Below are 60,948 nucleotides of genomic sequence, written 5' to 3'. Positions count from 1 at the left end.
CAACACCTAAACTAATTACGAGTCCATTAAATCGGCTGTCTTTGGTTTTACTTTACGATAACCACACACTGAAAGTGACAATGCTTTATGTCCACCATGGCAGAAGCTGTGAATTTCAAGATTACTAAGAAGCGATCGCCATAAACCTAACAATACATGCTTGTGCACTAAAATACGGATAAGCCACAAGAAATGTATGCGTTCTTTTTCAACAATAATGGCGTGTATAAGTTTCTTTCTCCCCATGCAGCAGTCATGCTACTTTTGCTTACTCAGATATCATTGCACCCTCTTAGCGGCGCAGCGAACAGCGGACACTCGACTTTATGGTACTGCGTAGGACCACGTGTCATGGAAGTGGCAGGACATTGCCCGCGAGAAATTTTTACTCTTTATCTTCGTATGTCATAAAATCATTGATCGCTTATGATGTCAGGCGTAATCATAGGGTGCAGTTACGTATGAAACTACTTTTTCATTTTTAGCTTCTTTGTGTTCTACTATTGGGTGCTCACGTTGAGAAATCAGGAAATAAAATCTAGTAGAATGCCACGCTTGAGTTTCTGCCAGCTATGGACTGTTTTTGTTTCTTTCAGACTGTGCTAAGCTTCATGCCTTGTGTGCCAGTGAATCGCTCTGAGCCAGCTCCGTGATATCTATTCGAAGCTGCCGTGTGAGCACTGGCCATTGTGCTGGCGCCAGCGAATTGAACTTGATGTGCTACTGCAGGGTCTGACGGCTGGCTGTGCGAGAACAGCCAGCCATGATACAACACATATGTATTTTGCGCGCGACGACACTGCAGCTTTCTTTAACAGAAAACGCCCTGGAAGACTTGCTCATGTTATGGAAGGGTGGTTATTTAGAAATGGAGATGTTCGCCCACTATGTGGTGAACAGTCCCTTTTATTGATGGCGCAAGCATTTACCTTTTATGTGGCGCCTCATGAGCTTGCTACGTGATGTGGATGAAGTCATCAATATGTACGTTAACAGAACGCAGCTACCAACACTTTTAGAACTTGCCATGTTTATGCCTAGCATAATACTTAATCTGACACATATGCGGCATATCTAATAATCTCGTACAATTGTATGACATCACATATTAAGAAAACATGCTCTCATATGATATCAGATTTTGGCATATGTCTCATTTATGATTTTTTATACGAAATCCTTGCGTGTTTTTCTTACAGTTTGTAGGTATTGTTTGCACGATGTGCAACACCTGCATCCCTCTGGCTGAAGTTCGAAACCAGCAACCAGCAGGTACCACTGCTTGTATTTCCTACATGGTCTGGTCAGATGACACTTCTAACTACGTAAGGAAGCGTGTAAAGCTGTTGTTCAGCATCGGGGCACACACCAGTGTGCATACCTGCTACCAAGTGAGCATGCGAATCCACAGCTAGATAACTGTGACATGTCAAATACGTAGTTATTCTACTTTCTTTTTCAAGGATGTTTGTTCATGGGTATTCGCATTCTGTCAAACTTCTATGGCATGGCTTTCAGAGGTTTTCTCAATGGATTCCCTGACAGCGCTTTATGTGCGAGGCTGTACGCCATTCGTTGTCTATGATACCTATATGCGAGGGCACCCATTCGAATCGTATGGAGAAGCCATTGCTATGGCGATTGTGCAGCGAGCGTAACGAGCTAAGAGATAAGGCATCAGTAGGAAACCCGTGCTCTAAACTTTGAAGGGCGGATTTCGAATCTGTTAGAATGACAACAGGTTGAGGCGTACAAAACCGTAGCTTCTTTAGAGCTGCCTCAATGGGAACGCTTTCGGCCGTCGTGGAGGACACGACTGCAGTGAAGCGAACCGACCAATCAAGAGGACAAGATACTCTTCAGAAAAGCGGTGTTGTCCCACTTCAGTTTTTTGCGGGACTCACCTCACAAGCCATGTGTGACCAAGGCTCTCAAAAGAAACCAGGCCACTTTACTGCTCCACATTCGCACGGGCTTTGCTCCTGCCCCGGCGTGGTTGTAAAAGACTGGCCTGGTGTTGTCCCCATTATGTTCAACGTGTGGTGTATGCGGTGACATAGAACGTTACCTTATGTGCTGTGCTCTGCATAACGCGGAAAGGAGGGTGTTATTCGGGTCCCTCAAGAAGACAGGAATTCCTCACAGTTCTCTTCAGGACATTGTTTCCCGCGCGGGAACCACTTGCGTAGGAAGGAGGTTTCTCGCCTTCTTTTAAATTACCATCAGGACATGGATTTGGCCTCCACATGGTGACTTTAGGAATGACTATGTGTAGTTGTGAGGCCTGTGTCTGATTCATGTGATTTATGAATTTTAAGTGTCGCTACGGTGGAGCAATTGCCGGCAGCAACTGCAAGGCTAATCCCACCAGTAGCCTACAACCACTCAACTCAACAACTCAACTGCTTTCAGAGCTGGGAAAGTTGAAATTCATTGCTCTCCCTTTCTAGCGTATAAAGAAGCGTAGCTCGATGACTTCATACTTCTCGAAACTCCCAAGTATCCTCTGTCTGCGCGCACACGCACACACACAGACACTCGCACGGGCACTGCAAATTTAAAGCGCCAAAGCTAAAGGCCCTACCTGTTCCTTTCGAGCAAACAGGTTTATAATTAACCGGGAGACATATGTGTACTGTGCCGCCCCCGGCCATGTTTGCGAACTTGCCACGAAATGCACGAACAACTAAGACCAACAATACCGACCGAAATGCATGTGCCCATGAAATAAAGTATATCGGTGGCCATCGGCTTCGCACTTTCAAACACAACATTGTAAATGCGGACGGATGAAATGTTATATGCTTTCTGTGAATGTATGTCTGCTAGCAGCGAGATATTTTTCACTAATACATAATTCCTTCGTTCTCTTCAGCTATGCTTCGCTAAGGTAAACCGAGAGTATTCTCTCGATCTACAAGTCTTCAACGACATCATTGCCATTGGACTGAAGACATTCCTGTCACTTTCACGGGCATAAGATAAGAAAATTAACATAGAAACATTTTCTATTGGAAAAATTGAATTGTGGTCTTCTTTCCCCGAAATAAATATGCAAAACAGTTTATCAACCCTACACATATAAAAACCCGTGTCGGGTAATTATTTGTGAATTTATTAAATTTAACTAAGCATAACATCAGGTGTTGGTGAGTGTGACATTTATTCAACTGTCCATACAATTGGACAAGTTTTCCGAACGTGCTATATTTAAAATTTAAAAAACCACAAAATATGCAGAAATTGTAACTGGGTTTGAATGAAATGCATTTCCGTTGCAGGAGAAAGATGCGTTGAAAGATACGCAAAAAATATATGGCGAAATTTGATCGCTGATGATTAGGGATGTCCGCTCAGACCCTGATCTTCATGCACTTTCCCTGAGCAATCTCAGGCTGCATACTTGATCTGAAAGTTAGAGTTAGGTGCTTAGTCTCAGTATCTTTTACATCAGGCCACATAATAATTCTCACGTTCTGATCACCTCAGCCCTTCAGTAGTTCAGCTTCAGTCAGCCCCCTCAGGACAGCATCGGCAACAACGCCACGGGTAGTGTTTATATTAAGCTGTTGGGTAACTGTCACTGCGAGATTCCCAAATGATACTAGATCAGACGGTTGTTCGTGTTCCCTAATATCGCGTAGTTCCAAACGTTGATCATTGTTCTTAGAATGTTTAACGATAAGACACTAAAGTAACCTCACTGGAATACCCTCAATTTAGTGAGACCTGCGCTTATGTGACAACCCCAGCGTTTGTCCAAAGTGCCCTGCCGCTCTGTCTACGGCGGAGGACATTCATAGTGTTTTGTGGCTGTGCCGTTGATTCCTGGATAACAAATAGAATGTACTCAACGTGTCTAAATGAGAACCCAGTGTTTCAGTGGACTGCGCTGGTTAGATAACTCACAACAAATTGGCGAACCCATTGCTGCAGTGCGTCCGTCACACCATTCTACCTGCGTTTATTTTATACTCATTTTGTTGAATTTCTCATATGATACATAGAACTTGGGGTAGCAAGAACGAACGAAAAAGAATAGTATAGCCTGTCATGTGCTTCATATTTTAGGATACTATGCTCGAATGTTTTCTAACACAGCGGCACGCAGCTTTGCTACGCAGCATCCGTAGTGAGAAAACAGAGTGGAAACATGCCACCCATTACGGCAATATATTAAATAAAGTTGATCGAAACACTTACCCACGTGGTAAACCTATTGTAGCAGCGCGGCAAATAGCGCCGCCTAAAAAAGAATGGCGCCATGTGCACGTGTACACGCTGGGGCGCCCGTACCGAGCCGTCGCAATCACGTGGCGCTCCCCGTGCTAATAGGCGCCATGGCTGGCCGGCTGCAATGAATTAGGGACGCGGCGGTTCCATATCCTCATCCGCCTTCCCATAATTGGTGTCTGTTGTTACGTTTCGCCTACGACGCGCGGTATATCCGGCGCGGATGCAACGGACGCCGGGGCTTCGTTCAAAGCGGTGGACATTTTGGCCCGTTCAGCGCTGCCACAACGCCTCCCCGCAAAGTGCGTCCAGTCATGTTTCAATGCCACGTGTCTTCGTGTGCGCGTGTGTGTGTGTGTGCATGTTGGTGCCCACGCTTGTCAAAGCGCGGCAGCCGGGGAGAGGAGCTCCCCCAACTGTGAAGCGAGGAGGTCTGACCGCCGCCGGCCCGGCGGATGCGTCACCTTCTAGTCTCAACGTGCCCGAGCACCGCCGTCACGTGGCCTCATCCCAAGCCGTTCCTTCTTGCCCTGGACTCCGAGAGTATAAAAGCAGCTGCCCCCGCACGCCGAGAGAGCCTCCGATTTCTTACGTCGAGTAACGTGCTCTCTCATCTCTCCACTTCGGTCGACCTGACCGGCCGCTATTTTGCGATGCTAGAATAAACAAGTTGTTCTGTTAGCAGTCGACTCATGCTTTGCCAGGACCTTCGGATGCTTCTAGTTGTGCCCCAGGCCGCCAGGCCAACGCTACCCTTGGGGCTTGCGACCCAGATGCAACAACCGGTGCCAGCGGTGTGATTGCAACAACTGTCTGCCAGCGGTGAGATCGCGACAACGGAGGCCAGCAGCGAAGATATGCGGTTGACTGTATGCTGAGCAGCACAACGACCATCCTGGAGCAGTGCAACGAGCCCTGTGTGATGACTGGTTGCCTGCAGCGGAACGACTGCGCTGAATTCTTGGCTGCGACGTTTGGTGAGTGCGGGAGTTTCTTCTTCTGAGTTTTGCCAGGCTTTTGTTAGTGTCACAAACAGAGCTGGTAATTTTGGTTGTCGTTGCTGCCGGGTAAGTTTGCGGCAAGACAATAGTAGGCAGTAGAGAAAGCAGCATTCAGAGCAGCCATGGATTTGAAGTCGTTGCGCAAACCGAAATTGCTGGAGCTTGCAAGAGAGTTGGGTCTGGATGTCTCAGACAAACTCAGAAACCAGAACTGCTAAGGGCTATTCTTCAGTTAGAAGCTGAGGATGACGAGCTGTCGGAATGGCTTGAGACCATTGAGGAGAGGGCAAAAAGACAGGAGCGCGAACTTAAAGAGCAAAAAGAAAGACAGGAGCGTGAACTTAAAGAGCAAAAAGAGAAACAGGAGCGCGAACCTAAAGAGCAAAAAGAGAAACAGGAGCGCGAACTTAAAGAACAGAAAGAGAAAGATGAGCGCGAACGAAAAGAACAAAAAGAGAAAGAAAAAGAAGAGCGCGACCGTCAACACGCTTTGGAAATGAAGCGTCTTGAGATAGAGATGGAACGCGCTCGTGATGGAAGTCAGGCACACGGTGCAGGAGAACGAGTATCGTTCAAAATGACTGACCTGATGCGGCCGTTTAAGCTTGGAGAGGACATTGGTTTGTTCCTGGTTAACTTTGAGCGAACGTGCGAGAGGCAGGGGTTCTCTCGGGAAACGTGGCCACAGCGCTTGCTCACTTTTTTACCCGGCGAGGCGGCCGACGTAGTAGCTCGCTTGAATAGCGAGGAGGCAGAGGATTTCGACAAAGTGAAATCGAGTCTGCTAAAAAAGTACAGGCTATCAGCGGAGGCGTTCCGTCAGAAGTTTCGGGAAAATGAGAAAGGCAGAAGTGAGTCATATACAGAGTTTGCCTACAGGCTAATCTCAAACATGCAGGAGTGGCTCAAAGAAGAGAAAGCGTTTGGTGACCACGAGAAAATTCTGCAGTGTTTCGGGCTGGAACAGTTTTACAGTCGGTTACCCGAGAACGTGCGGTACTGGGTCTTGGATAGGCCAGACGTTCGTACGGTGGCTAAAGCCGCTGAGCTAGCCGAGGAGGTTGTGACGCGTCGGGCTCGCGGAGCTAAGGACGGTCAAATGGGTGAATTTGGCTCCAAGTTTGAGAGGCCGAAGTTCACACCCATGAGAGCAAAGGGGAACACACGTAGTGCGGATGCGAGTGAAAGCAGTCCGACCGAACCTAAGGAGACGGCGGCAGCCGAAGCCGAACGCAGAAAGCGGTTCGAGACGAGGCAAGCGCGCGTGTGTTATACGTGCCAGAAGCCGGGTCACTTTTCGGCGCAGTGTCCGGAAACAAAAACAAAAGTCGCGTTTTTGTCATTATGCAGCACTGACGAGAACATGAAGCTTCTCGAGCCTTATATGCGAGACCTCCTCGTGAACGGGAAAGACTGCCGAGTGCTTCGCGATTCCGCAGCTACGATGGATGTAGTTCACCCCTCTTACGTAGAACCCGATATGTTCACGGGCGAGTGCGCATGGATCAAGCAAGCCGTGGAAGCTCATAGCGTGTTTCTGCCCATAGCAAAAGTGCTTATTGAAGGACCTTTCGGAGCACTTGAGACGGAGGCCGCAGTGTCATCTATGCTGCCCCCCCCCCCCCCCCCCAGTACCCGTACCTATTTTCGAACAGGTCCGATCACCTCCTGCGCGAGAAGGGGCTTTTGTTTGGTGAGCCTAGCGTTCAGGCCTTAACCAGATCGAAGGTTCGGGAGCTAGCTGCAAAGGCGGTAGTTGCGGGGCCGACGTCGAACAATGAGAAAGGGTCGGGGGCGCAGCAAGCTGACATTCAGAGCACGTCCGAACTGAATAAAATTGAGCCCGTAGCGTTGAAGGCACCAGATACTGGAGACGACATGCCCGACAAGAGAAAGTTAGAAGAGCTATCTGCAGATTTGCTCATCGCGCCTACGTCAGACGGACTTAATAGGTTGCTAAAAGTCAGCCGGTCGGCTTTGATAGCCGAGCAAAAAAAGGATGGCAGCCTAGAAAACATACGCTGCAATGTCAAGGAAGGTATCGCCAAGAAAAATGCTCGTTTTGTGGAAAGAGGTGGGGTCCTGTACCGGAAGTATCTAGACTGCAGGGGAGTGGAGTTCGATCAGCTGATCGTGCCTTAGCGCTACCGTCAGCATCTGTTGCGCTTGTCGCATGGGGGTTCGGGGTCCGGACACCTAGGAGTTAAGAAAAGTAAGGACCGTCTCTTGCAAGAGTACTATTGGCCAGGGTGTTTTCGGGACGCAGACCACTTTGTGAGGACATGTGACACCTGTCAGCGGGTGGGCAAACCAGGGGAAAAATCGAGGGCGCCGTTGAAGTTGCTACCTATCATTACGGAGCCTTTTAGACGGCTCGTTATTGATAAAGTGGGACCTCTGCCAGGTAACAACCACGGGGTACAGACACATTTTGACTGTGATCTGCCCAGCGACAAAGTTCCCTGAAGCAGTGCCGCTTAAAGAACTCAGCTCAGTTGAGATATTCAATGCACTACTGTCCATATTTGCGCGAGTTGGTTTTCCTGTGGAAATCCAGTCAGATCAGGGCACAGTATTTACTAGCGCTTTGACGACAGCCTTTCTCGAAAGGTGCGGGGTAAAGCTGTTACACAGCTTAGTCTACCACCCACAGTCGAATTCCGTTGAGAAGCTCCACTCCGTCATGAAGCGCGTGTTGAGAGCATTGTGTTTTGAACAACAAACTGACTGGGAGCTGTGTCTGCCTGGGGTGATGTTTGCATTAAGGACCGCGCCACATGCGGCTGCGGGGTTTTCGCCAGCTGAGCTGGTGTACGGTCACTCGCTGCGGTCTCCGCTTCGCATGCTTCGAGAATCGTGGGAAGGCAGGGGCGACGACCCAGTCGTGGTGGAGTGCGTGCTTAGCCTCCTGGAACGCTTAAGAAGGGCACAGGAGTTGTCAGGTGAAGCAATGGCAAAGGCCCAGCAGAGGGCCAAGGTTTATTATGATCGGACAGCCAGGGCCCGTCGTTTTGAGGTGGGCGATGAGGTAATGATATTGCGCACATCGCTAAAAAACAAACTCAACGTGCAGTGGGAGGGCCCAGCACGAATTGTTCAAAAACTGTCGGACGTCAACTACGTGGTGAGTCTGCCAGGAAAACGGAAAGCACAGCAAGTTTACCACTGTAATCTGCTCAAACCCTATAAGCAACGGGAAGCAGTGGTGTGTATGATGGTAAACGCTCCCGAAGAGCTTCCGGTCGAGCTTCCGGGACTAGGCTCAGTGACGAACAGGGAAGACACCGATCAAGTCATTAGTGACTTAATCAGTAATGCACCGCTGTCGCCTGAGCAGAAAACCGAACTACACCAGCTCTTACAAGAGTTTCAAGGTCAGTTCTCTGAGAGGCCTGGTAGGACTTCTGTCCTTACTCATGATATAGAACTTACCTCCCCAGAGCCAGTACGATCCAAGGCGTACCGCGTGTCACCCCGCCAGCACGATATTATGGAGGCGGAGGTAAAGAAAATGCTACAGCTCGGTGTTATTGAGGCGGGTGATAGTGATTATACCTCCCCTTTGATTTTAGTTGAGGTACAGGTCAAGGAACCTCGTCCTTGCGTCGACTACCGCAGGCTTAATTCCATCACTAAGGATCAAATTTATCCGATCCCTAACATCGAGGAGCGCCTTGAGAAAGTTAGTAGCGCTCAGTTTATTTCCACCCTAGATCTTGTCAGGGGTTACTGGCAGGTTCCACTTACAGAAGAGGCTAGTAGGTATGCAGCGTTCATTTCACCATTGCGAACATTCCGTCTTAAAGTGTTGAGTTTTGGTTTGAAGAACGCGCCATACTGTTTTTCAAGCCTCATGGATAAAGTCTTGCGAGGACAGCAAGAATTCGCTTTACCGTATTTAGACGACGTAGCGATATTCTCCGCATACTGGTCTGAGCACATGGCACACTTGCGGGCAGTGCTAACCCGCCTGTGCGAAGCGGGCTTGACAGTCAAGGCTCCCAAGTGCCATTTAGCACAGGCCGAGGTTGTCTACCTCGGTCACGTGATTGGTCGGGGTCGTCGCCGCCCCTCTGAAATAAAGGTGGTCGCTGTGCGAGACTTCCCGCAACCGCGCACGAAGACCGATATTCGGTCGTTCTTAGGTGTCGCCGGCTACTATCAGTGGTACATCCCCAGGTACTCTGACATCGTGGCTCCCCTGACGGATGCTCTAAGAAAAACAGAGCCCCAAACAGTCGTCTGGGACGAGACAAAGGAAAGATCTTTTAGCGCCCTAATGAGCGCCCTAACAAGCCAGCCTGTGCTACGATCGCCAGACTACACAAAAGGGTTCGTTGTTCAGTCCGATGACATAGTGAGCGAGGCATGGGCGTTGTACTGTGCCAACGGGAAAATGGAGAAGTGGAACACCCCGTCCTGTATGCTAGTCGTAAGCTGACCAGTCGTGAGCAGGCGTACAGCGCCACCGAGAAAGAGTGTGCGTGTCTCGTGTGGGCCGTTCAGAAATTGTCATGCTACCTAGCCGGCTCGAGGTTTATCATTGAGACGGATCACTGCCCTCTCCAATGGCTGCAGACCATCTCTCCCAAAAATGGCCGCCTCCTGCTGGAGCCTCGCTTTGCAACAATATTCATTTGAGGTGCGTTACAAAAAGGGGAGTCTCAACGGTAACGCCGATGGCTTAAGTCGAAGCCCCTAACGTAGGAATCAGCCTCAGAGTTGTTTGTTACTGGTGTTTTTCTTCCTGAGGCAGTATCTTTAACATATTGCTTTTGTTTAGTGTTTCAAAGTGATGACGTGCTTTCTAGTGCAATTTTCCAATTTGTGGACGAGTTCGGAGTGCTGCTAGGCTACTGTAAGGAATTAGGCAGTAGTATAAAAGGGGAAAGAGCCTGGCAGGGCTTAGTGAGGGTTGTGTCGTGCTTGCTGACTGAGCGGTTAAGTTTCGGCGTAGTTCTAACGCTTGCTGGGAACGAGAAACAAAAATAGCAACTCTCCCGAAGTCAGTTTGCAGTGTCCTGTGTGAACCTGAACGTCAGAACGAGGCCTTCTCTGTGCGCTGCGCTCAAGAAACGCCGAGGGACGACCGACTCCGGACAGCGGATGCAGTCCCCTGTCCATTGGGACCTCCTTCTCCCGGCTGGGCGGCCTGTTACGTTTCGCCTACGACGCGCGGTATAGCCGGCGCGGATGCAACGGACGCCGGGGCTTCGTTCAAAGCGGCGGACATTTTGGCCCGTTCAGCGCTGCCGCAACGCCTCCCCGCCAACCACGTCCAGGCATGTTTCAATGCCACGTGTCTTCGTGTGCGTGTGTGTGTGTGTGTGCATGTTGGTGCCCACGCTTGTCAAAGCGCGGCAGCCGGGGAGAGGAGCTCCCCCAACTGTGAAGCGAGGAGGTCTGACCGGCGCCGGCCCGGCGGATGCGTCACCTTCTAGTCTCAACGTGCCCGAGCACCGCCGTCACGTGGCCTCATCCCAAGCCGTTCCTCCTTGCCCTCGACTCCGAGAGTATAAAAGCAGCTGCCCCCGGACGCCGAGAGGCTCCGATTTCTTACGTCGAATAACGTGCTCTCCCGTCTCTCCACTTCGGTCGACCTGAACGGCCGGTCTTTTGCGATGCTGGAATAAACAAGTTGTTCTGTTAGCAGTCGACTCATGCTTTGCCAGGACCTTCAATTGCTTCCAGTTGTGCCCCAGGCCGCCAGGTTAACGCTACCCTTGGGGCTTGCGACCCAGATGCAACAACAGGTGCCAGCGGTGGGATTCCAACACTGTGGACATCTGAGCCCGCCACGCGAGCGTCAACACAGAGACGCAGTCACAGCAAGCGTGACGGCAGCATTCATGTGCAGGCAGACGGCTCACTCCTCTGTGGCCTCCAGGAGATTTATGTGCTGAATAAAGCAATCTATTTTTCAGTTGGACAGCCACTCAATAAACGAGAGTGGTTCATTACTACGCTACCACCGCACACAGCGGTAGCTTTCAGAGGGCCTGATCGTGCAACTGCGACAACTACCTCCTGGGTATAACATCCAAAGTACAGATAGCGCTCCGTCATCTGGTACTACGCTTCCTCCAGCTCACGATATTGTCCTCCCGATACACCGGCACTTAAAGCTGTGCCAGAAAACAGTCGCCTGATTCGGCTTATTCGTGGCGCCCACCTTCAGCACCCATCGGTGCTCCTAGTTCTCCACGTCTTGTTTGAATCTGACGAAGTAGAAGACCGAAAAATAAAGCGCTTTCCTCTGGAATAATGGGGGCGCACTCCATCACACGCTGCGGCGCCTTTACAATTAATAGGCAGCACAGTGGGGCATGGCACTTCAAGAGTCGCCCGACGCTGGTCCGCAGGCGCGAGTAAGAGCCGTTGCGGGAAAGAAAATCTGAGGAGTTTTGCGCCTTCAATATCTAACTTTGCCTAGGTACTACGGACTAGAAGTTTCTTTGGCCATTTTGTGTGCGTTTGCCTCTAGGCGTGCCTGCATTGCGGAGTGAGGTCGCGCTCTGGTGGTGCTCATGCACGAGTCTGTTTTTGCTCCGACACTGGATGCTGGCGCGCTGAACCAGGGGCAGTGGGCATTGGCGCTATGTTTGGTGATATCTGTGTGTAAAGGAACGCTGTACGTACGCGAATCTAATGGCATGCAAAACAGACTCTTGCGCCTGCGGCGCTAATACTGATTAATTTATGGCGAAATATATCTATCTCGCCCCTTACAGCGCACTTCCTAGTGAATGACATCACTGATTTTTCCTGGGGACCAGCAGGGGCCGAGTTTGAGACTGGACCTGCTCTCCTGGAGCAGTATCTTCGCTCGTGCGAAGGGAAATATACGTCGGACGTACCTGATTTCCTTCGGATCACTCGCTCCCGGCTCCCACGCTCCATTTTTTGTGCACATTCCTGCAGACGCACATTCATTGAACTGCGCTTTTTTTAATGTCACGGAGAAAAGTGTACTAGAAGCATGACCCACCTCGCGCCTCACTGATACAGTAGAAGCTCCGCAGGCGCGGGAGTCTGTTCGACGTACCCTTGAATTCTTTGGAATATCGTTTTGCGCTGGTAACACCAAGCTTAGATTCGCGTATGTCCGGCGTAACTTTACTAACAGCAATCTCTAAATGGGGCTTCAGGGCCCAGTGCTTCACCTGGTTAACGGTGCCGGCAGCCAGCGTAGAAGCGTAAGCAAACTCGACCTGACAGCTCAACGCACCCACGCCTAGGGACTTGCGCATAGAAAAAGAACAAAGAAACTCCTGCGTAGCTGCTTGCAAAAGTGAGATATCCAAGGAACAAGAGCCTCCAGATTACTCGCTCTTACTCGCGCCTGCGCGTGTAAGATATGTCACGCCTCGCTGTTCTGCCTACTAATTGTAAAGTCGCCACCCTGCACTGTTTCTCCGCAAATCCCGGATCTTTAACGACTGGTCATTTTACAATTTTATTAAAAATGATGTTCGTGTACTGATGTTAAACACCCGAGCTTTCCGTAGCAAGACCTTTTGTAAAGACGCCTATGTTCCGACAGTGGTATTGTGCACAAGAGCCCTGGGGACGTAGTAGTGCTGCTTGGAAATAATTAATAATGGATTGCTTTAGGTTATACGTCATTATACACAACGCACACCTGACGTTAGTCATTGCCATAATATATCTATAACAAGTATATGTTACGTGGATCCAAAGAGTGATCAATGTTAGGCCCCTATACAGCCATGATACATCAACTTACCGCTATAAATTAATCCATAGTCACTCAAAGCCATTTCCTGATGCTCTACTACCATTTCTTTATAACGAACCTTTTCTGCCGTCGTTTGCCTCACGGACCGTGAATGAGAATTGTTTTCTTTTTGAGCAAAAATATTAGAATTTGTCGACAAGTATGTACGCTAATCTCTATATCCAACATAAAAACTAACCCTTAGTTTACCAAAGAACTACGACCTTAACGAAATAAAGAGAAATGTTACTACAATACTGCGAAATGTGTTAACTTTGCGTCCTACTGGGATAAATAAAAGGATTGCTTACAAGCTGACTGTAAAGCATTAGGCGCAGCCAAGAAGAAATATTACTATTATATTAAAAAAGAGCAAATAATTTTTCTCTTCATCAAGTGTACTAATCGCATTACAATACGCGATCCAAAACAAACTCCGCTTTCTGATGAAGTTTCTGCGGTTGTTTTATTGCATATTTCAGGTCTATTTTTATACAAGCAGGTTGTTCTAATGTGCCGTTTGTCCCTGAACAACCCTTCCCTTTCATGGCTGTAACCACCATAACTGCCGAAGGTATCACGATCCTCATCACGAATGTTTAGTTTTCTACTTCATCTGGCGTTGATCACATCAAGTCTAAAATACTGAATGATACTACTGATATTTCCAGTCACTTTCTGTGTCTCCTCTTTAACCAGTCTTTATCAACAGGTGAGCTGCCCACGGACTGGAAGATTGTTAAGGTAGTTCCACTATATAAATCTGGCGTCAAGCACTCGCCCTGTAATTATCAACCCATTTCACTAACATGCATATGCTGCAAATTAGTTGAACATATTATAGCTTCCTATATCTACGGTAACCTTGAATCAAATAACTTTTATTGTGATAGGAATTAAATGAACGCTCCAGGCGTATTTCTGCCGTTGCCCTCACCGTGAGGTTCCGCATGAGCGAAAGCTTGTGAGGGTGAGCCGGCAAACGCGGTTCAACCTCGCGAGCGAGGAACGCGGCGCGATGCAGGCCCTCTCCTGTGGCACGCGAGGCAAGGGGGCAAGGCGAGGAAGGAGGGGCGTTCTTCTCCAGCGGCTGCTATGGTGCCTCTACGTCCTCTTCGCCCGTCACTGCGCACAGAGGGGAGAGAACCGCGGCGTCCACTACGTCGTTGGCCACGCGAATCGCGGACGCTGTAGTATAAGCCTTTGGCGGACGCCATAAGGACTCGTTGCCGGCGCTCGTGTCTTGAAAGCGGTCTTCGACGGGGCTAAATTCCGGACCCGCGCGAGCTTCATCTTCAAAGCGATCTGCGATGTTTGCATAGTGCACGTAGTGCCGCTAGCGTTGTGCTTTCGACGTTTCGTACGCCTTGAAGCGACAGATGCACGGATGTCAATTCCCTCGCGGCAGCTGCCGTGATTCCTTACCCGAGCGTATTCACAGACAGTTTCCGCTGTCATCGAGCGATGTGTATTCGTGTTTACCTGTGCGCCCGTGGCACCGTGCTGATTAATTTAGTTAAAACACGTTGACGTGCTAGTTGCTTTGAATCCATGATAGAATGTGTAAGCGCGACTGAACAAAGACGTAGAGAGAAGCAGACACACAAAGACTGCGCTGTCTTCGTGTGTCTGTTTCCGTCTACGTCGTCGACGAGTCACGCTTACATATTCTGTCATTGTTAATTTAGTTAGTAAGCGAATGTTTACAAGTGTATACAGCTGATAAACTACTATCGTTACTTCGCACAGCTATCGACTTATTTACAAATCGCAATCGGTGCTTCGCCTTCCCGGTGGAACTACGATTTATTTTTCTCTATTCAGCATGTCTTCAGAAAAGGCTACTTATGTGACACTCAGTTAATTGAATTCACGACTGAACTTACCTTTCAGCTGAGCACTAACGTTCAAACCGATTGCTTCTTTCTTGATTTCTCTAAGGCATTCGGTACTGTACCTCATTGCCGTTTGATTTCCAAATTGTCGGCCCTTCGTAATATTTCATTAACACTATATTGGCTACGTTAATTCTCGTCTTCGCGTCAGCAATTCACAGTGGTCAGCAACGAGTGATCTAACATTTGAACCGTCATGTCCGGTGTCCCCCAAGGCAGTGTGCGAGGTCCATTACTCTATTTAATTTACATCAATGACCTGCCCACTAACTTTTAATCCTCAGGTTGTTCGCTGACGACTTCGTCATCTACAGCAATATTAAATGTTTCGATGTTCATTCTACTTTCCAAAATGATCTTAAACTAACGTATAGAGGGTACGACAAGTATGTACGTGGCAGGTATGTATGTTACGTGGCAGACGTCCCCTAACGCCTCTAAACGGAAGGTAACCTCGTTTAGTCGAAAGCGCACTACCTCAGTGTTTCACTATTCGGTTAACAATACCGTACTTTCGGCTGCCCCATCGTACAAATATCTCGGAGTTTATCTTTCATTGGACTTATCCTGGACAACGCATGTAGCAGCTGTCTCATCCAAAGCTTCTCACTCTCTGGGCTACCTGCGTAGAAACTTGCGCAACGCGCCTACTAATGTACGAAAATTAGTATATCTTACTTATGTTCACCCACAACCAGAATACGCTTCACCTGGTCACTATGTCAAGATGCAAATGTCAAGTGCAAATATTATACTAACCAACAAAAAGACAGACGCTTTGGAATTGAAAACCCCGTACCATGTAACATATTCACCAAGATAATTTCCAATAGCATAAGGGCAACGCTGGATTTTAGTAGACCAAGGGAGCAGGCTGGATTCAGCAAGGGATACTCTACAATGAATCACGTCTTTGTCATTATTCAGGTTATCGAGAAATCCTCAGAGTACAATCAGCCTCTCTATATGAGTTTCATAGATTACACAGGACAGGGGTTATTGGAGATGGCAGGAAGAGGCCTTCGTCCTGGGCAGTGGATATAAAGTAGGACGATGATAATGATGATCGGAAAGCTAGTGTTGGTTACAAAATTCATTCCAAGTTTATGTGCCTTGAAAAATCATGGCTTCATTCGCGTATTGCATTATGTGTTGTGTTCGAAAATTGTAGGTAAAAAGTTGATCAATGACATTTTCGTAATTACTCAATTATACATATTGGCCTTTAGTGTAAGAAAATTCCTCTTCTTCAAGTGATGCAAAGTAATAAGCAGATTTGTTCTATGCGTCAATCGTGATTTTTACTATTTTCATGTTGGAATGAAATACTGGATAATTGTGAAAAAGATATCAACATATGCGTTTACTGCCCAATGACTTTTGTCTATATAAGAGTAAGTCATTGACGGCACTAAGCGAAGATTTGTGTAGCAGCTCTTAACACCCATGGAGGCAGCAAAGATGCGCTTCCAAGGGATACAGAAATATCAACTTATAATAAGAGAAAAAAAAAAGCTGTGTGGTCGGGCCTCCAAAGTCGTGTAAAAATGGGCGAGCTTCTCATTCTCATGTGTGTGTGTGGGGGGGGGGGGGGGAGGGGCCAATGCCATCTACACAAAGCAAGTGCCAAAGTTATGTGCTGCCTCAGCTCAACAGGCAGGATCCCACGCATGGCTATGCACCGGAGGGTCAGACCCCATGTGCTCGGGTCAATGGTGTCGCAAAAAACTAAAAACTCCTGACGCAGACGTCCCTGCGGTGCTCTGATTCTGACTACCTACCTGCGTTCTGAATAATAGTATATGTGCTATTTCTGTCTGTAGTATTGAGGGCTTGTGCGGTAGTTTACCACTCACTGCTACACATCGGTTTATCGTGGTAACTTGAACCCGCGCTGAAAAGTATATCCGTACCGCAGCAAACGAGGCGAAAGTCCTTGTTTAGAAGACCTGTATACGTATTTACGTACTTGGTGATACGTCTGATTCATGCAAGAGTGTGATCAAATTTATATAATTTTTTTTTAATTCAGCCAATTTGTATTGATAATTTTATGTGCCGAATGACTAAATCAACCTCTACTGGCGGCCTGAATACAAACGATTCGTGAAAGTGAACCTTTTCTTCCTTCATCGTAAGATTCGTGTGGCGTGCATTTGATAAGTTCCACTCATTGCATACTGAGAGACATGCAACAAATCTCAGTGGCAGGCTTTAGAAGCACTGAACAGTATATTTTATTGAAAAAGAATTAAGTACCAGAGATGACTACTCCCACGGGCACTTCACAATAATAAAGCTTGCGGAGTAGATTGGTGTATAACAGCAATCTAGCAAATTGGCTATGTTGATGCCGAATCTTCTCTGCGAATATTCTTAACTCAGGTCCATCCATACGCTAGGGCTGTTATTCGTGCAAATGCGATGCCGTCGTCAAGGGTCTGTAAACCAACACGGCGATCTTGGGTAGCTTTGAGTATGCACACCTGGAACGTTAATATGTACAGAAGTCAGCAACTCACAAAAGTTCGTGGGGCCACGACAGTCGTGCGGGAACGGATTACCAGCGAAGCTGTTTTGGTAGCGTACCGTGGCTGCATACACTATGAAATCCTACTTTTTCACACGGCACCATACTATACCAACACAAGCGCCGCCACGTGCATCTGCCGCAATCCCTTCTGCAGTCGCGCCAGCACCTCCGACGAGCCTGACGTTACAACTGCAGAAGCGCAGGCCACGTGCACAAGCGACGTGGCCATACTCTTTCCCCTCGCCCCTTCCCGTGTCCACTGGCGCTGTGCTGCCGCGGCTGCCACCACTCACTTTCCCCCTTTCCCCCTATGCGCTTCCATTCCAGCAGCGCCGGTACCTCCGACGCGCGTGACTGTATAAGCACAGAAGTGTGCGCCACGTGCACAGGCGCATGTGGCGCAAGTGTACGTGTCACACCCCCCTATCCCCCAAATGGTAGGCTGCACGCGCATTCCTGATCACGATACGGACGCAAGCCGCAAGGCCACCACCGCTGGTAACGCATGCGGGGCATGCATACGAGGACGAGAGGTAAACGGCATCACTGTAAAATACCTTAACGTAACCGGCATCTCTCAAATCGGCAACACTTAATTCACCTATTATCTTACTCTATCTGAGCTCAGGAAAAACACTTCATCTGTGTTTTATGAGCTTTTTTGCGCTTTAGTATTGTCACGTTGTAGTGACGTTTAGGAACACGTGAACAAAACTTTATAACCAAACTAACTTTTTATCGGGTGAAGTTGTATTCACAAAACAACGACACAATCGATGCACTACAATAGCGGCGAGCGCAGTTGATGATCGTCTAAGTCTGATCTGCAGGTCAAGCACAATGGGCGCGGGTTCCCGGGTGCTTTCCCGAAAATACTGAGTAATTCACGTTGCGCATCAAATCAAATTAAAAGAAGTCCAGTGGCAACATGCAATGGATAGAACCCTCAAAAGTGTTCGGGAAACTTGCGATACATGAACGCGCCTGCGCCAAGCGGTAATGTTCAACATTCGTTGGCCTGTAAAAAGGGTTTACGGGAGAAAGATGAACAAGTACACGTGTCGGTATCTAGAACGTGCTGATTGTATAAATGTGCGCTGTAGACCACTACACTTTAGACAACAAAACTATGAGTGAAAGTCCTGAAACTGGTCTGTTTGGAACCCTCCACCTTGTAAAAATTTTGTCAATGCACCAAAGTCGCAAACGAAATATATCAATCGCTACACCGGCAGGCATGGATGGCCAATCGGACTCACACCGCAAAGGCTGGCACGGTAACTCGTGCTGTCTGGTGGGGTGAGCCATTAGCTACGTGCTGACAGCTGTCTTGCTGAGCACACAATGACCACAGGGTATGTGGCCGAATTGACATTTCACTGCGCACTCCAATCTGGACTAGTTCACATTTAGCTGCGTGTATAATTGAAAAAAGACACCATGTGGATTTGTCGTTCGTTTGATGCGTTCTTACACGAAATCGATTGCTCTTTTTTTAAACCATCTCCATCTAAACGGCTATCAAGCCAAACAGTCTTCGTAACATGTTGTATTGCTTCAGCAATGCTATGAGTCGTTTGCTGACGCATGTGAGTTTTCTATCTTTCTTAGACGAATAAACATACTTCATGTCAGGCATGTGACTGTTTTAGGTAGTTCAGCTAAGCCCACGTTGCATTACTACTTTTATTTCTGTGACTGTAAGGAACTAATATCTAATAATGCAAGAGTTTGGTACGCGGCCTGATGAAACTTTGGTTAATGCTTTTGCTATACGATTTACAAATTCGCGCATTACGCGCTGGAAAATAAACAAAAGATGCACACTTTAGCCTCCCTTCCAAGATCTATCGAAATAGGTCGCGAATCGGTTCAGAACCAAGTGTCACCGACATCAGCAAGGGTGGTAATGGGAGCTGCGATTGAAACGCGAGTATTTGAGCAGGGAACAAACATTGAGAAAGGCAATAGCTCATTTTTGACATATAAAACGAGATAGACTTTGATTTATTCAAAGAAATTAAACTTGTTAATCAAATTTATATATAGGTGGCGAGCAAATAATAGAACTGTTTGCTACTTTATCGTTACCAATAAGTACACTCTTTTTATGCACTCACAATTAAAGAGCGTTTACGCTCCTAGCACTTGTATGGCGATGTCGGTTTTCAAGTGCACAGAAAGGCGCGCTCGTAAAGTTCATCCTGTTCCCCTTTTAAAATATGCCCGAATCAACCCGCTGTACTAGCTTAGTAGCCATGGTGTTGGTCTGCTAACACCCGTGTACTTAGATTTATTCGCACGTTAAGGAACCCCTGGTGTTCGAAATTTTCCGAGTTCCCTACTACGGCGTGCCTCGTAATCAGAAAGTGGTTTTGGTAGGTAGAACCCCTCAATTTAATTAATACGCCCGAATCACTCATTGTGCCGCAATAGGCGAAGCATCGATTGCTATAGCATAAAATTGGACCGTTACACAAAGTGAGGACGTAGTTTTATCGTCTGTGGACACTTGTAAAGAATCCCTTGATAAATAAATGAACAAGCATGATGTCATGCACGCAAGGGCAAGCACAAAGACATCTCACTTTACTACCGCGGCCACTCGCTTTCAAAACACACACCTAAGGAAGAACGGCAGCAGCAGCGAGTGAACTCACTTTCGGGCTGCCGCTCGCTTCAACGCCAACTATGCGGCAAAAGCAAAGCGCACACGAACCCTTTCGGCGCTCGGCACAGCTAGACTCTGCACCTAACGCAGACCGCTTTCAACATAGGGTACCGCGCTCAGCTGCGCCATACGCAGCCGGCGCCTGAGTAGAGCGACGCTACAAAATTACCAGCGATTTCGCTTACAGGAAGTCGCAGCATTTCCGTGAAAATCTGTCAGGCACAGCTGTCAAGTACCGTCATGTGTTAACATAAAAGCTGCTGGTTGTTCATTTTTTTCAGATCGCTTGCAACACTTACCAAGGATTTTTCTGCAGCTTGTGCGTACGCTTCTGACAAGTTCAATCTGGTGTAAAATGGGGCGCTCTGTCGGAAGAAAATACAGAACACCACCAATTACATTTTCTGAATCACTTCTTTTTGGCAGGCCCAAAGTAGAAGTCAACCAAAATAAACTCTTAGGCGCACCAAGACTTTGTCGGCGTCTCTCTTCGTAACTTATGCGGCGCATAATGAGGAAGCTTTCGGACGTAGGCTTCTATCTAGACACATGGGAATGAATCGATGCCTTTTGTAGACAACGACTCGGACTACCTTGATAACGCTTGTTGCATTTAACATAAATCAATATCTGGAAACTGCAGCAAACAATAGTTTTCTGTTTATGCTTAAAAAGAAAAAAACGACTCAGTATCACATATACAAATATATAAATAGGCAATAAGAAACGATATTGCAATTATGGTAATTACATGTAGTAATACATCTCATGTAGGCAGCATATTGTATACTTTACACTGCCCTGCAATACGCGAGTATATTGCGAATACGACATTTGCAAAACCTTTATCAACACATGCATTGATTTCACATAGGGGTACATTCACGTACCACTTTTATCTGCCCAAGGTCAGTGATAGGTGCAACTTTCTGAACCGAGGTACATGTTTGACACCGAGTCAAGGATCTGGATGTTTCACACTTCTATTTCTTTTAGGTGACCTATATAGAGCATTTTCTTGTAACAAAAAATGCGCTGTTCCAGATCAGCGTTTTGCTTGCTAAATAGTTGTTAGAATGTCAGGAACAAAATATATTTCAACGAATAAAGCGAAAGGGGCATAAATTCTTTGGTATCACGCGTGCAGCGTGCCGCACAGCATTCGTTTCGAAAGACAACAAGCCTCCAAACACCATTGTTGACGCTAAGGCGCTCGTGTTAACTATGCCAAGGATGCAGTGCTCCCTCCCCGGATGCGTTTCCCGGTAATGATTACTGTTGAGCAAGCCGCCGTGTCGACGGCAGTTTGCGACGTCGCCGTGACAGCTTTCATATATAAAAGAACACACATGTATCTATATGTATATAAATAGACAGAGAAAGAGATTTTATATATAAAAAACACCTTCGGTGGACATCCACTTTCGTACGGCCTGGATGGCGTGTCAATTTTCACACTTGGTGGTGCTGCCGTCACACCAGAGAAGCATTTGCACATTTTTACATAAAGTTCTATAGGAAATATTCCAGCAGAAACTCCCTAGGGTGGCTCGTCAGATAAACCACAAACATTATTTCCATTCGCAAATTTTGCAATAATGCAACGAATGATTGATTGTGGCTGAGATGTGCACATCGCAGCTCATTGTGTCAAGGATGACGCAATGTGGTTCAAGTATTACAAATACCTTTTGCAATTATCTAATCTATGAACGTCATTGGCCGGAAATATTATTATGGGTGAAATTGTACGAGCGAAGTTAAACAAACTTAGGATTAAGGCATTTTTATCAAGCGAATTAACCATGATAATGATTATTATAGTGCTACTAATTAATTAATATTGGTGTTAATTCATAATACTTATCCAAATTTGGTCTTATTCGTCTACTATTCCATTTTTAATCCATTGCAATTACGTCTAAATGTTATTAATTCCCCTAAGAAGGTTTGCGTAGGCTTAAAAAGTTTAGCCCTAATTACTGTTGATGGGGCCGATTATTTATTCTCTATTACGCTTTCTTACCCCTCATTAGCCTGAATTATTTTTATCGTCATTAGTCTTGTTGGTCTTTTATTTGCCTAGTCACTCTTAATACCTCTTCAGCACTCTTCATGCATATTCATAATCCTAAATGGCAGTAGTCATGCGTAATCATAAGGCGTTCTCTTATGAACCCCAATTGGACTCCAAGTTTAACAACAGAGGGCATCGTGTCACACTTTGGAGTGGACGGACAGATTGCCAAGGGAGGTAGCCCTTGACGACATGCGTTTTAAGACGGTGCTGGCCCAGTGCTAAAGCGTCAACGAAGACAAAGTGAAACCCCGCCGCGGTTATTTAGTGCCTAAACCATTTAGCTGCTGAGCCACAGTTCTTGAAATTCAGTGCCAGTCGCAGCGGTTACGTGCCTGTGTTTGTGATACTCTAAATTGCTCGTTTCCTGCATACTTAGTGCACATTAAAATACCCAACGGTAGAAAAAATATACTGATGTCTCCCCCAACGGCGCGCCCCACCATTAGACAGGGGGCTTAGGGCGTGAAATTCCGCATTTTTTTTTTCGTACGGGTGTATGACATACACCGCGGTTTTGCCGTTGTTGCCGCTGCCTGTAGAGCCCCAGGCCTCGTCAAGCTGCTAAATGAGCACCTCTTTGTCTGAGGACCATTTTTCCTTGAGGGAAATAAAAACTGTTTCCGATTCTGATTTTATGAATTAAAATAAGAACCAGAAAGTACAAATCGTTAAGCCGAATTCAAATTCAAATTCAATTTCTTTATTTTCCAAAACAAGTTTTTTGGTTGACAGGGTTAACCAAAACAGACTAGAACAGTAAAGAGAAGAACAGACTAGAACTACATGTTACATCGAAGAGATACCCTATACACATAAGCTAAAACGAAGTCTACTCAGCCGCATCAGACTCTGGGCTGCAATGTGTCGCTTCTCTCAGCACATCACAATAACTATATAGAGGCAGCTTTCAGAGACCGCCATTTTCCCTTCGCCGCCTGGCGTATCACGCAGGACGGAACCCTCGTCGTTCGTGTACACAACATTTCAGATATGGTATTTGCGTACATATTTTGACAGCCTAGACGACGCATTACGAAATGGTAAAGGGCGCGTGCTGCGGGTGCCTGAAAATATATCTTCCTTACCGCAAACTGGGTTTAAGGAATAGATGGACCACTTCCCCAGTCATTAGTGCTAGAAACCCGAGTGTCCGTTGCCACTACGTCAGCCCTACAAGCAGCTACAACTCAGAAATAATCAAAGGCCTATTTTTATTAGGCATCTTTACGTTGTAAAGGAAAAAAAACTTTAAGAAAAATAATAAAAATGAACTGGTCCAACCTACCTTGTTTTGGTATGCTGATATGCAGCAGTCTATAATCTGTGGACAAGAAAACTTGCTGTAAGTGCGTGTCTTAACTTGACATTAGTGACAATTGCTCGTCAGCGAACAATAACTATCATTTAACCATACATTTAGGTATATACTGTCATTTGTCGCCACAGAAAGCAATACTCAAGACACAAGCAGGACCAGTAATACTAGAAGAGAAGAGGATGGTCAACATGGATGATTTTAATGAAATGGGCCTATTTTAGCCCGTATTTTACATTCATTGCAGCCGACTATGGGGTTTGAAGTGAGCTTCGTAAGTGAGCGCACGGGCAGGCAACCATAAAACCTACTAGCTTGGCGGCAAGGACTCACTGCTGCTTGAGAATTCATCGAGATCGTCGGCGCTCCTTTAAAACAAGACTCAGAAGAATCAAATGAACGAAGCGGCCTTCATCGAGACAAGTGGGATGTGTCTCCGTGCTTTTATTTCCGAATCTGGGAGCATGTTTCTGGCACATTAATCGAAATATTTCAAGCTAAAGAATAAGCACAAGCTGAAAATGTGGCGTCAGAAGCGGAAATACCAGACGAGCTGTAGCAACCGGCTCATGAAAGAAGCTTGCGACTTCCTAACAGCCTAGAAGCCACACAGGGCATAAATGAAGCCAGATAATTTCAATACGGCTTCCACTGCTGCCAATTTCTGACTAATATTTCAGGAATACATACTTTGAAAATCAAGTGGGCCTCTGCGGAGAACGTATGGAACATGCGCAACTGTTTTTTTTATTTCAGAATGTACAAAAAAATGGTGTTATTCGAATTAACAAGTCGATGCAATGTCGAATCACACAAAGGTAAAATCGTCACTTACGCGAAATACAATTTGCAGACGCGAGGAGTGAATAACGATCAGATAGACAGAATGAACGCTTTTAGATTATTTTTGGAGATGAAACAATTGTTCTACTTTGCGAAGCGTTGCCTTCTCGTTTCTGCCATCCTACGTCATTGATCATAAATGACGTGAATGAATGCTTGCGTATTTCTTCGTGTGTACGCTGCCCTACTTCAACACAAAACTTATTTATTTGCCCTAATGGGGTCTGCAACCACCCTAAACCAAACCTAGTGCTTGATGAAAAACGACACGCTGCCCATAGCATAAGCTTCTCTAAATATTTCAGCCGAATTTCGCAGTCGTCAGCGACGCACCATGCTCGCAACCGGAGAGCGATATCACCTCCTTCTGAAACGCCTTTGTTTTTCAACAGAAGTCTGCTCATCACTCTTTTTTGGATGCTTTATTTGCTAACACAGTAGATGCATGTAGGCGGTTGCCGTTTTCCACCAGCTGGCATCAATCATGAACGGCGTTTGGATAAGGGCGCTTCCTCCCAATGTGACTGAAGCAAGCCAGGTTCTGCTTACAAAGTAACATAATATTTGGCTACTTCCGGAATAAGATTATAGTTTTCCGACGCTAGGCCGCGGTCACCCACATAGGAATTATGCTTTGGCCACCTTGCTTATCGGTGTGGGAGCCGTCGGGTCTCACTAATTTCGACTAGTTTTGAACAATGAACTAGCCCGGAACAAGGCAACGATTGAGGTCTGACCAAACGTATGCTTGCCAGCGCGCTGTCATTCCTGGCCGCTCCTGGTTAGACGCTTCGGAAGGTGTCACATAGTATTGAGCTGTTCACAGCGCTTCAAAATGAGGAACATGTATGTGCCTGCTATCCGTCGTCAAGCTGGCGCCGGGCAAAGCAGGTCCGCACCACTTAACACGAGTATACTGGAGCATATGTGCGCGAGCGTGATGACAAGCCATGACAAAGCAAACGCTGCTGCAACTACACATAACTGCGGTTTGCTACGTAGCATAGACGCTGCGGACGCCATTGGCTGCCGCGACGAGTTCACTAGCTGACCGCACTCCAGCACGCTGTTTACAACCGCGTTCAGTAATAGAATATGGCGGCTTTATGTTTGGAGCGCTGGAGGCGGCCAAGATCCGTAATATTGGCTTCTACGTGAACAGCCACAATCAAATTTGAAGTGCGTGCGAGAGTGGCGTTCAGCAGGCGGAGCGTAGCGGAGACTGCCCGCTCCAATGTAATCTTCGCCTTCCAAGTCGTTGAAGAAGGAGCGGCTTCTGCTGAATGCATTGAAATACGTTTTGTGGCCAGCTATTTCTGAACTAACATATCTTAGCTTCATATTGACATGCGTGTTTTACATGTTCATTTTATAATAATAATAATAATAATAATAATAATAATAATAATAATAATAATCAGATTGGGCGCCCATTTTCGAACTGGTTGTGGTTAGAGGACGATGTGAACGACGTTCATTGCGGTGGCCGTTTTCAGCAATGGCGCCGTTCGCTGCCGGTGGACTTATCTCGCCTTTCTTTACGCGACAAATTGGTGGAGGTGCGGGGTACACCTAGGCTAGACGAAAGGCGAGAGAACTCCACCGGCAGCGAATGGCGCCTTCATTCAATACGGCCACAACAACCAACGTCGTTCACGTCGTCTTATACCCACAACGAATTAAAAAATGGGGCCCGATATAATGATGATGATGATGATGAAATTAACATGTAAAAAAACTCGTGGCAATATGCCTTCTTGACTTCGATAAAGAGTTGTTCATGGCCAACTTAGGAATTTCTCTGGCCACTGGGTTATTGAACATGCCTTCAAAATACAAAATACCATGTCACTAAAGACTGGCGTGTGCGGCGAATCAAGATAGTATTTTAACATGGAGTTTCACAATTGTAATGAAATGGAAAAAATATACATTTTGAAATTAAAATGTTCAGAAGGTAAAATAATGTTAAACGCAAAATATGAACTCAGTGCTAGATAAACGTGCATCAGTAAGCTTCATGAATCCGGACCTTCTGGATGTATATGGAGGAAGAGACCTTAGTGCTCTAGGCTATCACGTAAAAATAAGCTGTTGCGAGACAGGACGGAAGTAAGAGTTTAATATGCCAGGCATCAATTGAAGGTACACGCCTTTGTAATGCAAGGTAATGACATTTTGTTGATGTTATTTTGACGTTTATGAAGCGACTGTCCACCAACGTTTCGCAGAGATGCCAAGTGGCCATTGTCGTATAATTTAACGCTCAAGAATGCGGACAAACTGGTCCACATCTTATAGTTAGAAGCACTGATGAGATTCTGGCAAACGTTTTCGAACATAAATACGTCCAGAAGTAACCACCGGCAGCAGGTATGCTCCAGGCATCTTTTCAGATTCGTGACGTCACAGACGTATGTAAAAAGCCACACTGTATATCTAACGAGAAAAAAAAAACACGCCTAAAAGTGCAACTACATCGCATGGTAAATGCCGGTATTATTATGCCTTCAGTATGCACCTTTATATCACTCATTAACATATTAGCATAACACTATGGCTTCTTCGCTTTCGCACAGATTGCAGTCTGTTAAGCGGTTTCACTTATTTGTAGCCCTTTGCCACGCCCTGAATAGGTGATATCGTCAATGAATGTGAAGGACCTAGTTTCTTCTCTTGGATTGAGCTTTTTCATTGATATTTCTTTGTGCCACTACAAGAAGACTACAGGCGATACAGTGCCTTCTAAACACCTTTCGGTGTGTGCGAGTGCAACCTTGACAACATCATCACATCTTTGCCGACAAGAGAAGAATAGTAAAACAGATTTCGGGAGTATTAGCGGCCCTAAATAAATAAAGCAATCATTGACAACAAGAATGAAGTTTTTCAGGTGAATGTGGCCTTTCTTGGAATAGTTTATTGTGGTAAAACTAAAACCACGAAAGAAGAGCCTGTACAATAGATGGCCCAGCATGGGCAGCCCTTCAAGACGTTCGCTCAATCCGCGTTTTCCTTAGGCTCGCTGGTCATTTCAGTGCGTCGCAAAGACATTATGACTTACTGCACAGCTTAAATAAGTCGTATTCCCCATAGCTCCTGTATCTAGTCCCGCCAAACGGCATTTGCATATGCCATAATTGGCATAATATGACAAGACTGTATGACGAACATGAACGATTTGTCGTGACAGGAATTTTTGTCATGTAGGTCATGCAACAGCCGCCTACATCTTGGTGCACTCATGGTGGTTAAGTTAACTTGTTATGTATCGAAATTGGCATAGTATGACAGGACTCTATGACGAACATGAACAATCTGTCGTGACACGAATATTATGGCGTTTGTGTTATGTAAGTCATGAAACAGCTGCCTACATCTTTGTGCTCTCATGGTGGTTTCATGGGAAAAACGGGTTTTTGTGCGGGATCTTATATGTCCGATATCGGGTTATTGGATATGGGAGCTATAGGGCATATGGTTCTTTCCACAGGATCAGCTGACGCGGATGTAGGTACAGTTTGTGTTGAGCGGCGAGCCACATTATCGACGGTATATCCTCGGAAGCCGTGTTTATGCTGCCTGTCCTCGAGATGCCATTCGAACTATGCCGAGATGCTACCGACAGCAGTGCAGACGCCGTCTTTTATCGACGGGATAAAACAGAGCAGCGGAAAGCCCCTCAAATGATTCTACGATACTTTTCAACATTCTGAAAAGCTGAAGAATGATGTTGCGCGAGAGAAAAAAAAAGCCGTCTGGTGTTATGGTGCTTCGGTATTTCATGAGCCGCTTAGATTGCGTCGAATTTGTCTTTTCGCATGCGACCAAGCGTTACGTTTCCTCTTGGCGTCAACTCAACCGAAGACCAGAGTGGCGTATTCGATACGTCACATACCGCAGTTCACTTTTGATGTAAGCCATTCGCAGGGCGACAAACTCCCTGACATGCATGGTCTCTCCGTCTCCACGTCACAGAAGTGCAAGCATCTATTGATGGGCACCTTTAGAGCTTGTGGGAAGGCACCGAACGCGTGACCTATACTAATGATAAGAGCACTGTGTGCGTGGAAGCTTGGTGCCGAAAGTTCTGAAGCTGTCCGAAGTGAGAACGGCACCGTTGAGCCTGGCAAACGAATCGGAATATAATAAGTCAATTTCAACGTAAAAATGTGAATGATTGTATCAAGAACTACAAGCAAACATGCCACAATGGCTAGACAAATAAGGGCAAGGATCAACCAGCTTTTCAGGTTAGAGATGGCGTGTATTTTTGCTCTCACAAGGCAATTTCCTGCCTTGCACTTTCAATAACTTTCATATTCACTTGAAACATGCGAGCGAAAATACCCGCGCGCCTTCTCACAACAGCACAATTTTTTCTTGAAATCGTGCACAATACCAAAAAATCGCCAAATATGCATTTTATTATGAATCAGCGTTACTTAGGCATTCCTTGTATCAGCGCGCAAAACATAAATTGCAACTTGTACAGTTTTCCACTTTACTGCATTTGTTACGATATTGTGAATAACAACGCATTTTCTTGGACTAATTCGCCGCATCTGTGCATGCGAGAAAATTATGAGAAAAATTTTTTTTCAATATAAAATCACAAATGCTGAATACAGAAGGTATACTAAAGAAAGGTACATTAATTGCTGAAATCTCTCAAACATTAGACACTAGTTTTAAAAGCCCGCAACACGAAATGTCAAATGATTTAATAGAAAAGCTTTTAAATAGGCATCATTAAAAATATGTGATAGAAAAAAAAGCATCTGTTACCGGTTTAAGGTCCTTGTCTTGAGATATCCATTTGCATTCGTTGTAGACAGCGCATGAAATGGGTATAATCTGGGAAAACAAATCAAAATCATAGTTGGCAAGAAAATGTTTAGGAGCCTGTATATTCTACACAAACGGTAAATATGTAGAGCGTTAAAAAGGATTACATGATCGATTGTTATTACTGCAGCTTTTAGCGGCAAGACTTGCTGCATAAAATTGAGGATGCCATAAAACTGAACTTTGATCACATTGTATTGTAGTACACAGGGGGTAGCAATTTTGTCATGTGTGACCAGGCAGATTAACATCAATCGATTTTGTTGTGGTTGTGTCTTCAGTGGTGGTTTTCCCTGCGTGTTTCTAGTTTGCGGTGTTCAGTATACTCAAGAGCTCCTTTTACGAGGATATTACGTAGGCAGGGGAGCGCAGCCAGTTCTGAAGTCTACACTTTAGTACAGATCGTCGCAGTTCGCGCTTTTGTCGTAATAGTAGGCGTTTTGTTGCCATGTACTTAGAGTTACCGTAAACAAATAACTTGCGAGTCAAGAATGCATTCTCCGAGGTACAAACTAAATGTCGCACACATTGACAAGGCATGGTAAAGATCTGTACGTAACAAAGGGTTGAAACTTGTAAATACTCTAATGTAACTGATGGGGAGCTTGGTTGAGCTAGCGCTGTTTCAGCACCTGCGGAACACACGTGGAAGGCCTAGTGCCAGCATCACGGGAACTAAAGGATTCATGAGGATTGTTGAGGCAAGAATCTTGATAAGAAATGTATCCGCAGAGATGCACCGCGCATATGAAAATACATTTAAGGCTCCTGTTACACTGGTACCGCAGTGGCCCACAAGCATTATGGTATATCCGCAATGAATTTGGACAAGCGCAATAGTCAATACATATACATATACAATACATATATACATATCGAGCAATACCATGCGCGATTTTGTGAGAAGATCTGTTAGCTTTGTCTCAGGAACAGACCTCCGCTTCGTGGCAATAAATTGTAAGTGGAAATTACGTCATATGTAGGCGGAACCTCTAAGTCCCTCATGCCCAGTTAACAAAAGAAAAAATTTGTGCCAGCTATGGGAAAGCAGAATGGTACTCACTAGAAATGGTTTCGGTGACGTCACATAGGAAACATAACTCATACGGGCAACCTAACTTGCGTACTTAGGCTAAACGCAAGAGCAAAGCAAAGCTAGACGTAGAGGCCAAATAGATGTAAATCAAAAGCTTAATGAAATACGTAAGCATTAAAATAGCCAAACCGACCTACTTCTTCGCGTACATGTTGTTTAACGTTTAACGTTTGACAGCTGTCAGCCAGTGAAAAGCGCTCACAGGATAACGGTAACTAGTTCACGTATCAATGCACCCATATTATAAAGCATCGCCCCGTTGTTGCCAAAAAGATGGTGTATAGTAAAAAACAGGTACATGTAGGAGACAAAAAACAAGAACAAAGCAACAAAGAAATGAAGTATTCAAGTTCTTCAGTGGGCGTAGAAAGGCCTAATAGCCACGACGTGGACGACTTTAGGGCGTGAGCGGCACCGCTGTGATTGCGAAACGACGTCTGGCACGACCTCATAGTTTAGTGCGCCAATACGTTGGATGGTCTTGTAGAGTCGGAAATAGCGTCAGAAAGATTTCTCCCCAAGTCCCTTTCCGGCGACTTGGAGTCGAACACAAACGCAGTTTCCAGGCTAGTACTCCGCATAGCGTCGTCGAAGATTGTAGTTATGGCAGCCCGTCTTTTGCTAGTTTTTGATGCGTAGGCGTGCGAGCTGTTATGCTTATTCAGTTACACTGGAAGCATAGCGCGGGAAGGACAATCGACAAAGACGAGACGGGACCAGAGAGCGCTTGTTCGGTCTGGTCTTTGTCGATCGTCCTTCTTGCGCTTTGCTTCCAGTGTAACTACGTATTGCCAACCAGCGCAAGCCTATACTCTTTTGAGAACTTCTTCACCGTTTGACGTCGGCGTGCGTTGCCAAAATGTCGGCGAGGGGCTCGTTCAGCCTCTCCGTAAGAGTATTCATCTACTAATGATAGGCAGTTGCCTCCTGTGCCTTGTTCAGCCGTGATGCAGATTTGCATGGGCGAGCTCCACTCTAACAGCCATTCCTCGGTCGAAAATGAGCTCTCCTGGAGCGCCATGTCGCAGCAAGATATTCTCGCTACTTCGGCCACACTACCTTTCAACAGCGATTTCATTTCTGCGTAGCAGCTAAAGTGGTTGGTAGCCACGATGACCCGCTGATTCCCGGATGTTGACGTTGTAAATGGCCCAAACAAGTTCACTGCGATCTGCTGGAATGGTTGGCAAGGTGGCGTGATTGGCTGCGTCAAACGCACTGGCCTTGTTAGTAATGTCTTCCGTCCCTGGTAATCGCGGCTGATCCCCACGCAGCGGGCAACGTCGGTGGTTAGGCGTGGAAAGTACTACTTCTCTTACATCCTCGAAAGTGCATGGGACACTACGAGGTGCCCAGTGGTCGGATCGTCATGTAGGGCGTGCAAAACCTCTGGACGCAGTGCTGAGGGCTGAACTAGGAGGTTGTTGGCATTAACTGGCGAGGAGTTCTTTTTTAAGAACAGACCATTTTGCAGAGAAAACTAAGACAGCCCTCATTCACCTAACCCATTTAGACACAACGTCGGTCGCTGTCTTCATAGTACTCGACGAGGGTTTTTAGCTCCAGGTCTGCGCGTTACTGTTCAACGAATCCATCTGCGTCTACTGCTCCCAGAAAGGCGTCGTCATCCTCGCGGCAGCAAGTGAATGGTTTGGCAGTCGGCATCAGAGTGTTCAAGTTCGGACTTGGTATAAGTATACGTGGTATAGGTGTACCCTGCGCAACCTGTTACTGATACCATTTCGAAAGATGTAATTTCGAAAAGTGCTTGAAGCCGCATGTGTGTGACGTGAAAACGAAAAATGTCGCTTGGGGCGTAGTTACGGAGGACGTGGCTGCATCTAGCCATGACATCGGCCATCTTGGACAAAGCTTTCGTTATTGGCAAGAAAACATTGGAATTTCACTCCAGGATCTGGGTTGCAAGCTTTCCAGATTACAGAAAAAGCCTAATTGTAGCGATTGCATTCATTATTCCGTCAGAATACGCAATATTACTTGGTCAAATTTCAAACAGTTACTCTTTGTAAACAAGGATTTCACGCAAATGAGTGAGAGTTCTTATCACACATCATAGAATTTCTTTATAACAAAGTTGAAGTGACCAACGAAATTACTTTAACATTTCTGCCCTTCGCTGAAATATATGCGCAATATCGCGCACAAGTTTGGACTTGCAACTAAGAAGACGGCCTTGCGGCCAGCAGAACCGCTACATGGCCACGTCCGTGCTGACCAGGAAATAGCACAAGAAATTTCGGCGTCCTCAACACACGAATTCTTTGCAGCTGATACGATTGCGTTTACGACAGCTGCCTTGTATTTCACGGCAATCCTCTTCCGTCTCCGCTATCAGTTGGCTTGTCTATACCATCGCCAAACCGGCGAAGAGACAAACCTGTTGAACAGGTTGCACGCATTGACGCGGACAGTGTTCGTCGTGTTCGAGCAGCACGTTACCCACACAGGGATGCCTTGCCTCTAAGACTGCACTGGCGCAATCTTCGATGTCACGCCTAGCTGCAGGATCATGCGTGGTACCGCAGTGAGATAAATTGCCATGGTAATAATGAACATCTGTTTATGCGCAGCTTCGCGCAGTGGTGAGGAGTAACAGTGTTCGGGGGACGATGCATAAGACGCAAATACTTAAATGTTTTGAACATCGGCCCCGTATGTGTCCTCAACCCTGCGGAAGGTGAGCCTGCAAAGGTCGGGAATTTCTTGTTGCGGAGACAGTGAAATTTGGTATATCCGTTGGCAGGATAATTTTACTTCGCTGAAACAAGATTTTAAAAACGTGGTTAGCTACGCGTACATCAAGGAGAATTTCGCTTTGTCATATACTATAATGCTTTATATCTCGCTTCGTTATAATGAAGCTTCGCTGTAACATATACTGAGTGAGATCTTTTTTTCTGCCTTCTAATTACAGGTGCCAAATTTCAGGTTAAGCATCATTAGGAACAATCTGAATTTTCTGCAGGTGCACCAGCCTGTAGAAATTTTTAAGCCAGCTAGCTGCCTGAGTTGTGTAGTGACGAATATATCACGACAGACAGTCCCATTCCAGGAACATTTTGGTCATATAGAAGCGTCTTTTTGAATAACTTATTAAATGTTCTTTCATACGTCTGACCACTTCAGTGCTTCATTAGTTAGGTTAATGATGTTTCATGTTAAACGAGGCTCTAACATGTGTTATCATTTTTGTGGCCTTTCGAATATTTCAGTGATGCTACGGTGGGCTGTAAGAAATGGGACATATGCATTGTTACTGCCGGTACTGCTAAAGTTTCTTCGCTATTACAATGGTTGGGACCACTCGAGTTACTTTGTCCATTCAGCAGGTAACAGGAGACACTCAATACCTTCATAATTATAGCTATAGTGAAAAGCTGTTTTGTGCTTCAAAATTCAAGTGTGTGCAAGTCTTCCATGCAATGAAAACTTATGTGAGAGTATTGCTGAAGTCCTACATATTATTCCTTCTGTAAATCTCTGTCAGTGTTCACAAGGTAAGTACGATAATCCTGGACCTTCCCGGACCATGGCATGCGTGAAGTATGTGCCATTTCTAACCAGATAACTAAAGCTACCCAAAATTTCGTTGGACACTTCATGGAAGCAGACAGACCGTCTGGATCGCAATGATATGTCTATATTTTAGCGTCTGGAGAATACCTAAAATGTCATCTTGTTGTCATTGTTGCAAAGTGCGTCACCTTGTGGCATTAAAGGACCTGTCACTCAACAAATATTAGGGCTACGTTGCGTAAACACTTCTTAGAAGCTGTCGTACCTTGCTCATCGAGACTATTCAGTCTGTTAAAATGCGATTTCAAGACAGCTACAACAATGCCACAGGAAATTTCATACGGATGATTTTAAAATGGCTACAAAATGTCTTGCAAGAGTTCTTATATTCCATTTTTCGCGGTGCGTTACAGGGTTTTCACGGCGGCTACAAGACCTTTTAAGACATTCGACAGTGTTGTGACAAGTTGTGTTCAAGAATTCTCAAATATTTTGACAAATGGATAATAGACTAATGTGTGTTCAGTGGGTAATATCATCGTCTTTATTCATTCAATATGTGTTTCTTTAAGCATGATTGAAATGAGAAGCGTTGCGTGCTATATTCAGCATCATATATTCGCCATCATGTCACATCGTAGTCATAAGTATAATAAGCCGCGGCGAAAGCCTCAGTCGCTTAAGTAGAAAATTTGTGACAAATGTGATGAGGATAATATGTAAAATACGGATGAGGCGCCGTCTGAACCATCCGATTCTATCTAGAAATCTAACTTCGGTAGGCAGGTAGTTAAGCAGCTTGGTTTTTGAATGACCTAAGAGCGGAACCTTATTTCGTATACTATGTGACACATTCCTGCAGGGTTATCAGAATGTGCTTCAATCGTCGCGAATGCACAAAGGTTGCGTTACAGAACTTCAAGAATACATTGCAACACCATATTACGTGAATTTAGAATGGCACAGCGCAATTGACACATAGCGCCCCTAGTATTGAAAATGTGCGCCCTTGAGATGAGCTTTTATGGAAGGTAAATATCGCTTGCTTGATTTTGGCCTGCTAATTGTAAGACTACATTTCTCAACAAAAACCTAACCATTTCTTTTGAGCATTTTGATTACACCGTGATGAAAAGGCAATAACAGCGACAATAACAAAAGTCTGCAGTTCAGAAACACCGATGCACTTGCCTTGTGAAGCATGTGAGGTGGTATATTTTTTGCGTATTCCACTATTTCCTTTTCACACACGCGCATTGCGTCACCAAAAAGCACCTTTGCTTGCAATAAACGGGGTCCTGGAGCTGCAAGTAAGGTACATAACTGAGAATTTCATGTGTGGCCAGGACGACGTTTAACTGACATTTAACCGAATGGTATGTTATAAAGCGAAACAAACGAAATTCAGGGAGCTTAAAGGCAAGAAAATTGGCATAAACAGTTGGGACTTCCAAGGTGTAGGAATGCGAAAAGTTTATAGTTGCTTTGGTGAAATGTCTCTTTTTTTTGGCCTCGGTGAGGCCAAATGAAAACGCGGACGCTTGCCCGTGAGAAGTTTATAACCCGAAGGAGTGCTCAGCGGCATTCAATTGAACAACACTGCTTTAATTCTATACACTCATAACGCGGGGTCATCTCCTATCCCTTGGCTACGCCGTCACGTGCCCAATACCGAACACACTAGGCACACATTTAGCCAACCATAACCGTCCGCCGTGGCCTCGGGAAGCGTACTCGTCTCGCATCACGGAGGCCCGGGTTTGATTCACGCACACACCGAATTTACAGAATTTAATTTCAGAAACATTAATTTACTTTGTTTGCAGCAACTTTGATGAGAAACTTAACGTCAATTCCTCTATTTATTTATGCGGTTGTACTGTATGGCATCGGCCATTTTGGCAACATCATTCGGTCACGCCGCCGACTACAACGCGGAATTTTTGCGTAATGGGGCAGATAATGTTTTCACATTAAAATTCTTGTTGACTACGATACTGACTAATGCGAAACTTCAACGCAGCTCTGTGCGCGTTGTCATTTAGTGTTACATTGGATGGCACGTGCAATCTCTCTCTTGCTGCAGACTGTAAACGCAACGAGGTGTGGCTCGACTGCATCGCTAATCGAGCGATCTCGAGAAGTAGCGCGTGGGAGACGCATGGGCGAGATTCGCAGCAGCTGCCACAGACAGACCACCCTGACGACGCGCGCTACTGTGGCTCCATCTCGCAGCCATCGTCGCCGCAGTGCGAATCTTTCGCGTCACTACCCTTCTGACGCTTGTGCCATACCCTCCTCCTCCGTTTTCGCCATCGCTCTCACTGCTTGTTTTTCAATCTCTCGCTGCGCTCCGTGTTCGCTGGGAACGCGGACGCTCGACGCAGGTACGGGTGCCAAACAGCTGCGCATTTAAAGGATTTAGGGAGATGGAAAGAGAGAAAGCAGGCAAGGAGAACAGAATTCGGCGCAGAATATGTTGAGGCGGCTGACGTCCCTCTCACAACCTATCTCGCAAAGACGTTGCACACAATCAGAAAATTAGCAAACATAAAAAAGGCTCAGTGATGAAAAATTTAATTCGGCGACATCCCTGGACGACTATGTCCATTTAATGATTTTTTGCTTGAAATATATTATGAATGTGTCTATGATTTTGATGTCCTCTGTTGGGACACGTCAAAGTTTCAACCATAACCTGCACCTGAAACTTGAGGCAAGGGAAAGAATAAACACAAGCAAATGTGGCCTGCATTAGACGGCTGCCCTATCTTAATGGAACACAAAAAGATTAGAGTCACGTCTGAAAGCAAAACTAAATATATAGGAGAGGCGAATTACGGTTGTTAAAAAGAGCAACCATCTTGTTAAGGTAGCTATCAAGTTCTGCCTTTGAAAGTAGTGTTTTTTTATCCTGATATGCTCACATTGACTTATGAAAAACATGCAGTATATGTTTTCCAATTGCACCTGGCGATAATAATGTGGTGAATTTTCTTTGTTTATAGCATACTATTTATTACCTTTTATAAGCTATAGAACCAACTGTTTTAGGCTGATGAACATGCACTTAATGCGAAGCGGTTTTTCTTACGTGGCAACTTGGTGTTGCACGATGAAGTAGGCTCGAGAACACATAGCAGAAGTGCAAATATTACCAGCAGGCACGCTTGGATGAGAGTTGACGCCTGCATTCTGTCTGCGAAATACAAATTTCAATATCAATACTGCAGAGGCACGAGAGTAGGCTATTTTAGAGGATAAATTTCCACCTATTGGGCAACAGGATATCAGCAATACATTCAGGATATCTCCGCTCCAAGTAAAAATTGAGCGCTGTATTCGCCGACCACAATTTTTAACTCTGTTTAAGTGCATCCTTAAGTACACTTTACTCAATTCTTGTGGAGGCGACATACATCCACTTTATAAATGCAAATACATCCACCGCAAAAGTAATTCACCTTATCGAAACAAAAGTACCGGCAAGTCTGCTGTTACCTCCAGCAACCAGCTCACCTTTCCTGTATTGCGACAGCTCGCGTGTAGAAGTGGCATAGCGTATAATATGTTCGCTGGCGCCAACTGACACAGAAAAATTTTCACCTACGTGCGAACACAAGTGTACATATTCCTTCATAAAGCCGAAGACTTCGAGCTAAGAAACGTTATGTGCAGTTTCGGTACGTGAACGTACTCATTCAAGACGATCTAACACAGTTTTTTTAAGTACACTCACTGAATTCATCCAATGGTTGGAAATTATGCTTGCGTGTACATTAAAACTTTTTGGAAGAGCTCTAAACAACGGGACCAAGCAAGACAGCGCAATGGCACAAAGTAACAAGCAAATTTTATTTAGGGACGTATGTACTGAATGAAGTTGCTCCAAAATGTCTCATATAACTTACGTGATCAAACGGATGCACGCTGTTTGTGTTAGATGTGTAAAAGAAATCATTCCAATTGTTGTACAGTGTGGGTAACACTTGTAATGTAATCGAGAGGGAGAGAAAACATTTATTTGGACCATCCAGGTCATTGCTCTTGATGGCGAGTGGGTGGTGTGCTCATTACAGGATTCCAGTGGCCATGGCTGCTCGACGTTACTTGCTGGACGAGAGCTTCTTGTCCCTCCAGGGTATCGCCGGTCAGCTGTACCTCCCACCGCTCAAATGAGGTGCTAGGCGCCTTTAAGTGTTGAGATTTGCTCCTGCACATCGATGAAATGTGAAAGGGTGTAGGGCGTGTGTCGCCGTACCAGGGGTCGGTGCTGCGATATGTTTGTGGGTACACTTTGCTTTATCTGTGTAGATTTGGGAATGTGTTTTTCTGAATAAGTCTGAGAGCAACTGCCTCTTCAGTGCTGAGGCTATTGTGAGATGCAGGTTAAAACCTTGGTTGAGTCACTGGATCTCGAGTCGGTCACAGTAATTGGATGGCAGGGGCATGAATGTAAAGGGTGGAGATTGATGAGACGATTGGTTTTGTCCCGCTATGTTAATTAGCGCTCAAGCTAAACCGTCCGCCCTTTCGTTCCGCTCCAGTCCCACGTGGCCCGACGTCCACATTATTTGATGGGATGCTTGCAGCCTCAGGCCTAGAATCTGAGCCATCAGCGCGGTGTTCGTCCGTTGGTAAAATTACGGCAGGCCTGTTGAGATTCGGTAATGACATGAACTTCCCTGCCTACCCTGTCTTGTTGCTTTATTACTAGACTTGTCTTAGTGCAGTTCTTCGCACCCACAGAATAAGGCGGCACGTAAACAAAAGCATTTGAGGCACCTTTTCCTTGACATGACATTCTTTCATACGCTTATGTCGCCAAATATGATGTGAACATAACTTTATAGGTTTCGTATCTGCTAACCCATTTACCACCAAACGGGAGGACTGACACCTTTCTGCGTCTGTCAGCTACAGGGCAAGCGTAGCCCTTGCGACCAATACATAATAAGGCGAATACTGGAAGCACTAAGCTGCACATCTACACGTTACTTCCCGTCGCCTAACCTCTTCAATTTTAGGTTGTAACTTTTGAAGTACTGATGTTGTAGAAGGAATCGGCCATCAACGACAAGTGCAAAACGCAACGCGCGGAGCGAGTCTTCTATGTGCGGGCTAGTTGCGTAGCTTCGGCTGCGTTTCTGCTTTGTGCATACGGACAGGCAAATTAGCGCTATTTTTCTCAAAAATGCACGATTTGGCAAAAGAATGTCTTTCCATTCCTGGTGGCACTTTTCAGAAGCAACGAAAACGTAGAACAATGGTATACCTATGTTTACTATTCGGACCAAATAAACTCAACTTTCTCAAGGCTTGTGTTCCAATGAAGTTTTCTCCATTGCGGCATAATGAAGGTCGCTCCTGACATATCCAGATATCTCAGAGAAGGTTTACTGTGGCAAGGTTTCAGGAAGGATGCGACAAACGAAATGTTTCTAGCCCACATAGCATTTAGTTTTACCCTTCTGCTTCCGAAATGCGAGTATATATGCACGTCAGAAAAAAAATAAAATCTGGATCCCTCGGGGATGGCACTGACTGCTCTCGTTACAAGTATAAATATTCAGCTGCATGCGCTGCTAACGCGACTGAACACTTAATTCAGCTATTTTATCGCCTCCGGTAAGCGAGCCCCAATGTAGAACATTAGCACTCCTCAAGCATTCTACTAAAACTGCAACTTCTGTCTTTCCGTCTTGGGCTTTCACAACCCCAAATGTGCGAGAAAGGGTCACGCGGAACCATTAGCCTCCCTTATGTGCTTTCCACATCATATAGCTACAGTTGCCTGTTGTCCACTCCCTGTCCAATGTATTCAAAAGAGAAAGTGCACTCTGAATGTTTCGCAACTCACACATTCAAATAAGACTTTTAAAAGCAGTGGCTATGTCCATATGAGTGAAACGTTTTAGTTTTAGCCTAATAATCCTCAAAAATTTCCGCAAGTACCACTAGATGTAATTTTGTGAACGCATAGTAGGCGCTGTAGAAGGTGAAATGGACAAGAGCGATGCTTCACAAGTACCTTGATGTGACTTATGGCGCTCGAAATGACCGACTGCCCTGCTTGCGACAGCTGTGGCAGCGAGGAGACAAATGAAGCACCTCCTGTGTCCCCGTTACAGTGGGGCAAGAAAAGCGCCCGCGCCCTCGTTCGAAAACCTGGACGATCACACTTTGAAAGAGAAAATGTTCTAGGACACTGGGGGGCAAGGGAGGTTTTGACACTCAAGGGTCTAAACTTGCTTTGTATAAAAAAATTCCACATTCCTGCTCTTTGTTGCTGATGCAAAATAAAGACGTAAATGTGTGTTTTGCATGTGATGTTTCTCTAGCTTGGGAGTTTCGTGGTGCACGTCGTACTTTGTACAACTCTACATCAGCACGAATAATTAGCCGCTAACTGCCAAAGAAACTCCACGCTGAAGCAAGTACTCGGGATAAAATTGTACTTCGTTGCAGATAGTGGGACGAGGAGCGGAGTGTCACGGGAGAGCGCTGCACCTGGTGGCGCGCATTTTAGTGACGTCTCTGCCATTGGAACGTACCAAGTTACCATGTAGGTGTGAAATAGATTCACTGAAGAATTGCGCATACACATCGGTACATTCACAATTATCCAAATGGCCGTCAAATGAGTTCACTAATCGGCGGCACCTGAGCACTTGCCGTGGTTGTCGTCAAAGTGGTTCATTGAGGAGTGACACATATCTAGAGCTAAAGCAGGGACAGCTCGGCGAGTTGGCGTGGTAACATGACTATAAAAAATAGGACACACTGAGTCAGCACATGGTCCTGGTTGCTTTTCGATTTCTCCGTCCCTAGCGCTGTTTTACAATGACATATCCCGTGACTCTAATTGGCGTCAAGTAAGTTCATTTTAAAGTTTTCACAAACCAACTGGCGCATACGCAGCGACCATTGCTCTCTCCAAAGATGTTTATTGAAAAGCGGCACATACCAAACGGAACATACCCAGAGACCAAAGTTGGCGTCAGAGAGGTAGACTGACAAGAGGCACCTAGACAGTTTCACATAAACAACCATGAAAATTGGGCTGACATTTGGCCTCGAACACTGTTGCCTGAGCACAGCCGTCCAAAACTCTGCCCAATATACTATGGACTACCCAGTTATGCAAGTGGGCAAGTAAACATTTAGAAGCGTAGTTCGACAGTGAGACGGATATTCACCGAAAATTGCTTAGAGTATTTATGAGATTACGCGACACCCAAAAGCAAGGCTTGCGCAATGAGAATATGAATGAATACACCAGCCAGCTGCGCTCACCCACAGTGTGCGTCCGCCGCAGATTGCCTCCATAGCATGGCGCGCGGGCAGCGTATTCGCATGTCACGCGCACAGCCATGCGTTACCAAGGCCCCTCTTGAAAAGGAGACAGGCGCTAAAAGTGCTGCGCGTACTTTATCACGTCACTGCTCGCTCCACTCTCCCCCCTTGAGCAAGCTTACTCACGTGACCTTCAACAATGGGCCCGCGGGGACACGGCACGCATCAAGTCAACATATTTTTCTTCTTCCGTACGCTTTCATTCGCTCGTACAGTATAAGTGTTTTAATCACCGATATATCGGCTGGCGCTGACAATCTGTCTCGCACGACGCTTTGCAAGCAGAGTGAAGTGTAGCGCGACTGCCTCGCTGCTCGGGAGAGAGCGAGAGGCAGCGTGTGGGTCACGCGTGGCCGTGATTCACTGCTTCCATTGCCGGCAGACCGCGGCTGATGCAGCGCTTTGATTCCGTATGTGCAATCGGAGGACGCGCTCGCCGCATGCCGTCGGTTAACAGACAATGACGTCATCTCGTAGCGGTCTTAGCCACAGAGCCTGTCTTTCGCGGTACTACTCTTCTCACAATTTCGCAATACACTGCTCCTGCGCTTTTCTCCTCGCGCTCTATTCCATGTCGCTATCTCCCATCTCCCGCAGCTCTCCGCGTTCGCTCTTTCATCCGTCGCTTTGCTCGTTCGCTCTGTTACGCCAAGGGACGCCGATGCGAAACGCAGGAACGCGCGCCTAAGAGCTGCAACCTGAACCTCATTCCCTTGGGCACACTTATTTTCATCTCATTTCATAAAAGGTAAGTAATTTAACTTTTCAAGTAAATGTTGCTGTTCACTGTGTATTTATTTATTTATTTGTTTCGATATACATATTACAGCGCAGTCAGGGGCTAGCTAACAGAGGGAAATGCAGTATACACAGCAAATAGCTGGTAGCGATAAGGGTGATATTCCAAAACAATACATCTTAGATGGCGGACAAGAAACTTCGGGGTGGGCCTTAGCGAATTGATCTAGGTAAGGAATTCTACAGTTCTGGGGAAAGATGGGGAAAAGCAGAATTTAAACATATTAGTATTGTAGTGTGTCGAGTTAAAAGTGTGATGTCGTCTCGCCCGTGACTTTGCCACGAATTTAGTTTGACAAATGAGTCGACGAGACTGTAAGAAACCTAATGGTGCTATGGGGTGGCGTGAATAGAGCGAAGTTAAATTCAAGGAACGAAGCGCCGGACAGTGTGAAAAGTCATGAGTATAACGGTGACGCATATATCTTAGAGCTTTTTTTCTGAATTCCTTGTAGCCTGTTATTCTCACACTCTTGTAAGGATTCCAAAGGATAGATACGTAGTCAACAGCAGAACGGATGAGTGATTTATATAATAGTAGCTCAATATCTCTTTTAGAGTTGGATAGTTTACGACGTAGGTAACCAAAATTTTGAGTGTTTTGTTGTATATGTGATCAATCACCTTAGACCATGGCATGTTATATGAAAAAAGGACACCGAGATGCTTTTGCTCAGATACTCTACCCGCAAAACAGTTGTTAGAGAAGTAATGAAATAGAGAAGATTTGGTACTGAAGCACAAATTTAACGACGATTTTATCAAAATTAATGTTAATTTGCCAGTTTCGCCACCTGCAATACCTAGCAAATGCCCCCGGGGGGCGGCACTGATCATTAGAACAGTTAATATTGAAAAAAATCACCGTGGATGAAAAAAAAATCATCGTCGTTAGATACAAGTTGGAAGCGATTACTCAAGTGGAGGACGAGGAAATAACTTTATTGACGCCAAGTACTAGGTCCGATGAGGAGCGATGAAGGCAAGGGGGATAACAAGACGACAGGCCCTCACGCCATTCATAGGTGGCTGAGTGTCCTTGTGCTTCGGCGACGCCTATTACCCAGCATGCGATCTGTAATTAGCCTTCCGGCTGCGAGCTGCACCGAGTAGCCTCCCAACGTTAATGTCGCTCAGCCCCCTCAAAAGGGGGTGTACGTTAAATTGGGCAATAGCAATATATATGGTGCAAGTCGGCTCGCGAACTCGAGCAGAGACGACAAAGGGTTCAAGCGTCACCCTGATGAAGTAGAGAATGGAGGAAATGAGAAATCGGAGTACTTGTTTCGACTCGGCGGCAATGGACTTGCTCAGCCTGGGACAAATTTTGGTGAAGTGCAGGGCAGCTGATGCGGGCATTGCGGTAGTGTAAAGTCATTTCATGATAGGTGAGTAGGCATTCCCACGCGCTGCGAAATGAAGGTAGACCGTCCACTGCCCGGTTGACGAGTACTCTAGCTTGTTCGTGAGCGGCTGTACTCTCGGGATGTCCACAGTGTGCTGGAACCCATAGGATAATAAATATGTGTTTGAGAAGAGGGATGGATTGTAGGATACGGCAGGCGGGTGTGTGAATCCAACGTATAGCAAAGTTACGAATAGCTGTGAGAAGATATATTCCACCTAAGTGCGAGCAATTCCTAGAGCAATGACGGCTTCTTCTGCCTCGATTGGTTCATCCACTCGGTGAAAGATGCCACAACAACGAGGCTTATTTGTATCATCCGAATCTGACAGTGGAAAAGCAGGATGGTGAGAGTATTCCACAGCATCTACCTTAGCGGAGAGGTCTAAGTTTACTAAATTAGAGAAAAGTGATCTCTCGTCAGTTCAACAATAATTTCCTACTCTATACCGATGGGCCACATATACATGTGCTGTATCTGATGATGCATTTTCCTTTTCACTGTGAAGCTGTGCACGACTCAGATGCCGCAATTTCTTCCTCCCTGTCGACAGAAACCATTCAACGAATTCAAGCGAAAAGTACCTATGTCAAATTGAATTACGCATGCAAGATAGGCCACAGTATTCGTTGTAATAAAGAAGAGCACAGAATGAGTAACAAAAGCGTATGATGATCAGGCACGTTTGCACAATGCGAAGCACGTGGAATTTCCCTCACGAGTTTCCCCGTGTATATTACGGTAGAATACGCTGAAATTGCCGTAAAGCGGCCACTGTAGCATATGAAGCAAGGATTGACGATGGTCGAGACTTCAAAAACATTAAAGATAGGGATTATCCACTTCGTCATGGAAGAGTTTGGTCGCGTGCGCATCACCAATCCATGTCAGTAAGCCTCTGTGCACAGTAAGTGTATAGATTTAACTTCAGCTCTAGAGAAGCAACGGAAAACCTCAATTTAGCACAAAGCAGTAAATAATAACGTTTCTGAGAAATAATGCTTTGGTAGAGTGCCTTTATTTTCTTCCGTCAACCATTTCATATAGGTGATTACACAATCATACTTGCCGTTGAGCACTTGTAGACACCCGTTTCGCGCGCATCTTTTAAAGGTGATGTTTCCAACCCCTCTATTATAGCAAGTCCAAGGGTAATATTATGTCACGTTGGAAACAATCACGCAAGTAACATTTATGTTGGGCAGTCTAAAGGAATACTCTCTGATGAATTGGTGATCAGGTGCCAGACCCCCTTTGGAATGAAACGTATAGATATCAATAACATTACATAGAACTGCTGAACACATGAAAGTATCTGCGCGAGAACGCATGGGAGCACCAGAGTTCAGAGCGACCTAGCCGAAAACTTGGAAGAAGTATGATTGCTGATACGTCTTGGGTATTTCGCGCATGCGGAGTAAAGAATAGGTCGGTGTTGTAAAATACATTTCGGTTTTGATCTCGCCGGTATCGTGACGTGTGTTATCAAGAAGTTGACAGGCAGCCATGAAACAAGTCAATAAACCTAGACTGACGTGGAGCCTGTGGAGAACTTCCTAAGGATGGAGGCATGGCGGGAGACTTTGACGTATGTGCTAACTTTTATCATCCATACTGGCGTTGTATACTCGACGCAGGGCAGTAACAGTGAAATATACTGACAGCCGTACGTTTTCTTTTTTTTATTTTCTTAAGTGCTAGTAAGTAATCGTTTTTATGATGATACCACTGTTATTGTGTTATCAGTATGAAGCAAGCCACGCTTGCTTTATTAGCATACATGGATGATAATATCCCTCCTGTAGAGAGATCAGCCAAGTCATCATCAAATGCTACACCCAGTGCACATGTCGCCAACAGCCTTGTGTATTCTTGAGCTGAGGCCAGCATAACTGGCTGCTCTAGAATGATATTTTGCGCATGCATAAGTAGTCGAGAGAATATTATTAAAAGCGTCATTCGCTTCAATGGACGCTGGCTATGGCTACAGCCATCGTTGACCCAAAGGTATTGATTTGGTTACTGGTCTTCCTTACTTTCTTCCTCCGACACTAAACCCCGGAAACAAAAACAGTACGAATGCTGAGTCAGTATTACTTTTACTTCTGTATTTCTGCCTCGTATATACGGAAATAGTCGCAGAGTATTCGTTGTCGGTGCGATTGCTCATATCTATAAAAAGCGCGCGTGCCTCCTTATAACAATCCTAACCGCAAAAAAGAAGCACCTCTGCAGTTACACATCGGGTGCGTCTCAGCCATCGCCGAAATAAGTATGGCTTTTCCGCGCACTCTGTGATGTCTTGCCCTACCACAGCGGCTGTTGCATGGCGGTGAGATGTATCGCGTGAAACATATTTTGCCGAAGCACAGGCAAATAGCAGTTGAGTATGGAAGCGCTGCTAGTACTTGTATTGCCTGGAATTATTACAATATCCAGATGAATAGACGTTGAAGCTCCAGCTTCATATCCAGCAAATTTGACTGACGTGTCCTCTGATTGCCTTGTGGCAATATGTGCTCCCGCAGACTGAGATAAATTTTGCATGCCGAGCCAGGCTACCAATACGTTCTTCATGTCCCAAGAGTCAGTAAAGATCCCTATACTGTCCCCACTGCTTTATGGCACAATAGCGTGATTTTGTTGCAGAAATGTGAAGGGGTACTTGAAGAGCCCATGGTTTCTTGCCTGTGGTGCTGCTGGGGAATATGGCATCTTGTGGCTCTGCGTTGAGTACCAGTGACATGTTTCAGAAAAAGGCCCCTACGCCTTCCGAGATTAGACGATGCACTCTGCAATCCTTGGAATGCTGCAATCAATCAATCACTGTATAAAAAGAACGACTACAGACAGAGCGAACAAGACTGCCAGATGCTTGTTTTGTATCGCAAGATGTAGTTTTCAAGCTGGAAGTGATGCCAAATGAAGTCTCCATAGGCGACAGAAATATCTTACTCACTTAATTTGCAAGACTGAGAAGGCAAACTTGACTCGCTGCCTCGATGATGTCCCTTTTGCCGCCTTCTTTGACGATCTCCTACAACGTTCCGTAATAGCTCAGAGCTCCCTAACGAATAGCGCACATTCAAAAGGACGAGGACAAGTTAAGCGACAAGGAAGAAACGGGCACTTCCTCCAACTAATTTATAACAAAGCAAAAGGATAGATGCATGCAAGTGAGTGAATCTTGCATGCACAACGGTACAGCTGCCAGATAAAAATAAGAATGTATTCCAACGTTGAAAGCATAGACACATCCCCAAGTCATGTCAGAACATGGAAGATATATTAAGCTTCCTTATTTTTGAAAACTCTAATATAGGTCCCGCCTGCGGAACTCACCTCTGCACATTGCTTAGACAGGTGAGCTTGCCTTTTTTTCTCTTCCCTGTGCCCTAAAACTCGTGTCACCCAACCTGTCTGTGTCTGCCAACTATATTATTTATGTTAATTGAAGGCTGCGCCTAGCTATCACTACGCGCTGATCAAACAATGGCGGCGTGCTACAATTCATGAAATGAAGACAAGATATACGTGCCAGGGTAACGATAGTTTTACAGAAGCCAACCTTTCTTCTAATTATAACTTATGGGGCACTTCCTTGCTATTACCATTTTGTGTTGCCGAATGCGCAACCAAAATAACGCTATTTTTCTAGATTTGTAATCCCATTCGCCTGACTTTAAGCCAGAAAAAAAGAACCTTCCGGTATTCAGGTGCTTAAGCGCCAAGGGGCACCTTTTGTACGAAATCCCTCATAAGACGCTACAGTTGAAGCGTATTGAAAGCGAGCGCTGCACATAACCATTCTCTTATTTATTTATTTATTTATTTATTTATTTATTTATTTATTTATTTATTTATTTATCCTCCCGATACTGCGAGACTTCAAGGGAATGCTCCTGACTCCCAGTCCTTCTATTCACCACTAGTCCCACACTTCACTCCATCTCCTGTTCCCTAAAGCTTCAACACTCGTCGGTCTCAATCTACGCGTCGACGTTCCCTGTCCCCCATCGTCCGCTGCCCTGCAGCTGTGGAGGAAAACTAAAAGGCGCAGTTCCGGAGGCAAGAACTGCGATCTCTTCGAACTGCTCAAGCCCACGTTTATTCTCTACGAACGTCATTGAAGTTTTTGCCGAAGCTATCGCTGTTCACGCGCTTGTTGACACGGGTGCCGCAGTGTCCGTGATTGCTGACCAGTTTCGTCGTACGCTCCAAAAAGTCGCGATGGCGTTTTCTGCCATTTTGCTACGCACAGCAAGCGCTGAGCCAATTGAGCCCTTAGGAACATGTACCGTCCGTGTCGCCATAGAAGACAATTTATACCACATTGAGTTTTTTGTTCTTCCCCGCAGCTCTGATGCCATCATTCTAGGATGGGACTTCCTCTCATCTCATCACGCTAGTATTGATTGTGCCCGTGCAGAACTTGCGCTGGCTCCATTTTGCGGCGGCCTTTCTGAAGATTTGCCTGCACCTCCTGCTCGAATATTCGTCGCCACCGACACTGATATCCCTTTTTATCTTCCGCCCTTGTACCCGTATCCTGTGCTGCTTTCTACGATTCTACAGTTCTTTTCACGCCATCTCAACTTGCTGCACGCGATCATCTCTTCTTGCTTCCCTTTGCCCTTAACGCACTTCATTAAATAAGCATGCAATTTTGCACATGCAAGATTGCCTGCTTGCTATTGCTAAAGCATTTGATGGTTATTGCTATGTTGCTCTTCAAGTGAACTTGATTTCAACAGTACTACACAGAACGTCCGCTTGGCAGTGGTGTAATTTTAATAGTGATTATCAGCCAACAAGCTCTAAATCTATAGCTGTCCAGAAATAATTCTATTATTTTGGATCTCTTTGCATGTATTTGGTCAGCACAGTGGGCAGTTTTCTATTTATTCTGCTTGGGGCTACTCAGGTGGGAATATTTTCAACCAGCAAGTCAAAATTGTAATGCTGTCAAAAGCCTTTGATTACTAGGCAAATGAAGTGAAAGCATTGTACATAATCCAAAAAGTATTTTTCACAAAATACTTGTGTCAAGAACAAGCATCATATGCACTGCAACTCATGGTTTTATGTTGGTATGCAGGTATCTCAAGGTAAGGGTGCTTGTGCATGTATTTTCCACATATTAGCTAATGCTTTAGCTACATGAAACTGCTTGCTGAAGTCAAATTTGTGGTTGATGAACCTGCTTGTTTTTGCTGTGCACTTACATTTCTGTTGTGTCATAAGGGTTGTAGCCATATGACAACTGATGTATTGCAGCAATGTCAAAGGTAGCTTGCACCCATTATTGCTACAGTATGCCAACAGACACTTGTCGCCGTATTTGTGAATTTTCTGAGAACCAGCCGTATCCTCTAGGTGAAATTTGTATTGTCGTTTTGAGTTTGCCAGTCAGTTCATATAACTCTTGAGGACAAAATTTACGCAGGGAGGGAAGGGAAACCATACAAGATGACTAGTGATAACTACTGACTATTTTGATAGAACGATTAAAAATAACACTGAATGTGTGCTTATATTGTGCACAAGTTCCTTCAGAAGAAAAATTTGAGTCGTAATACAAAGGCAAAGAATCACAATAAGCAGTATTTGCGTAAAAAAAAGTGAATAGTCACAGACTAATTTTTATCCCTTGTCATCTAGAAACGACGCCTTTTTTTATGTATTCATATCTATGTATGAATACGTATGTATTCATATTTATGTATTCATATCAGCTTCATCACACGTCTTATCTTGTGGTATGCCTCACTGATTTCTCTTGTCAATTTTTCACCGTGGGTCGAAACAGATGAACTAATTTACTCTGGCCTAAAGCCCTATTGCTGCAATGCACGACCAAGTCAGACGAGCATGCTGGTCTTTTCAGTGAAATGTGGGGATTTCTCTGGTACGTATTTAGTTCCTGGCCTGTCAGCTCTCTAACATTTGACCACACCTGATTGGAATGCAGTACACTGCCCCTGACACACACTAGACATATTTGGTGGTATCTTTAACCAAGCGAACCTCGCTTGCATGCTCGCTTTTTTCAGTTCACTTGTGGACTGCCCTGCATACCTGCCTACTTTATTTTTTCGCTAGAAATATGTGCGCATAGCATTCCACAAGCGCATTTAGAAAGACATCCAGGCAAGGAATATCTGTATAAATTACCACTAAATATGTCTTGTGTCCGCCATTAGTAGTGTAGTCTATGCCTCTGTTCATGTGTATATTTGTTCAAATGCACAGGGTCATCAACTCTTGGCACCAACACGGCTCAGCGTCGCCACGCCCCGCGGAGTGCCACTGTGCATGGCGCAGTGGTGCATCGAAGCTAAGTGGCGCAGGGGGGATGTGGAGCTTCGTGTCATCTGCTAAAGTGCGGGAGCACGCCATGCTTTAGCGGATGACACAGGACATGAAGTCCCACCTTTAGGCCCCTGTGTGCCAGCGCCGCTTAGCTTCGTTGCAGAGCCATGTCATGCGCGTTGGCGATCCGCGGAGTTCAGCCTCTCCGCAACATTTTCGTACTAAGAATGGACGACCTTGTACATGGGGCAGACTGGCCGGTGCATCAGCATGTGCCCAGGAGAGCACCATTATTCACTCAAGGGAGAAGTATGCTCGTCCCACTTGACGATGCATTGACATGACTGGTGATGCATGCCAGATTTAGATTGTTCATCTGTTTTGTTTACTTAAGGCAACCGATTGATCAACAATATCACTGAGGCATACCATTTAAAAAAGAGGGACATCTGTCAGCCAGTGCTCATTAAATGACACGGAATAGTGATCTCTCTAAACGAAACGGTATAGTGATCACTCCGTGCTTATTTGTTTTATTTTTGTGCAAGTACTGTTTATCATGATTTTGTACATTTGTATTGCAACTTGTGTCCTTTGTCTTAAAAGATCGCTTGTGCAGTACGAGGGCACACGCAATATAAATATATTTATTTTTGAATCAAAATTATTGTTGAATTGGTAGCTTTTTTGTCCTGTTGTCTTCTTTCTGTCCCTGGTATCACTCAAAAGATAAACAGAAACGTACACCAACTTTCTCAGTTACTTGCCAGTCAGTGTTGATAGACATGAAATGTTGTTTTGAGCCAAAATATACTGACCATTTCTCATTTACGCTCAGCAGAGTGCTACATCTCTGGCTTTTCATAAAGCGTGCTAATGTGTACTTCTGATTAGTGCAAAAGTTAGTGCTAGTTGGTGATAGCTGAACTTGGACATCATGAGAAGCGCAAAGGCACCACACACAAAGAGACACAGACTGAACGGGCGCTAGACATCAACTGAAGGGCTTAATGAGAAAAAAACAGCAGCGCACATATCGCGCAAAAACCTACAAAAAGATGTAGAAGGTGCAATTTTCGCTCAAGAGAATTCCACTGCCGCTGTAATAGCGCTGTACTGTTAGAACAAACATTTCAAACCTGGTCGCAGTAAAAGGAGCGTGCACACCGAGTTCTGAAGTTTGAAGTTGTGACTGGACTTGGCGCATTCATCACTGCAGTTTAGTTATGACGAAAATATAACCGCTGAGATGAGTGAGTGGTGCGAGTGGTTTTCAGAGGCCACAATAGAATTCACTCATTTTCAACCATGCAAGGGTAATCATACTTTCAAGGCATGTCTCCAGTGTGTTTAGAACAACAGATTACAGAACAACAGGTACAGCTTAGTGTGGGATTTGTGATGCCACTCAACAAGTGGCATTACATATTCAAGTCTGCTTCCGACGGAAAGTGCACATTAAAGGTGGCATGGCACCTGGGAACACCACTGCAAGCAGGTGAAAGCAGCCTGACTGGACAGGCCTGCCGGACAATGTGCCACGCATCCGGGAAGCTTCCAGCAACACCGGAGAAAGTGGTTGCTTTGCAGAGTAAGTGAACAGTCACCTGATTTAAGAAACATAACTGCATATCTACAAGTTATCTGAGTTAGCATTGCATGATGTAAACAGAACGACAAGAAACGCCAAAGCAAGAATGAGGCAAGTGCCTATATGTATATCTTTTTCTTCTACTGTATATGCACTGTGTCTCGGCGCACAATTTAAATGTTACTGTGGTTATGAAAAGCAGCACAAAATATTTCGGGATATGAGTTTCTGGCAAAAACCGCCCACAAAGTTTCCCCCATAATCAGTTTGAATGAAAAACAATCAAGAAGGTCGGGTGGCTACACGAGCGGTTAATTTTGACAAGACTTTGGCAGCTTGCATTCACCTGCTGCTTATTGTCTTAATAACAGAAGTAAACATTTAAGCACCGCATTGTCTTTGAAAACTCTAATGTATACTTGGCATGTGTTATTGTAGCTTTTCATGCTGCAGCTTTCATTTCACTGCTTTTGAAATAATGCTTCACAAGAAAATTGGATTCCGACACAGCTTGGCAAATTGTACGGTCTAAAAGAAGCTTTTTAATTCACTGCCTTTCCAAAGTGTTGACTGTGGTCACCTAATTTGCTGCTTTACAATCTGCAGCGTTCACAGCCATGCAATTTCAAAACACTATTCTGATTATTGTGATGTAAAGGTTATAAACAGGGATAAAGTGCCTCAGAAATGCTGGCCAACGTTTCGATAGGAGGACCTATCTTCGTCAAAGGCTGCTTCGTCATCCTCGGCGTGTTAGTTTTAAAGCGTTAGTAGAGGGACGTCACGTGCGGTTGTCGGGAGTGGCTGGTTGTAAAAGGAGAGACTGGAAAGAGAATGAGCGCTGTCTCCAGATGTCTGTAAGCATGATTCCTAAGACGAGGGAACGATAGTGGGAGTGGGTAGGCGGGGAGAAAAGGAGAAATAAAGGAGACCAAGAGGCAAAGAAAGAACAAGAAAAATAAGGGCATAGGAGGGTGCTGGTGAAGCGAGAAGTTAGGGAGCATTCAGGGGTGTCTTTGGCAGCATGTTCTTGCGGCTTTAAAAGAGCCGGTCAGGCGGTCGGTACTCGAGTAACAAAAAAGACCCAAAAAGACATCAGTTCAAAGAATGACTTCAGTAGCATAGCAGCAATGCGTCGGATAATTTAGGAGTTAAGACGGCAACAAGGAGTCTGGAATGCAGTGCATGGGGTAGCTGGAAGGCTGCGGCATGGTCTTTCAAGGGACTTTAGTCCCACTAGCTCAACGTAGGTGTCGTCACAGCGGTATGCAGAAGTGGCGATACCCTGTGTGGCTGAGGCACTAAAGAAGGTATCCTGGCGTCTGGCACATTAAAATGTGTTGGTGAGGGCGTTTGGAAAAAATATAATAAGAAAAGTCAAATATGGCAGCGAACCGAAGCTGGAATAACAAATAAGAGTGCGATATAAGCAAAAGCGGGCGGAAGCAGGTGTACATGGGAAAACATATTTATGCGAACATATTTATGGGGATTCTAGAAACAGAGTTCCTATCGCGCTGCAATGACAAGCCCCACAGATACCTACAATACATAGACGACATATTCATAATATGGGGACATGATCAAGACAGCCTAGATAAATATGTAGGATTTCTAAATTTTTTTCACCCAACAATAAAATTCACATAAAAAATCTTAAATGGAGCGCATATACTATCTGGACACAACAATATACATTGGCAATGGGAGACTAAAGGCAATGCTGTACAGGAAACAGCAGTACCTAGAATATAGAAGCCACCATCCCAGACACTGCAAAGAAGGCATCTTTAAAGGCCAAGCCACACGGCAACATCGGATGTGTGTTGAAAACCAAGACTACATAGACTTGATCACCTTAGAGAAACCCAATCAAACAGGAACCACCCAAAGAGTGCCCTTCAGAAAGCCTACACCGATGCAACCAAACTTGACTGAGCCGAGGTGCTCAAGCCCCACTCTAGGATCACAAAAACAACGCCTCTTCATACTACTAAATTCTCAAACACACTTGGAAACGTGAACAACATCCTAAATAAATACTGCCCAATTCTCACCAGCAACCAGAAACATAACATTTTCCCCACCCTGCCCAGAGTAGTCTTGAGATACAACACTAATATTAAGGATATTCTTGTACATACCAAACTAAGGACAAAAACGAAGTCAGGAACAAGTCCCTTTGGCCACCCGGGTGCTCTACATGCAAACATATTTAATCTACTATTACAGGAAAAAATACAGCATCAAATTACTCAAACAAGGTAACTTCAAGTTTCACCTGCACCTCAATCAATGTAGTCTACTGTCTAGAATGTGCCACTTGTAGCAAATAATACATAGGTTAGACTGGACAACAAATTCACAAAAGACTCCACGGTCACCCCGCAGATACAAAACACAATTTACCTAAAGCAAGTAGCCAGCCACTTCAATGAACATGTCATATGTGTGACAAAGCAAGGCTCTATATACTACAAACAAATTTCCGCTCACCTCGCTAGAGGACGTATACGGAATCATACCTCATACACAAGTTTAAATAGCTACATCCAATGGGAAATAATTTAACACATTGCAACTTAGAATCTTTAAAAGCTTTAAAGCTGGAACTTAAATATGAAACTCTCATGTCATCAACCAAGGCATAAAACACATTGTGCCACCAGCTAAACTTAATTCTTAACCTCACCTATTCCACCACTTACAATTTTTATCTGCCTACTACTCAATTTAGTATATTCTTTCATGTTTTAACGTTTATATCAACTGTACGACCTCTTTTCCCATGTACACCTACCTCCGCTTGCTTTTACTCATGTCACCCTCCTATTCGTTATTCCGGTTTCAGTTCCCCCCTTTTTTGCCTGTTTTCTGTTATATTTTTTAACACTTTCACCATCATCATCATCATCATCATCATCATCATCAGCCTGGTTATGCCCACTGCAGGGCAAAGGCCTCTCCCATACTTCTCCAACAACCCCGGTCATGTACTAATTGTGGCCATGCCGTCCCTGCAAACTTCTTAATCTCATCCGCCCACCTAACTTTCTGCCGCCCCCTGCTACGCTTCCCTTCCCTTGGGATCCAGTCCGTAACCCTTAATGACCATCGGTTATCTTCCCTCCTCATTACATGTCCTGCCCATGCCCATTTCTTTTTCTTGATTTCAACTAAGATGTCATTAACTCGTGTTTGTTCCCTCACCCAATCTTCTCTTTTCTTATCCCTTAACGTTACACCTATCATTCTTCTTTCCATAGCTCGTTGCGTCGTCCTCAATTTGAGTAGAACACTTTTCTTAAGCCTCCAGGTTTCTGCCCCGTAGGTGAGTACTGGTAAGACACAGCTATTATACACTTTTCTCTTGAGGGATAATGGCAACCTGCTGTTCATGATCTGAGAATGCCTGCCAAACGCACCCCAGCCCATTCTTATTCTTCTGATTATTTCCGTCTCATGATCCGGATCCGCTGTCACTCCTGCCCTAAGTAGATGTATTCCCTTACGACTTCCAGTGCCTCGCTGCCTATTGTAAATTGCTGTTCTCTTCCGAGACTGGTAAACATTACTTTAGTTTTCTGCAGATAAATTTTTAGACCCACTCTTCTGCTTTGCCTCTCCAGGTCAGTGAGCATGCATTCCAATTGGTCCCCTGAGTTACTAAGCAAGGCAATATCATCAGCGAATCGCAAGTTACTAAGGTATTCTCCATTAACTTTTATCCCCAATTCTTTCCAATCCAGGTATCTGAATACCTCCTGTAAACACGCTGTGAATAGCATTGGAGAGATCGTATCTCCCTGCCTTCACCACACATTCACTTTCACCAACGCATTCCAAAGTCCCAGACGCCAGGATACCTTTTTCGGCGCATCAGCTGCACTGCGTATCACCAGTTCTGTATACTACCATGACGACACCTATGTTGAGCTACTGAGGCTAACATCCCTAAAATACCATGCCTCTGCCTTCCAGCTACCACATGCATTGCATCCCAGACTCCTTGTCGCCATCTTAACTCCTTCAAAATTACCCGACGCATTGCTGCTACTCTGCTCAAGTCATTCTTTCAACTGATGTCTTTTGGGGTCTTTTTTGTTACTCGCGCACTGACCTACTGTCTGGCTTTTCTAAAGCTGCAGAAACGTGCCGCCAACAACACCCGTGAATGCTCCCTAACCTCTCACTTCCCGAACACCCTCCCATGCCCTTCTTTTTCTGGTATTTCTTTTTTTCCTCTTGGTATCTTTTTTTGTCATTTTCTTTCGTTTATTTTCTCGCCGCCTTCCCACTCTGATGGTCTTGTGCCCTCGTCTTAGGAACCATGCTTACGGACGACAGCGCTCTTTCTCTTTAAAGTCTCTCCCTTTACAACCAGCTGCCACTGACAACAACCGCACATGAAGTCACTCTACTAACCCTTTAAAACTAACGTGCCGAGGCTCACCAGGCCGCTTTTGACGAAGATAGCTCCTCCTATCGAAACGTTGGCCAGCCTTTCTTAGGCACCTCATCCCTGTTTATAACCTTTATACCACAATGTGCTATTCCATCTGTCAGCCCCTTTCTTGATTTTTGATGTTCTCATTATTGAAATTTGTAAGATATGGCCTATCAGCACTTTTGGCATAATTTCGGTGATCTCATTTTATTTAAGCATAAGATTGAGGAAAGAACTGCTACACAAAGAAAGCACTTCGTACATTAGTCGCATGTACGCTGTGACCTGGATAGCTGATATTGTTCGACACAAAGCTTCCTAAAATTTTCATGCCTCTCGTCGGTGCCAAAATAAGCAAGGTGATGTGCGTTATGCCGATTTCCAGCGCTTTCCTCCAGTCTGGATTAGAATGGACGACTATATAGTGTGGCTGTAACTGGTCTTATGCTAAGATTCAATTGTTTTATGGGTCAAAGTACCGGTAACTCTTGTACTGGCATCAACACTCTCCCGTAGATTTCATTTCCTACTGAAATATGTTTTTTTAAAACAGACGGGAATGAAAGATTGCTCTATATTATGTTAAGAAGCTTCTTTAGGCTTTTTTTACATTGAAGATGTAGGTTAGCTTAGGAAAGTAGCAATATGGAGATTGAAATGTAGAACACAAAAAATGGTGTTACTACCTTTGATCTCATCATCATCATCATCAGCCTGGTTACGCCCACTGCAGGGCAACGGCCTCTCCCATACTTCTCCAACCACCCCGGTCATGTACTAATTGTGGCCATGTCGTCCCTGCCACCTTAAGCTCATCCGCCCACATGTAACTTTCTGTCGCGCTGCTACGCTTCCCTTCTCTTGGAATCCAGTCCGTAAGCCTTAATGACCATCGGTTATCTTCCCTCCTCACTAGATGTCCTGCCCATGCCCGCATTTCTTCTTCGTGATTTCAACTAAGATGTCATTAACTCGCGTTTGTTCCCTCACCCAAGTTGCTCTTTTCTTATCCCTTAATGTTACACCCATCATTCTTCTTTCCATAGCTCGTTGTGGCATCCTCACTTTAAATAGAACCCTTTTCGCAAGCCTCCAGGGTTCTGCCTTGCATGTGAGTACTGGTAAGACACAGCTGTTATACACTTTTCTCTTGAGGAATAATGGCAACCTGCCGTTCATTATCTGAGAATGTCTCCCAAAGGTACCCCAGCCCCTTCTTATTCCTAATTCTTTATCCTAATTCCTTTCATTCTTTAATCTATGCCTCTTATTTAGTTTGATTACGACTGCTGCTACCCTCTCGTTATTGCTGTAGAATTCGTTAACGTTGCCGCTATGTGCTTATGGATGTGTATGACTACCCCGTATTGCTTCTTATAATTAAGACCTCTATAGGAGAGGACATAGCCGTTATTGAGCAATTTGCAATCCTCACCAGTTCTTCTAATCTCACTAAGGCCTATAATATCCCAAACAATGTTTGATATTTCCTCAAAGACACCTGCTAAGCTAGCCTCACTAGAGAGGGTTCGGTTGTTAAACGTTGCAAGGGTCAGTTTTCATTGGCGGGTTTTCCAGACCCATAGATTCTTAGCAACCTCTGCTGCGTTACAGGTCTGACTGCCGCCTTGGTCAAGCGCTCCGCAGCTGCTCGGGACTCAGGGCCAATGGTTAATTGTAGATATCAGACAGGTTGTGGCCGAATACTGAACCAGGGAGGCCGATTCCGGTTCTGGTGACGGAGTGTCTGTGTTTAGGCTTAGTGGGACTTCCTAATTTGAGTGCAGCTGAATTAGTATGGCCCCAGTGCCTCTCGGTATCTTTCGCAGGGGCGAGGCGCCTCTCTAAGCCTGCAGATGTAGTGCTGCACTGGCGAATGTGTGTATATATATATATATATATATATATATATATATATATATATATATATATATATATATATATATATATATATATATATATATGTTTGAAGCATAAACAGCGAAAGAAATCAAGCATGCGCCTGGACAACCATGTTGCAATCTATGAGATAGGAAGGCCATCTCTTTCGGAGGGAGACAAATGGAGGGGAGGCTTGAACACGCTTCGCCGCCCCTGTGGATGTAAAAGGCTGCCGAAACAAGACGTGCGCGGTCATTGTGGCACTTTTCATTTCATATTGACGAACACGTAAACACAAAATCACCCAACACATCACTGCAGAGTGCACGGGCGATAGAAACGTTGAAACTAAAGAACAGGATAGATGACTGAATTCTATGAGCATCTTCTTGCAAACGGGCTGGTGACTGGTGCCACCAAAAGGTCACAAGGGGCGAGTGTCACCTATAGACATGTGCGGCTGTTGTGTCTTCCGTGATACCTAAAATATTACCCTGTACATTGTCGTTTATTGCCGTGTGGCGTCCAACGACATATGCTGTTGCGGCACAATATTAACCATCCAACAGCCTATATGGTCCACTATAACGTAGGCCACAAAAAATTCTGCGACGTATTTTTGATCTTCAACAACTGCTGCCACTGGGAGATAGCAAAACCATCACCTTCGGTATCCGGATATGCTTAGAAACATATCACTGGGCCATGAGTTCAACGATTTGACGGCGGTATGGAGGCTAGATTTGTCCTGAAGCCTCTCAGTGACGTTTTGTGCTCCTGCCTCTGGTACCTGCACTGTCACTTATTTTTAAATGATTTACTGCAGCTATCGTCAACATCTGCCACTGAAATTGTTAACATGATGGGCTCCCGTCAGATGGCGGCGAAAATGCATGAATATGAAAATGCAGCGCTGCCGAGGCGATAAAGAACGGCCTAGCACTTCACTGTAGCCAGGCACGATGCAGCAGACGTTGATCACCAAACCCACTCTTGAGATCAGCGCGATACCACTGCACAAATGCTAATTCACGCGTTATTTTTTTTTAATATTTCGGAGGCTTTCCTTGAAACTCAGAAAAAAGGGACTACGTGAGGCGTATCGTAAAGGAAACAACTCGATCAGTGGTTTTTGAACGTACTCTACAAATATGCGTATCATGCTAGGCGACCTCAGCCAATAATTAGAAAGTTGGAATTCGAAACAAAACCTAAATAATTAATGCGTTCAGAGGAAAACAAAAAAAATCCCACAGATACTATAGGCGACTGCGAATAGCACGCGCTTGGTTCAATTCGCTTCCGAAGCGTCTTTCATTTTTAAATTCTTGCCTCCAGATATGTTGGACATACTGTACATTGTATAATCATTTTATAAAGCAGCTTTGTCATGTATCTCCAAATGTTGCAACCAAATGCGTAACTTTATGGTCATTTCAATTATTGTATTCACGTATACGATGTAATATTTCAGCTTATATTTGCTGTGATAAGTTGGATGCGCAGCTCTCATGCAATGGTTTCCATCGTAATGGTTCTCAGCTCTAATACTGGTTCTATTGTAATGGTTCCCTGCTTGCAACTCCCTCTTTCTAACGCCACATTGAGTCATTGAAGTTTTCGCATGCTATGATCACTTCCCCAAAATTTCCTTTACTTGGCAGCTTCATCAAAACTGGTGAACTGAAATGCACTTTACACCATCATCACTGAATGTGCCCCCCATCACCACGCCGACACATTCAAATAGTGTTTTGTCCATACTATAGAACTGCCGAATGCTTTGCCCCGTCATGTTCTTTCTTTGCCACCAAGCTGAATTATTCGATCTTATATATGTTAACCGCTGATCTTGCAGTGAATCTTGTTTTCTTTTTGTTTCCGTTTTTTTTTATTCTTTGTTAAATTTCTACTCTGTACTACCCATTCCTGCAATGGCCGTTCAGGGCTAGATTATGTTGAATATATAAAGGAGATAATTTTAATCTGATGGCTGTGCTGACTTGAAAGCAACCAATTTACCATTTAGAAAACCTTAATCTTACGCAAAGTAGAAAATACTATAAACCGAGGCACGTGTGCACAAACTAAGTTTACATCACATCATACTAGCATGTATGCCAGACAGTACCATCACACAGTGATGTGCACACGAACTAACACTAGATAATACTATGGTGTGCATACTAGAAAACCTTGGTGTCCGCATGAGGCAGCACTAACTCATCCTGGTGGGCATACGAGATGACAATAAACCTCCCTGATGTGCATACCAGTACACACCCAGCCACTGTAGTGTGCACACGAGAACACACCAAGCCACTCTGGTGTGCACACCAGAACACACCAGCCAAGTTTGGTGCTCAAACCAGGTAACACCACACAGGGCTGGTGTTTACATTAGAATATATCCTAGCACATCAAACTGGCCTGGTGTATTTTTCAACTGTGTTCCTGAAAACTTTCTGGCAAACGGCGCGGGTCGGAATTTTACGTGTCAGGTTTGCCGTTGCCCCACCAATATGCTTCACCTTATTACACTCTTGTATAGAGGTGAACTATACTAAAGTATATTCGTCACATTCATCTGGGCAGCTCACCCTCCCTAAAGCATTGGCTGTTGCTGTAAAAATGCAGTAGTTCATATTGTGTGCTTGGGAGAACATAAACGACAGATATTTTCTGATATCAAGTTTCCTTCTTGCCTACAAAACGTCACCGTATCGCTCTTAGCACAAGTTTGCTTCATAGAAAATGTTGTGCAAGAATAAACCCCTGTTGAGTTAGTTGTGGAAATGTAGCGTAAGTATACATTCTGGCCTCAATAACGCTTTGAGTGTCAGACTGCAACGCGGCAGCTGCTAACATTCCAATTTACTGTCATCACCCTCTTGCACAAAACGTCTAGACTTCCGAAGAAAACAAGTGCAGCCGCGTTGAACTGCTACTATATGCCCGTTCCTCACCAGAACAAAGTTCAGTGAAAATAGCGTGCCTGCAGCTCACTTTTCAATGAACCAGCTGGCGCCAGAGTTAGAGTCATCGCTTCTCCGATATCGGTCCCGGGATAAAGTTTTAATATAAATAATGTGGAGCAAAAGAAAGCGAAGAGCCCGTACGCGGCGTCATTCAGACTGTGTATAATGATGATGACGATGTTGCTGCTACTGCTGTTCCTGATCACAACTTACGCTCGCGGCGGCGCTAGAGTAGCCCTCGCCAGGGCAAGAGTTAAATATGTAGGGTGCCTGTATCAAAAGCAGGGCATAGTAACAAACGCCTTGGCAGCCTATGATAAGCGCAGCAGGCCCCTTATGTTTCCACATATGACATCATAGGTAAATATACGTAGTAACGTATGAGATGG

At 45.1% G+C, this 60,948-nt stretch overlaps 1 protein-coding gene across 3 annotated transcripts; it reads right to left on the bottom strand.

Annotated features, from left to right (window-relative positions):
• Positions 1 to 17,068: 17,068 nt before the first annotated feature.
• Positions 17,069 to 46,412, bottom strand: LOC129388364 (uncharacterized). Of its 3 annotated transcripts, none has more exons than XM_055078498.1 (7): positions 46,310 to 46,412; positions 36,885 to 36,989; positions 34,982 to 35,094; positions 29,098 to 29,166; positions 23,437 to 23,472; positions 20,371 to 20,436; positions 17,069 to 17,353 (listed from the first exon to the last, which is right to left on the bottom strand). In XM_055078498.1, the coding sequence occupies exons 2-7, from the start codon at positions 36,982 to 36,984 to the stop codon at positions 17,249 to 17,251; spliced, it is 489 nt and encodes a 162-aa protein (XP_054934473.1). In that variant the 5' UTR covers positions 36,985 to 36,989; positions 46,310 to 46,412; the 3' UTR covers positions 17,069 to 17,248. The 3 variants fall into 3 exon arrangements, with proteins under 3 accessions (XP_054934473.1, XP_054934472.1, XP_054934471.1); XM_055078497.2 differs by lacking the exon at positions 46,310 to 46,412 and adding an exon at positions 41,087 to 41,214 and having other exon boundaries at positions 34,982 to 35,088; XM_055078496.2 differs by lacking the exon at positions 46,310 to 46,412 and adding an exon at positions 41,087 to 41,213.
• Between the last annotated feature and the right edge of the window lie 14,536 nt (positions 46,413 to 60,948).

Source organism: Dermacentor andersoni, chromosome 10 (assembly GCF_023375885.2).
Source record: "Dermacentor andersoni chromosome 10, qqDerAnde1_hic_scaffold, whole genome shotgun sequence".
Taxonomy (NCBI): domain Eukaryota; kingdom Metazoa; phylum Arthropoda; class Arachnida; order Ixodida; family Ixodidae; genus Dermacentor; species Dermacentor andersoni.
This window is presented reverse-complemented; position numbering and strand designations above follow the sequence as displayed.

Coding starts and splice junctions, on each gene's coding strand:
- LOC129388364 (XM_055078496.2), bottom strand. CDS start 41,165: ATGGCTGTGCGCGTGACATGCGAATACGCTGCCCGCGCGCCATGCTAT. Junction 36,990..41,086: donor GCGGCGGACGCACACTGTGG/GTGAGCGCAGCT, acceptor TGTATTTCGCAG/ACAGAATGCAGGCGTCAACT. Junction 29,167..34,981: donor CACCTCACATGCTTCACAAG/GCAAGTGCATCG, acceptor TTGTTTTCCCAG/ATTATACCCATTTCATGCGC.